General features: G+C 41.4%; 3 protein-coding genes across 10 annotated transcripts; all 3 read right to left on the reverse strand.

Moving 5' to 3' along the window:
- Nucleotides 1-629: 629 nt before the first annotated feature.
- Nucleotides 630-8567, reverse strand: LOC311267461 (poly(A) polymerase type 3-like). Of its 2 annotated transcripts, none has more exons than XM_084370541.1 (20): nt 8390-8567; nt 7265-7438; nt 6811-6981; nt 6612-6678; nt 6415-6496; nt 6063-6172; nt 5920-5973; nt 5715-5826; nt 5493-5582; nt 5214-5352; nt 4914-4986; nt 4680-4800; nt 3937-4021; nt 2459-2512; nt 2144-2263; nt 1910-2016; nt 1553-1821; nt 1190-1414; nt 1012-1100; nt 630-735 (listed from the first exon to the last, which is right to left on the reverse strand). In XM_084370541.1, the coding sequence occupies exons 2-20, from the start codon at nt 7270-7272 to the stop codon at nt 726-728; spliced, it is 1986 nt and encodes a 661-aa protein (XP_084226667.1). In that variant the 5' UTR covers nt 7273-7438; nt 8390-8567; the 3' UTR covers nt 630-725. The 2 variants fall into 2 exon arrangements, with proteins under 2 accessions (XP_084226667.1, XP_084226668.1); XM_084370542.1 differs by lacking the exon at nt 630-735 and adding an exon at nt 757-861.
- Nucleotides 8568-23647: 15080 nt separating this feature from the next.
- LOC311268281 (uncharacterized protein) lies at nt 23648-34194 on the reverse strand. 3 transcript variants are annotated; one of them, XM_084371831.1, is made up of 6 exons: nt 33833-34194; nt 33394-33732; nt 30290-30516; nt 26113-26181; nt 25295-25646; nt 23648-25208 (listed from the first exon to the last, which is right to left on the reverse strand). In XM_084371831.1, exons 3-6 carry the CDS (start codon nt 30345-30347, stop codon nt 25193-25195), a joined length of 495 nt encoding a protein of 164 aa, XP_084227957.1. In that variant the 5' UTR covers nt 30348-30516; nt 33394-33732; nt 33833-34194; the 3' UTR covers nt 23648-25192. The 3 variants fall into 3 exon arrangements, 1 of the variants encoding a protein (XP_084227957.1); XR_014623955.1 differs by lacking the exons at nt 23648-25208; nt 25295-25646 and adding an exon at nt 27394-27503 and having other exon boundaries at nt 26148-26181; nt 30249-30516; nt 33833-34191; XR_014623956.1 differs by lacking the exons at nt 23648-25208; nt 25295-25646 and adding an exon at nt 27394-27503 and having other exon boundaries at nt 26148-26181; nt 33833-34190.
- Nucleotides 34195-50482: 16288 nt separating this feature from the next.
- On the reverse strand, nt 50483-64343 carry LOC311267337 (uncharacterized protein). 5 transcript variants are annotated; one of them, XR_014623820.1, is made up of 7 exons: nt 63972-64338; nt 63533-63871; nt 60734-60997; nt 58194-58303; nt 56915-56983; nt 56097-56448; nt 55475-56010 (listed from the first exon to the last, which is right to left on the reverse strand). XR_014623820.1 is itself a non-coding variant. In XM_084370380.1 (6 exons), exons 3-6 carry the CDS (start codon nt 60789-60791, stop codon nt 54452-54454), a joined length of 486 nt encoding a protein of 161 aa, XP_084226506.1. In that variant the 5' UTR covers nt 60792-60997; nt 63533-63871; nt 63972-64337; the 3' UTR covers nt 50483-54451. The 5 variants fall into 5 exon arrangements, 3 of the variants coding, with proteins under 3 accessions (XP_084226506.1, XP_084226505.1, XP_084226507.1); XM_084370380.1 differs by lacking the exons at nt 55475-56010; nt 58194-58303 and adding an exon at nt 50483-54458 and having other exon boundaries at nt 63972-64337; XM_084370379.1 differs by lacking the exon at nt 58194-58303 and having other exon boundaries at nt 55455-56010; nt 63972-64337.
- Between the last annotated feature and the right edge of the window lie 7746 nt (nt 64344-72089).

Below are 72089 nucleotides of genomic sequence, written 5' to 3' on the forward strand. Positions count from 1 at the left end.
CTCACCCTCCCTCCTTCCCCCCTCCCCACTCCCTCCTCCCCACTTAAAACAACTATAACAACTAAAACAATTAAAACAATTAAACACTCAAAACAACTATAACAACTAGAGAAGTAGGGAGGGGGGGGGGGAGGGAGGAGGGGAAGGGGGACACTTAAAACAACTATAACTATGTTTTAAGTGTCCCCCTTCCCCTCCTTCGCTCCTCTCCCTCCTCCCTCCCCTCACCCTCCCTCCTTCCCCCCTCCCCACTCCCTCCTCCCCACTTAAAACAACTATAACAACTAAAACAATTAAAACAATTAAACACTCAAAACAACTATAACAACTAGAGAAGTAGGGAGGGGGAGGGGAGGGAGGAGGGGAAGGGGGACACTATGTCCTCTCCCTCCTCCCTCCCCTCACCCTCCCTCCTTCCCCCCTTCCCCCTCCCCCCTCCCTCCTCCCCACTTAAAACAACTATAAAAACTATAAAGACTAAAAACACTTAAAACAACTATAACAATCAAAACAACTGAAACAATTAAAACAATTAAAACAATTAAAAACATTTAAATCAATTAAAACAATTACAAACAATTAAAACTATTAAAAACACTTAAAACAACTAAAACAATTAAAACAATTAAAAACAATTAAAAACAATTAAAACAAGTGCTTGCTGTTTTAAGCAAGTTTGTCCTCTTGGTTTGGAGAGAGGAGGTGACAGTATCACAGTGACTCCATCAATACCGCCTGCCGTAAGAGATACAAGAAGATAAAGGATAGTAAGTGACTACGGTAGTCTTTCAACAGCTTGTCTGTGCACCAGTTCACTTGATCAGGTCGAGGGAGAGGCCAGCAGAAAGGCTTCATTGCCCTCTCGTGGGGAAAAGATAAGACATCACCACTCTACATTACAACAGGCATCCCATGAATCTCAACACGAATGAGGACGTGTGTCATATGAGGCATATGACAAGGTAGGAAAGTGAAGGAGTGTGTGCAGCTTGAGAGAACTCAGAAGTTTACCTGACAAGTTGAAACTTGATGGCACGTTTCACGACCGTGGCAGGGTTCTTGGGGACGGCAGGCAAGTCAGACAGCTCTACAGGTGGACTCTGAGAGGGAGGGAGCAGACAGCGAGATAAGTCACAGAACAGGAATATCTTAAGTTTGACAGAGCGCCTTCAGAGATAGTTTATCTTACCAGGTCAAGTTTGACTTTCTTTGTCCGTGGCTCAGATTCAGAAGTGCCAGGTCTCTTCGTGCTCTGTGACCCCACAGAGGGAGACGGCTTCTTAAAGAGTGAGACAGCCTTAGAGGACCCAGCTGAGCAGGTGCCTTCGATCCCTGGAGCCGGTGTCTCTCGCCCCTTTGGTGTAGTTTCAAAATGGGGAGAAAGAGGTCTCTTGGTGGCCTGTGGAAGTGATTCCTACACAGAATAAGGACAATGTTATTTTATTGAAACAATTTTAGCAAGGGTGCTGGCAGTTTATTAACTGTACAGACATCAAAAACTATTTAAACTACAAATAATCCCATCAACAAAGCATGGAATGGTTTGGCATACCTTGTCAGCTTTGAATATTTTTGCAGGCATCTCAGAGTCAGACCAGCCTTTTCTCTTTGTGGCTGGTCGGCCTGCGCTGACAGGTGCTGTGTGAGCAGGAGGTACAGTGGCAGACATGTTGCTGCTCACTGGGGGCTTCGGCTTTTTGGTGAAAACTTCTTTGTGGCCTCCATCAGGCATTGCCCAGCACAGATTTTCCCTCCGCCTGTATGTGGTTGATATGATCATCCCCTCCTCATAGATCTGACTGTTCGTTGCCAGACTTTGGACTGAAACAGCACAAAATAAAAGTATGATTTATAATGCTGCACAACGCTGCTCCATTGGCACTGAATTTACAAGAGAAAAACAACATACATGTGTCTTTGAAGGCCAAAAGTTCAGAGGTCAGATCTATGTTCATGTTTTTAGAGCTCTGTGTGTTGAAGAGGAGTCCAATCATCCATGTTGTGCTCAGGCCCCATCTGAAACACACAGAAATACAGACCAATGAGTTGACTCAGTAAAATGCCGTTTAGAAATGAGAAGTATTCACTCAAAGAGAACAACCTGCCATAGTTAAAATAAAACCATCAAATCACGTGTCCTTACTTGTCATTGGCCTTCACAGGGCAAGTGATGGACCGTGGGTTCACTTGGGCCAGAGAGATGTGCTCCTTTCTCTCCAGATTCCCCACCAGGAGTCTGATTTTCGATTCCACCAGGCCGACCCTGATGAAGTGAACAAAACACAATTTTCAGAAGGAGGAAGGTGCCGCAGCTGGTGGAAATCAAATATTCAAACTGTTTTCTGTCTCAATAAGAAGTGTTCTTGTCCGAAGATAAAAAATAGTCAACTAAAATGTGTACATTCGTTCTGGTTTTACTTAAACTTGGCTTCTCGTTGTCTTTGCTGTGTTTACTCACCACTCAAGATGCTGCTGATCTGGAGCTGAAGATGCTTGCAGCAGAATGTAATGCCTTGACACATAAGAGACAGAAAAATGTAACAGCACTGTGTCTTTGTATACAGGCTGGAATCTCACTGCATTCATCTTATTGTCCTGTTTTAACAACCGTCACATTGTAGGAATATTTAAAGCTACAGCACAGTGACTAACATCATTCACTTTAAATATGATTTAACTATATTAAAAGGCAGAATCTATGTTGATTGTTTTAAAAAGTGGCCTCCTGTAATGAATCTGTTTGTTTAAATCTCAACAAGTTCTTTTAAATCAACATCAGTTCACAACTCGCTATCTCAGCACTTCTTCCTCAAGCTGATAACAACATCACCATCATCATCATCATCATCATCATATCAAGGATGCTGTCTGCTCTGACCTTCAGTTAATTTGGATGTGTAATCCAAAAAACAAAGATAATGAAGAGTTTCCATCTGAATTTGGCAAAATAAAACCAGAGACGAGAACAGAGATGACAGGACAGATTTATTCAAACAGGACAACATCATAAATGGTAACAGAAATAACGGAAACTCCAGAATGGTCCAGGAACAACACATTTAAGTCAGACAGCAAACCTTCACACCTTCAACTCTCCAACAACAACTTTTTAAATCACTTCAACAAGCGTCAGTCCATATTTTGAATTAATAACAACAAACAGCAAAACCTGGTCTGTGTATCCATCAAACAATCAGAATGTAACTATAACATTCAAGTCCAACGCTGCTTGTTGAGGGTTTAAAGGTTATTAAAAAATAAAAAAAGTAAATCCACACAGACACAAACAGTTGATTCACTTCTTCTTGAATCACTTAAACAAACTTCTGTGGACATTTTCAGTTCAAAATAGCAGCTAACCAAACCCAGTCTGCACCTTCATTAAAACACTGACATGCAACAGTTATAATCAGGTACAGATTTAAGTCCGTCACACAATAAAAGCAACTGAAAGGTAAACATTTTTAGCACATTCAGGCAAGATCTCATGTTGGGTACAAAACATGGTCACATGACAAAACCACATCAGTTACATTATGTAATGTACAAACAGTCTGCCTTAAGTAGCTCCAAATACACTTTGGTACAAATTCACACACTATAAATCAAAAAACAAATGAATTCAAGGAAAAATAAGTCAGAGTAACAATACAATACAGTGCATCAACGGTACAAAATATCCACCAAATCATTTGTTTTTGATACAATAGAAGCATTTCAACAGGGTTTACCCTTTTTTTTTTTACAACAAATGCAAAGCTCTAGATTCTTTGGAGGTTTAATTAATTACAAACAGCTTCAGGCATTAAGGCAGAAGATGAACATTTTACAGTTTTATCAGCAAAACAGAGGTATATGTTAAAAATATCAACATGATGAACAAGCGAGTGTATTTTGGCACTCCACATGTTCATCTCTGAGCAGCTTGATACATACTTGTACTTAGCATAAAAGTCTGGCGTCTCAAAAAGTTTGGACCAGTCTGCTTTCTCCTGCTGAATTACTTCAGCGATGACATGGCCTGTGAATGAAGGAAAGTAAAACAAAATCCTGACTTTGTGTTGTTGAAGTTACGAGTTTAAAATGGTTTTGAGAAATCGATAGCAGAACAAACACAAAAGTTCTGAGATGTGTTTAAATCAACTGTGTTAGCGTGAAGTAGAGCATGACACGGGAGTGGATTTTCACTCCCGTCCCATCCCACTCCCAGAGAAAAAATCCCATCCCATCCCAATCCCGGGCCGGAGTAAAAAAATCCCATCCCGTCCCACTCCTGTAGAATGACTCCCGCTCCCACTCAAAATTACTCCAGCTCCCATCCCACTCTGTTTTTTAGTGGCCGGCCCGTCCGGAAGTCAAAGCACTGTTGGATGTGTAGTTCTAACGCAAGTCAAAATAGTTTTGGCTCACTGAAAGATGACTACAAAAATGGACGTGTCTGTCCTTTTGGTTGTTTAACACGGCTGAAAATCATCATCTATTAATGGCGTTCCCGCTCCTGCCCGCTCCCGTTGATTTTTATTCCCATCCCGTCCCAATCACGGGATTAATAAAACTTTGACTCCCATCCCGCGGGAATCCCACGGGAATCACGTGACCCGCGGGAATTCCCGAAAAATGTCATGCTCTAGCGTGAAGTTAACTGGCCCACGAGTTAAATCAGCTGAGTGACTGCACACCTCGTTTGATCTCCTCTGTGATGATGTTAAAGGTGAAGGGAGACACGTTGAAGCTGGTGTTCTGCTGTGGGTACGCCGGGGTGATGATGGGCATCAGGTGGAAGCGGTCACTTGGATTCACCTGGAATTCAGAAGACCACAACATTTTCAGCTCACCTGATCACATTTCCAAATTGATTTTCCAACATGATTCTATATTTGTAGCCTAAAATTCTGAAAAAAAGCCAGCCTTACCCTGGGATCCCAAAACGGGAGCTTGTAGTAGCAGTCTTCTACTACCCTCAGGCGGATTGGGACTGACCACTCCCTGAGACAAAACACAACATTTTCACATCAACTGATCCTCAGGGGAAACTTTCACAAAGCATTCACATGTAGCTACATTTCCAGTACTGATATCAATATACATGATGTGAGTTTACACTCTTTCCTCAATATGTAGTCTGTACATAGAGAGCAATGGAAACAAGGCATTAACTAAACCCACTCATGTTCTTTTCATTTCACCAGGAAACCAGAAATGGGACAACTCACCACATGGAGTAGACCTTAAAAAACTTGATCACCAGAGTGGACGCTGTTGCATTTGAGTACAGCTGGCAGATTCTGGCGACCATTATGGCCCATGATACTCCACCCAAGAAGCCCAGCTTGTTGGAGTAAATGTTGCGTCCTGTAGGTTAATAAGAGGGTGAGGAAAAGCATAAAGATCTCCAATTCACAGTGTTACCGCAGGTAAACAATGACCTGCTCTGAAGTGCTTTAGTCGATTGATTGCCAATGAGTTTAACTATCTGTGTGTGTTTGACTCACGTTTGGCCCACAGCTTGATGGCTCTCAGAGCAAGTCTGAAGGTGCCAACATTTGGCACACACTGGAGGATCTCCTCTGTGACTCTGTAGCCTAAAAAAACAGAATAAAAAAGATTAAGATGGAAAATTACAACAAAAAGGGTCTACCACATATACACAATACCATTCCTGTTGAGCCGTCATGTGTCAATACTGCAGTTGTGTCCTTTAATCTGATGCTCACCATTGAGACTCCTGACGCAGCGTTTATCCAGACCCTGCAACCAAGTGTCGTTGAGGAGATCCAGGCGGTCATGAATCCTCTTCCGTGGCAACAGGCCAAAGACTAAGTCAATCTAGAAAATAACAGGAACACATACACACGATGAAGACACTTCCAAACAAAGCTTTAACAGAAAAGTTGTAACTTTCTTCTCTCATCACAGTACCTCAATCCCGTCGAAGGTCAGTTTGAGGATAGGGACGAAGGCGTCTTCAATAACCTACAGACAACAACATGGTCAGTCTCTTGTACTGGAGAGAAAGGTCCTTTAACATGATGAATAATGCATGAAGCACTTCTATGACTAACCTGGATTTCTTTGACCTCCTTCTGAGCTTTGAGCTTCTCAAAGAAGGACGTGAAGAAGATTTCTCTGTCCAAAAATCCGGGTCCAACACAAAGGGCATCAATATCAGCACCTGTCACAACAGCACAGATTCACATGAGACATTTCAATGTGTAATGACGCTCTGAGCTCTATCTCCAACATGTACTGTAAGACGAGGTAACCCACCATGAAAGGAACTAAATCTATCACAGCAACCTCACATATACTAACCTACTGTGATACATTACATGATAGAGCACATTAGTTAAAGTCATGAACCACAGTGACATACAGTCCTGAGGCGCTCTCACAGCTGAGGAGAGAAAGATGTACCTTTTGAGTGAACTCCCAGATTATACGAGCCAAATGGGAAGATCTTTCCTCCAACTCTGGCTGTCACATTTTCAGGTAAATCCTGAATTAAAAAAAGAAATGCAGAAAATAGAGTTAACTTGGCATCAACATGTTTTCAGGGTCACATTTGGAGTTACATTATAAACAACAATAAAGATGAAAACAAGATGTCTCACCATGTTTTCACAGGTTTCTGTGAGCCACTCCTTATAGAGTGACTCCAGTTGTTTAATGACATTTTCTCTGCAAATAAAGCAGAAAAACATTTTCAAACATCGTCTCATCCACTTACGGTCTACTACTTGCATTAACTTCACCACTGAGCTATATTAATGACAGCATGAAAATAATAATCTGAGAAAAGATGTTTCATACCTGTGTAGCAGCTCCACGTCGTCCTCAAACACACCACATGCCATCAGATATTTGGTCATCTCTCTGGTCAGGATCAGTTCAGCCTCTTCAGGCAGTTTCTCACTGATGTGACCAGAGATGCCATAAGACTTGGATACCTGTGTCTGTGGTGGAGCCTGGCTCTTAACTGGACTGAAAGGGGATATTTGATTGTCAGTGAATTAGTCATGAAAGAGACATTACACAAGAAGTATATGTACACAAAGACATAACAATAGGATTTGGTGTAAACATAAGGTGACTTAGCCTACCAGTGTGCTAAGAGGTGCAGTTTACAAGTATATAACTCGCATCATGAGGTACACATCATTACCAGCCAAAATATTTAAAAAAAAGAAAATTCAACTAAGACTGTGAATCACAGATGCTCTGTACTGATCATTAACTTTTTAAATAAGGGGGGGGGGGGACTTACCGAGACATGGTGAGCAATAAAGCGATGTGGCACTTTGAAACACTCGCTCGAGTTCAATGTCTTCTCTCTTGTGAAACAAGTTGAGGAGCTGATCGGAGCGTGGACGCAGCCTGGCTGGTGTCTAGATGAACTCTGAGGCCAGAACGAGCGTCACAGAGCGGCTGTGAGGTCACACTGCAACAACACACACATTCACATGTTAGAGAGAGGCCCTGCAAGAGTGGCCAACACAACAAGTGGCATTGAATAGACAAGATCTAATTTCTGTAACTGTCCTTTAAAAATGACATTCCTGTTTATGAGCATAGAGGCTGTTTATCTTTTCAACCAATGGAGCCAAAATCTTATTTTCTGAAACAAGATAAAATTGATCTTTTAGAGGCTCCAGAGCAACAATGAGCGGCTGGGCCACTGTTAACTCCCATATCTTGAACTCTGTTCAATAAGTTGATGAATGATCAATGGCAACTGTCTTGTTCATCATTTCAGTCATTTTTCATGCTAAAACATTTCACAGACGCAGCTTTAAAAAAAAAAACATCGATCAAATAAATGACTGGAGAAAATGATCAGAAGATTATTCTCCAATGAAAGAAATCATTAGTTGCAGTCCTTTATAAAATATCTCAAAATGAGCTCCACTTCAACAAACAACATTAACATCCAGCTTATCAACAGGCCTACATGAGTAATGATAATAATATAGTGATATATAATTCAGTAAAAGCATTTTTTCTGGATTGAAGCCTTTTACGCACATTTTCCTGATTATACTAAGATACTTTTACTTGTAATAGAGTATTTTTGCAGGATATATCCCACCTGTACTGAAGCAGGCCTGAAGGGTCTGGCTAGCTTACATGTCCACCACTGCCTCCCACTACATTATGTAGGCTATAACATGTCTGCTTTGGCCCGAACAGATGTTTCATTTCCATACACTTTAATAATCTGTATTCTTTTCTCTACAGTTCATACGTTTCTGTACTGCAGTATATTGTCTGTACCATGAGACATGTTACAGTGTCCATATCAGCCGGATGGCTTTGACCTTTCAGGCTTCAGAGAGTCGACGGCAAAACACACAGAAAACAGCATTAGACTTTCAAAGTGTTCAAGTCTCACATTTTCAATGTTGGAAGTCGGTTGTGTGTCGGTTGTCAGTCTCAGTGGGTCGTTCGTTGTTATCCGGAGTGAAAAAATCTTCAGTAAATCCAAAAACTTTACAGAGATTGACGAGTGAAACGGGTAAAATGTCGGTTGTGTTGACGGTTTCAGGCTTTGTTTGTTTTTAAATGATGATCTGATAGAAATGATGCACCTGGAGAAAAACATAGCAACCATGGAATCCTGCACGGCCATGTTGTGCGCGTGTGTTTTACAGTCACATCTCACCTCTGGATTTAAACCTTCATCCAATCAACCTGCAAAAGATGACGTCAACATGTAACCATGAAGAAATGTCCAGCTGTGACTGTGTCCTCTCTCATATTGTCTGATAGAAGTTTGGTTTCAGTCCTTGAAACAGCTCCTTATGAGAGGACTACACGTGAAGGCTTTTATTTTGCCACAGCAACAACATTTCAGGCTCCTTTATTACAACGTTGTTTTTATTACAAAAACTGTATCTCAGGTTCGTCAACTCTCGGCTTTTATGGACATTATTTCATTAACATCACAGAGAGCGCAAAAAGTCATCTGTGTGTATTTTATTAATGGAGCCACACACACACACACACACACACACACACACACACACACACACAGTCCTCTGGAAACACATTTCATGTTGAATTTGGCCTCTTTCACTTTGCTTTACATTTACGCATCAAGATTTCCCGCAAAATATTATTTTTCTTATTTTATTTATCTTCATCAAAACTGTTTATATGTAGTTTTGTTCATTAAACACTTGTCTTCACACATCAGCAGCATCGGTACGCGCGTCCATACGTACCATTTTACGCACGTGGCACAGCCGCAGTAAACATTTACTGTCAATATTTTTGCGATCAATCAGGAACAAACTGACGTTGACTTTGAGGAATTTATTTCAATTCAATCAATAGGTGCATCTTCAATCAGTGCAGAGTGATACATGTTTCAACCATTCATTTATGATTTCTTCACATTTGATTAGTTTCTTTAACATCACACTTTTCTATTGCCAGTTGGCATTAACCATCAATTACTTACTTATGGTTATATATTATACCACAATACGTTCATTTTGTCCACATGTTTTTTAAAAGTTATTTCCCCCCCCCAGGTATTAAAGACAGATATGAGTCCATATGTAGCTATGGAGAAATCCTGATCATAAATTATTAGACAGTCTTGTTTCTTAAAACTAAAATTCTGACCTAAAATCACACAAATATCAAGAGTGTTTTTGTTGTTTAGTATTTGTCAGAGGTGAGATGAAGTCCTGTGTCCTGTGACAACACTTTACAGTTACAGTCGCTTCTCATAAAACAGAAATCAAACTCAGACACTGAGGCAGTTCTCCTCAAACTGAGGATCTGGGGCTAAAGGTGCTGTGGGGGGTTGTATGAGGATGCACACTGCTTCGTGCTTTCACACAGACAGGCTGATTGTTCTGATACAAATCAAATGTCAACGTGTCATCAGCTGGACTATTGAGACAAGATTATGGAACAGAAACATGTAGCCTGATACTTGACTGATTCACTTAGAGGAGTTATGGTTCCTCTTCCCAAAGAGCTCCAATAAAACAACCTGTCAGTTTCAGTAAAAACTGATGTTTTAATTGTGTTCTTCTGGGTCTGTTAGAGCAGATTCTGGCTGTCCTGTCCCTCAGTGCAAAAGCCAAATGAGACACTAGGTGGCAGCAACTCCATTCTTATACCAGTCCCCATTCTGATGACCTGAACTGACATGAAAGGAGAGTGGGAGAGGTGTAGAGGTTTGCTCTGGATAGGTGGAGCAGGGAGAAGCAGGCTGTACGCACTATGACAAAATGTCAGTCTGGTTTGATTTGAACAACAGGTCTTTTCCATGTTAGATAGTCTGTTACTGTGTACTGTATAGAGTATGTGTGCTCTGTAGCTCCTGAATAGTAAAGTGAAATAAATACAAGACAAACTTTGTGTCCAAAGTGTCAAACAAAATTATAATCTTTTCATCTATAATTCAAAAGTCTGACCGTGTGTGACATCTTCAGTAAAATAAATACTGTGTAAATTATGATGAAGTGTAAAATCAATTTTATTTATATAGCCCAAAATCACAATCACATTGCCTTGGGATTGAAGAAACCTCTGGAAGAGCCACAGAGAGGGATCCCTCTCCCAGGACGGACAGACATGCAATAGATGTCACATGAACAGAAAACAACAAAATCACAATTTACAAATTGCATTGACAGAATATCAGACACAAATTATAATATATGTAAAGTGTGAGTATCCAGGAGACGACTGAGCAGGCAGAGGCGTCGCCAAGTGGTGCCCGAGCCACACGACCTCCTCTTCACTGTTCCACAGCTTTCCAGTGTCCTCTGGGAGCTGGATCTCTGTGAAACACAACGTATTGTTTTCTCTAGATGTGTCTCTGTGTAAAGATAAGCATAAATAAGGGGCTTATTTTAATGATGGTAGTCTACTCAATTTTTAATTTTATTTAATTTTATTTATTTATTTATTTATTTTTTATGAATGTGTGTGTGGTCATGTTATTGTTCAGACCTACAAGCAGAGGATCACAGTTTAATAAAATAGATGGTGAATCAGAGAAGAGATCAAATCTGAAACTTGGGACTGATAAACTTGAGTTCTTCACTCTGGTATGAAACTGAGGTCATGATGTATCACATCAGTCTGATCAGCAACAAAACCATTAAACAAGGACAAGGATGTTAAAATGAATATAACTGGACAGGCAACACACGTTCATTTTTCTAACAAAACCAAACAAACAAGAACTGGCTCCACAGTACAATTTGGCACAATAGTCGCAGCACAAACGGTTAGAAAACAGGTCGTGACGTGTCTCTTCTTTAATATCAACGCCTCACCTGCACTGTGCCTCTTCTGAAAAGCTACATGAACGAGAGCAGAGCTTCACTCTCCTGTGACTCATGCACGTAATAATACCTTTGTATGGATCAGCAGCAGCTACTTTTCGCACGAGCCACAGAGGCTTCCACGGCTTGATTCTGAGCAAAGATCCCACCAGAACCACAACACAACCTCAAAGCAACACATGATATAACACAACATTAGGTCGACCAGTCGTTTGTCTGTGTGTGTGTGTGTGTGTGTGTGTGTGTGTGTGTGTGTGTGTGTGTGTGTGTGTGTGGTTTCCAAATGTATAAAAATCCAGGAGCGGTGAGACCGTGCCTACTGGTACGTATCTTTTACACCGCCACTTTCCACGGAGATTTCTGAATGTATAAAAATCCACAGAGCGTGAGAATGTGCGTACTGGTACACATCTGTAACACCATGCGTTCAATGCACGCAGTCTTTTCAGTCTGAATATTGTGATGGTTGGCAAAAATGATATGATATCTACAGCCTTCTATAAACCCTTCACTATGATCCAACAGTGATGCATGAGTTGTTACTCTTGTTTTTACTGTCTTCTGTAAATATATTTGTCAGTGTGTATTATGATAATTATAATGATAATGATCCTTGTAAACAAACAAAGAAATACATTACCTTTACACAGGGGCGTCACTAGGTTTTGAGGACATGGGGAGGCTTAGCCCCCAAGAGATGCACAGGATGTGAGCGAACGTAGCACGCGAGCACAAAATTTCACAAAAAGCTAACAAAGACTGAGAAATTATTTATGATTATTATTTCAGTCTGTTTTTTTAATACGGTACAAGAACAAACACAGGTTTGCACAGTAACAGTATGTTTATAGCATTAACAACAATAGTAAGTCAAGTACACCATTTTTAAACAACATGGCTACAATTGCGAGTTACTTGGTCTGTTTGCTCTCCTCTCTCTGTGATTACTTGATCTTCCTCTGCCTCTTGATCCATCTCTGGATCCCCTTGCTCTCTCTGACTTGACCTTGCCTATTGATCTTTTTCTCCCTCAGCACCTTCTTCTGCCTGACCCTTCAAGATACATTGAAACACAATGAGTTGAATTAATAACTGATCAACATAGAGGCTAATGCCATGACTTTCGCTCACATCACAATAATTGTTTGCTCCCAAATATTTTGAAGGCGCACAGATTATATTTTGGGCACATATGTGACAAAAATGGCTGTAATTTCAAGCCCTGAAAAATATTACTTAATTACTTGAATTAAAGTAATATTAAGATACTTTTGAAAATATTTGGGTCAGGCTAATTTGGCTTTTATATACTGTATATATCTTGGTTTTCTCCACTTTCTAATCATTACTCTCAATAAATGCTCAAGTTAAATAAGTCTTATATGGTTGAGTGATCAGTGCAGACACTTCAACATTCACTCCATACGACTTGAAGAAAAAATAAATTAAGGCGAGGCAGTGATTTCATTGATTCTCTCTATATTATCAGCCTTATTCAGTTGTTTCACTGACCAACCACGTAACACACACAATAAGACGACACTTGTACTAACTCACAGACCGATTAAATAAAATCAAAGGGAATGATTTACAGGAAGGTGAGGAGCGCAAAGGTCAATGAAGTGCACCAACCAAAGCCTGTGCCACGAAGTGTTCATGCACCTGACTATTGGACAGAGACAAAACACACGGCTGTGATTGGTGAAGTGGAAACTGATCACGCGCTCTTTGTCGAAATATTCTGACCACGTCATTGTGTATAATAATAATAATAATAATAATAATAATAATAATAATAATAATAATAACTTTATTTATATAGCACCTTTAAAAACAGGGTTTGCAAAGTGCTTTGACAAACAAAGCAGAAGCAGGATACTCAGGAACAATTAAAAAAGTCATGCTAGACAGAAGCAGACAATGTTAAGAGGATGATAAGCAAACGAATAGGATAGAAATAGTTAATAGTTCATTGAAATTAATAAGAGCAATAAAAAGATTTCATACAAGAACAATGGAAACATAAGAAATGTTAGATCAGTAAGTAATTACATAAATAGAGTAAAATACAGAAAAAAATGGGAAGATAAAAATAAATGAATAAATAAACAAATGATAAATCAAAACTTAAAAATGAAAAAGTAAAAAGGAGACGACATCACAAAAAGGCAAGTCTATAAAAGTTGGTTTTAAGAAGTGATTTGAAAGAAGTTACTGATTCTGCAGGCCTTATCTCCTCAGGTGGGTCGTTCCAAAGTCGTATAGAGTGTGTGTAGGGGAGTAGAAACAAGTGAAATGCAAACCTTCAACATGTTCCACTACAGACTATAAGCTGTAACTAATGGTAAATAAATCAATAATTCATTCATCCATAAGCCTTTAGTTAAAACAACTTTTAGGTGACCAGGTTGAGGAAACCCCCATATATCAACTTCTTCAGCATGACACTTGCTTTGTCTGTTATTGTTCTACCATGAATTTAAATGTGAAAATCTTCAACTTTTGACCAGATGACTCATTAGAAAGTGAGAACATGATACTTGTTGGTGAAGCCAAGAACAATACCAAGAAAAAGTGAATTTGATTCACGCTTAGGCTACCTGATTACATTCTAATCAACTGTATCACTTGGGATATTAATTAAATTAGAGTAGGGACTTTTTTATTTTCTCTTTTCATGACTTAAAGTATTAGACACTAATACACAAAGACATGCTGATTCAGAGTTACTTCATATATCAGTTAATATACAAGCAAATTAGCTGGATTCTTCTCACATACGTTTATTTAAGGACCATATTTGCTCATTCGCATGCGTATGTAATGATTGTTTGTTCATTTGTTTTTGTTGAGAATCTATTTGAGCTGGGGCATGCTGGATGAGCACCTAAACATTGGATTTCACCAGGACTTGATGGGATAACTGTGGATTTCTACACCTTTTTGTTTGGAAAGATAGAAGAGAGATGCTTTACAATGTCTTCTTGGAATGTACTGTGCTTCACCAGGACATGTGTCTTTAATATGAAGCAGGATGGACTTTGACTGGACAGCTGGAGGCCATAACCTTATTATGTAATGATGACAAACGGTTATCTTATGTGTATGCAAACCATTCAGATGAGGGTCTAACAAAGTTAGTGGATGAATGTTAATGAGCTTTGATAAAGGTTAGAAATATACATAATCATACTCAGGTGATAGACAGTGTATTGATAAAGACAGTTTGTATTATTTCCTGACACTACTGAACAGAACCTTTTTTTGGAAGCATTAGATCTTTTTGTGTGTTCTGCACTGACATAAACAGTTCTGTCTATGGACCCTGGAGTGACCTCAAGGTCCTTAGCTTATAACTGTCTTTGTTTACTATCTAATAAAGAACATGGTCGTCATGTATCACATCAGCTCGATCAGCAACAAAACCATTTCACAAGGAAAAGCATGTAAAAATGAATAAAACCAAACAAACAAGAACTGGCTCCACAGTACAATTTGGCACAAAAGTCGTTGTGACTTGTCTCTTCTTTAACATCAGCGCCTTACCTGCGCTGTGCCCCTTCTGAACCGCTACATGAATGATACAGAGCTGATTCACTCCCCTGTGACTCATACACGTAAAAATACCTTTGTATGGATCAGCAGCAGCTACTTTTACGCACGAGCCACAGAGGCTTCCACGGCTTGATTCTGAGCAAAGATCCCACCAGAACTGATGTTTCTTTAACTATGTGGCTCTTTCCTTTCTGCTGTCATAACAGCAGACCGTGCAATTAGCACATTGCCTAGGAAGTCCTGAGTCCAGAAGTATTGGATTCATGAAGTACTTATGAGAAAATGTTTTTGGCACAGAGGAAATCATTATTTTCTGCTTTCCTTGTGAATTTAGCTACAAAACATTTCATGTTTTTGCAGCTAAGTCTGCACATGAGATGATGGAGACTGACCCCGACCCAGATATTAGCCTGGGCCCACAGTCACTGCACACTGCTAGCCAAAGCAAGCGGGAGCACACTGCAAGCGGCTGAGATGTCGGCCTGCCAGGCTGGAGAAACGCAGTCACACACTGAGGAGGGGACAGCTGATGATTTATCCTGTTGCCACTTTTTAAAACTACTTGTTGCTGGAAATCGCACCACGTTTGTCTAATTACAGCCTGTAAAAATGACATTACAGTGTGATTTAGATATGTAGGTGTCTGGTTTATAATGAGGATATAAATATCTCTATTATTTCTAGTTTTTTTGTCTTATTTGATATAACATTCAGCTTGTTGCTACTTAGTTTGTTAGTCAGGATATAACACAGTTTCTTATTTTCTAATGAACACATTTATAGGTTTTGCCTACAAACTATTGATTTTTACTGTTATTAGTGTCCTTAGCTTATAACTGTCTTTGTTTACTATTCAATGAAGACCATATTTATAGTTTTTCCCTAATTTGATACAAATTATGGTTTATTACGTCTTTATTAGATTACGTATTTGTGGCCCTTTTTATATAGGAGCCTTTCCCCTCTGATCTTCTACCATCGTTTTATCTAATACATTTTAGGGGCCTACTGTTTCACAAATAACAGCACTGAGTTGAGAAAAGTAAAGATTTATGTATCAGAACATTTTTCTTCTTCCCTCTCCCATTAATCATCTCAAGACCCCTGAGATTTATTAGGTGACCCTTCGACCAGTGGATCCCCGCGTGGGGAACCACTGGCCTATACACCGACTGGATATAGGGTTATGAAAAATAGCTCCGCCAATATCAGCTATAAGAATAAAATTCTGCTTACACTTTGGGGTTAATAATCTAATAATCTGACATACACAGGTTTGGGGAGTACTGGGATACATGTAACGGGATTATGAAATTAGGATACAAAAAGCTAACCTGTATAGTACCTGTATTATAAAGTTACAGTAAAAATATGTAGTTAGATTACAGATACATTCAGTAAAAAAAGCGGAGTTCCAACAGGATTGCAAATGAAACACAACAATGAACAATTCAAACTTTATTAAAACTTAATTATACAGGTTACATGTTATGGCTGCTGGCTCGATACCTTCGTCGCTCCGCTCAGCCAGTTGGGAAATTCTTGCAGCACAGGTGGTCCAGCTCCTGTCAAAAAAGGTTTTCGGTGGTGTCGGCCTTGTGGATTTGCTTGCCAAACCGCATATAGACCACGGTCATTTGGATCTTGGTTAACAGGTACGCCAAAATGCGAATTTCACCTCCGTCGGCCGTGTCCCTGCGTTATACGCCGAGGGGCGTAATGCTTCATAGCCAATGCTTCGGGCCAATTACCACATCATTACCTCGGACACGGGCCGGGCTCGGGCTTGAACGCAGCAGCCGCTCTGCCCCTCCCTCTCCGATTCACGTCACTCACATTATATTATACTGATCACATAGTGGTTCGACTATGTCGAATTCAAACCATGATCATGAGGCCCTGTGGACACTTACCATCGGATTCTCTACGTGCGCGTAACGCTATGGCGGTATTTAGCCTCCTCGTTCGCCGTAACGCTGCTTTGTAATAATGCTTTTCGTGAATAACGCGGCAGTATTTTCATGCTATTGGTTTCCAAAGTCGATGTTTCCAGATAAGCTTCAGAGATGAGCGCGGGAGCCAGAGCTCGCAGAGCGTCACTGGAGGTGACTCCACGCGGATGTCACCGGAGACATCATTACACAGGTAAGGCGGGAGGGTTCTCTCTCTGGAGAGGAGGTATGAAGAACACAGCCAGCTCGTTTCCATTAAGCAGAAGCGTAAACGTGAGACGCAGAGGCTCTTCAAAGCGCAGCCTTATTTCAAACCATTTAAAGTAATGAAACACCGCAACAAACATTCTGCGCGCGAAGTCCATGGCTGCTGAAGAAAAGTGACGGTGAACACAATTGCAGTTTTTATATGGAGTAGGCTAGTCCGGCCCAGTTTCACGATGTCGTGCAGCGCATTGATTTGATTTAATAAAAATGACAGGACGATGGAGGGGTGTACAGTTTCATGAGCCAATAACGTGAAGGAACGTGTCTCAGTGAACCTGACTATTGGGCAAAGGGAAATCTGAAGAGAAATCTGATTTGATGGGTGGAGACTGATCAGGTGCTGTTCTGTCCAATTACTACTACTAAACCAGCTACTTTTACGCACGAGCCTCAGAAGGCTTCCACGGCTTGATTCTGAGCAAAGATCCCAGCAGAACTGAATTTAGTGAAAACACAACACAACCTCAAAGCAGCACAAGACAGAACACAACATTGGGTCGACCAGTCGTTTGTACAATTAGTGCGTTTGTTTGTCGGGCGCTGTGAGCCTCTGTGCCATCCAGAGCGCACGCAGGCTCACACACCGTCATGTGCTGGAGAAGCTTTAGGAGGAGAGTTTCCTCTGTCACTGCAGCTTTTGACTCTGTGCTCAGTGTCTGTAGTCTGGATGAATATGGACCATCATTAATAATGAATGGCGATTATTTCACTGTACACACTGAATGTAATGAGCAATGTAGTTAGTAGTGTTCATCATTAATGTGGTACAGCTAATACACAGAGGCACGGTGTCAGTTTGGTGCGGTTTAAATGTTTTTACGCACATTTCTTATGAGCAGACGAAAGAACATTTTAAACAACGGGCCAGAACAACATGACAGTTTAAAGTTTGGTCATGGACTTTAATGAGCAGAGGAGACAGATACACACACACACACACACACGTTATAACAGACACATCTTGGATTTGATGAATCAGGTTGAAACAAGAGCATTTCAGTTTCACAAGGATGTAAAATTCAGCAGGGTAAAGTTGGATACACAACTTTAAATCTCGAAATGTACAACATCTGGCTCCTCGGCTTCATTTAGTGAAAGCCCACATAAAGGTATTAAACATCGCTGTGGAAAAACGCACGATGAGTGTCGCACGGCTGCTTCCCCGTGAAAGCGCACGGAGGAGCGGAAAAAGATTATTCACAGACTTACTTTTTCACTGTATCCGAATCGAAACAAGGTGAATGGATATCTTTAACAAGAAAAACGAAAAAGAGGAATCAATTACTTTTTCATTGATTCGTCTTGATGCCCGGGCTCCCGAGCCGGGTTGACGCGCCGAGTCAAACCGAGTAGAGCCAGGCCGACAGATCTAATGGAAACAACTTTAAATCTTGAAATGTACTGGCTCCTCGGCTTCATTAAGTGAAAGCCCACATAAAGGCATGAAACACCGCTGATGAGAGTCGTACGGCTGCTTCCTCGTGAAAGCGCGCGGAGGGGCAGGAAAGGATTCTTCAAAGTCTCACATTTCACTGTATCAGAGGAATCAATAACGCAAAAAAACACACAATCATAAAAGTGTTTATGTGATCCCCACATGTCAACGTCGAGCTAAGATACGATGACTTATTCACTAAATGAGGCTGAGGAGCCAGTTGTTGTACATTTCAAGATTTAAAGTTGTGTATCTAACTTTACCCTGCCGAGAATGCAGCAGCGTCTCATGTCGTTGTGGAGTGTCTCTGGTGTCCACAGGATCTGCTTCCTCTAACTGTTGCCAACTCCTCAGTAAGGAAAGTTGTTATTGGCTGTCCTAAAAGTTTCTAGAAATTGCTAAATGACTGTAATGCATTCCAGATGCATGAGACACCACCCGCCCGAGTTGCAAAGTGGGAAATCTCGCAGCTGTCTCGCGACATTTCGCCGAGGCTCTCCCCCTTTTGGTCGGAATACTGTACGACTCGGTATTTGCAGCCTGGACGCGGAGGGGTGGACATCTCCACTGACTGCAGCTGGGAGGAACTACTGCGCGAGGACTGGGCTGCCTGTGAGTGCTCTGAGACGGGGGCGGAGCTCACGGCAGCGCGCTGCTCGTTGAGAAGACGATACGTGCTTTACACAAAACTTTTATCATACAAATAGTGTTATTTCTCTGAGTATGTGTGCTCTTTAGCTCCTGAATAGTAAAATGAAATACATCTGATTGCATCTGATTGCATCATTATCCTCCAAAACTCCAACCATACAAAAACTGTATGGTTGGATATACATTGTATGGTTGGATAAAAGACCGTAGAATGGGCCGAACAAGCCTACGCCAGCCTATAAAGACTGCATATCTGTTCACCGGCGTTTCTCCTTCTTCAGCAGCCATGGACCTCGCTCGGAGATTTTTTTTCTGCTGTGCTCCTGTCAACCTGGCGGGTTTGTCTTTATTTTGCCGGGTTTGAAATAAGGCTGCGCTTTGAGGAGCGTCAGGGTCTCATGTTTGCACTAATGCGTAACCGAGTCGTGCTGGCTGTGATCTCCATCCCTCCTCTCCAGAGAGGGAACCCTCCTCACGCACCTGTGTAATGGTGTGGAAACCAAAGACAAGTCAACACCGCCTCATTATCCACTGAAAGCATTATTACACAGCAACGTTACGGCGAACGAGGAAGTTGAAGTACTCCACAGCGAAACTCGCGAGGAGGTAGGTCTATTCGAATGGCAAGTATCCACGGTCCCGTTCACGCTCATGACTTTGATTCACAGCATCGACACTCCGCAAATACAGGCACACGACCTCCTCCACTGAATGGCTGAGCGGCTGCTCACATAGGCCTTCACAACGAAGAGGAAGCAGTGTTGCCAACTCAGCGACTTTGTCGCTATATTCAGCGAGTATTCAGACCACTCCAGCGACTCTTCTTCAAAAAAAGCAACCAGCAACAAATCTAACAACTTTTTCTGGTGTTATTGGAGACTCTGACGTGAAAACACGTATCGTTACTCTTCTCAACGAGCAGCGGGTGCCGCCCTCGTCTTAAAGCACTCACAGGCAGCCCAGTCCCTCCCAGCTGCAGTCAGAGGAGGAGATGTTCACCCCTCCGCGTCCAGACTGCAAATGACTTACGCATGCGCGAAGCCTCCGCTGACTGGATCCCGCCCTGGCTTACAGTCATTTAGCAATTTCTAGAAACTTTGAGGGCAGCCAATAACAACTTTCCTTACCGAGGAGTTGGCAACAATGAGAGGGAGCAGATCCTGTGGACACCAGAGGCACTCCACAACGACATGAAACTTCATGTTAATGCCGCTGAATTCTCCTCTGAGAATGCAGCGGCATTAACTGCGTCCAAGCAGCGCACAGACCAATGGACGGGATCGATGCACTTGACAATGGCTGAACCACCACCACGTCTACATGAACGCAGGCTACACCCTTCTTTTTTTTTTTTTTTTTTTTGGCCTTTATGGACAGTACGACTTGAGAAATGACAGGAAACAGGAAGAGAGAGAGAGGCGGAGGGCCCCAGGCCGGGACTCGATGCTGCAGCGAGGACAAAGCCTCTGAACATGGGACACCAACTCTACCAACTGAGCTAATCGGCGCGAGCCAGAATTTCCGGACTCAGAACGTGCCGTCTCCCTCTGAGCGGAGCGACGTCCCCATCCTGAAGAATGGCGCACGGAGGTAGACGAAGTATGTGGCAGATATACAACCGAGATGAGCTCCGTGCCACGGTTAACAACTCCCTCACAAAGTTACATGACCGCCATAAAATGACAACTGCTGTGTGATAATGTTTTAATAAAGTTCTGGAAACTTTGTTGTCATTGTTTTGTTTCACACAGAGACACACACACACACTCGTCGACTTCTGCCGTGTGCTCTCATTAGGACGCGGCAGTGTTGTCATTCCTTCAGTGTGTTCAGGTCGATGATTCAGATAATCTTTGGAGATGAAGTCTCGTGGAAGTCAAAGCTCGCAGCTCTCCATCCCTCCTCTCCAGAGAGGGAACCCTCCTCACGCACCTGTGTAATGGTGTGGAAACCAAAGACAAGTCAACACCGCCTCATTATCCACTGAAAGCATTATTACACAGCAACGTTACGGCGAACGAGGAAGTTGAAGTACTCCACAGCGAAACTCGCGAGGAGGTAGGTCTATTCGAATGGCAAGTATCCACGGTCCCGTTCACGCTCATGACTTTGATTCACAGCATCGACACTCCGCCAATACAGGCACACGACCTCCTCCACTGAATGGCTGAGCGGCTGCTCACATAGGCCTACACAACGAAGAGGAAGCAGTGTTGCCAACTCGGCGCCTTGTCGCTATATTCAGCGAGTATTCAGACCACTCCAGCGACTCTTCTTCAAAAAAGCGACCATCAACAAATCTAACAACTTTTTCTGGTGTTATTGGAGACTCTGACGTGAAAACACGTATCGTTACTCTTCTCAACGAGCAGCGGGTGCCGCCCTCGTCTTAAAGCACTCACAGGCAGCCCAGTCCCTCACAGCTGCAGTCAGAGGAGGAGATGTTCACCCCTCCGCGTCCAGACTGCAAATGACTCACGCATGCGCGAAGCCGCCGCTGACTGGATCCCGCCCTGGCTTACAGTCATTTTAGCAATTTCTAGAAACTTTGAGGGCAGCCAATAACAACTTTCCTTAGCGAGGAGTTGGCAACAATGAGAGGGAGCAGATCCTGTGGACACCAGAGGCACTCCACAACGACATGAAACTTCATGTTAATGCTGCTGAATTCTCCTCTGAGAATGCAGCGGCATTAACTGCATTAACTGCGTCCAAGCAGCGCACAGACCAATGGACGGGATCGATGCACTTGACAATGGCTGAACCACCACCACGTCTACATGAACGCAGGCTACACCCTTCTTTTTTAATTTTTTTTTTTTTTTTTGGCCTTTATGGACAGTACGACTTGAGAAATGACAGGAAACAGGAAGAGAGAGAGAGGCGGAGGGCCCCAGGCCGGGACTCGATGCTGCAGCGAGGACAAAGCCTCTGAACATGGGACACCAACTCTACCAACTGAGCTAATCGGCGCGAGCCAGAATTTCCGGACTCAGAACGTGCCGTCTCCCTCTGAGCGGAGTGACGTCCCCATCCTGAAGAATGGCGCACGGAGGTAGACGAAGTATGTGGCAGATATACAACCGAGATGAGCTCCGTGCCACGGTTAACAACTCCCTCACAAAGTTACATGACCGCCATAAAATGACAACTGCTGTGTGATAATGTTTTAATAAAGTTCTGGAAACTTTGTTGTCATTGTTTTGTGACACACAGAGACACACACACACACTCGTCGACTTCTGCCGTGTGCTCTCATTAGGACGCGGCAGTGTTGTCATTCCTTCAGTGTGTTCAGGTCGATGATTCAGATAATCTTTGGAGATGAAGTCTCGTGGAAGTCAAAGCTCGCAGAGCTTCACTAGAGCCGGTGTCTGCACGCGGATGCCACCGTAGACATCCCCACACAGCGACATCAGGAGAGTTCCTCATCAGGAGTGATGAAGATCACAACCAGCTACTGTCTGTAATGGAGAAGGGTCAAAAGGCCAAGAGGCTCTTCATAACGCAGCCATTTCCAACCGGTGTGTGTGTCTAGGCTCTGTATAAACTCTTCATGTATATTAAATCAATCCCCCCGTGTCCATATGTTCATCCACTTAACACATAAATAATCAATGTGTAGGTTTGTTTTTCTTTTTAAGTGCAAAGTTGGGAACAAAAAAAAACATTCAATATCTCCTGGAGGATATAGGCTATGTACAATTAGTACAAAAAAGAGTAATCAATAATCAATCTACAAATCACTACACTGAATATGATATCCAAAGTAAATTTATATTAATCATGTCAGAAACAAATGAGTTCAGATGATCCATATAAAAGAGATCAGAGGACGGACTTTAGGACTTTAGTGATATCCAATTTATTATATCTGACTAAAATATTCGGGACACAGGGCGAAACAGAAACGTGTTCCAATGTTTCTTCAGTGTCTTTACAGAAGGTACAGGGGTCCACTTCAAATGTAAACCTTTGTTTAAGAAACTCTGGATAAATCTTATGAATTATTCTAAAATGAGTTTCTTTAACTTTTGGGGAAACAGGCCACTTACTAAATTTGGAATGTGCTTAATCCACAACAGAAAAGGTTATCAGCTCAGGGACTGTATATGTAACCCTCTGTTATAATCTTGAAACACCTCAGAGTTCAGAACAGTTGTTATTACATATCAATTCAATTACAATCTGCAGTAACTAGACTTAATATTTGAATACATTGAAGTGCTTTGATACTTTACATATCTTACTATATTCTCTTAGCGAGCAATTTAACTGATACTTTTCTGTAAAAACCCAGATAATCCAATATGTTACAAACAGAATGTATCTCTCCAACCAGTTGTCAGAAAAATCTATGCTGTTACATAGTCTTTCCAAACCTTCAGAGAGAAAGAAACACCAGAGAGAGTTACGTTTGATCAAATATCTTTTACTTGCAGTAAGGGGAGAATCATACAATGATTGGATGTGTCAGAGTTTTCTTCAGTTAAACAAAGATAAGACTGAAATAATTGTTTTTGGAGCCAAGGAAGAACGACTCACAGTCTCTGCTCAGCTTCAATCTATAATGTTGAAAACTGCAAACCAAGCCAGAAACCTCGGTGTAATAATGGACTCAGACCTGAACTTCAGCAACCACATTAAGTCAATTACAAAGTCGGCCTACTATCATCTTAAAAATATATCCAGGATAAAAGGACTTATGTCTCAGCAGGATTTAGAAAAACTTATCCATGCATTTATCTTCAGCAGACTCGACTACTGTAACGGTGTCTTTACAGGACTCTAAAAAATCCATCAGACAGCTGCAGCTGATTCAGAACGCTGCTGCTCGAGTCCTAACAAGAACCAAAAAAGTAGATCACATCACTCCAGTTCTCAGATCTTTACACTGGCTTCCTGTCAGTCGAAGAATAGATTTCAAAATCCTGTTGTTGGTTTATAAAGCACTGAATGGTTTCGGGCCAAAATACATTTCTGATCTGCTACCACGTTATGAACCATCCAGACCTCTGAGGTCATCAGGCTCAGGTCTGCTTTCAGTCCCTAGAGTCAAAACTAGACATGGAGAAGCAGCGTTCAGTTACTATGCGCCACACATCTGGAACAAACTCCCAGAAAACTGCAGGTCTGCTCCGACTCTCACCTCTTTTAAATCAAGGCTGAAGACCTTTCTGTTTGCCACAGCCTTTCACTGAAGCAATTTTAAGTCTTTGAACTGCACTGTGACTTTTATTTTTTCTCTATTTTAGCCTACTTTCCTATTTCTTAACTTGTTTTAATGTTTTGTTTTAATGTCTATTTCTTAACTTGTTTTAATGTTTTGTTTAAATGTCTATTTCTCAACTTGTTTTAATGTTTTGTTTTAATGTATCTTAAATGTTTTACTGTAATTGTATGCGCCTGTAAAGCACTTTGAGTTGCCCTGTGTCTGAATTGTGCTATACAAATAAACTTGCCTTGCCTTGCCTTGCCTTACACAGTAAGGTTGTAAGGCTGTTTCTGCAGATCTCTGCAGAATTATGTTAATCACAGTCTTTTATATTATGTGTGTCTTATGTGTCTCATCTCCTTATACAGACTTTTCACAATCTCGCTTCTGTAAGTACATGCAAATTACACATTCAGCAAATAAGACAGTCTCACAAGTTGTCTGTCACATTGGGTCAAGCAGGGTCAAATATAGACAAGAGTTTAACAAGTATTTCTCCATCATTTCCCTCCTGTTTAAACTCTTCACAATTACAAAGCATTTATTGAATATAATGTCATTCACTTCAACAAATAAGTTTCCTGTATTTTCACAAAGCCACAAACAATTCAAAAGGCCGAGATCACAGAAGAATATGTTTTCATCAAACAGTCATTAGTCATTCTTATACAGGAGCAAGGCATCATGGTAATCACTGATAATACATCATCATTGAGAAGCATAATCATATACTGTCCAGGGGCGAGGCCAGGCAAACTTGTGGAACAATGACGACAGCTCTGTGTAAAGACTTGGTGCACCGCCGATATTAACGGTCCACACTCCTGAATGGGAGAACACCTTGCTTCAGGAGGGTGAGAATTGACAGACGCTATGCACATGCCTCTGGGCTTACACTTTGTCACCTCACCTGCATTCATTACTGTTGGTATTTGGGAAGATGGGGATGTAGTACTTATTGCCGGGATTGAATCTCAGCAGATCCACGTACTCTCCTTCCACAGCTTCAGCAATGAGAGTCTTTGTCACCGAACGACTGATGAATCGCTCCAGCAGGCCTCTCAGCAAAGGAACACAGCAGCAGAACACCACGCTGAGGACCACCACTCCTATAATGAGGGAGACTAGAACAGAACAACTTGCATATTTACCAAACTGTTTCTCCCACCAGTCAGTCCAGTCATCAACGCTTGCGTTCTCGGCCAACTCTTCAGAGAGAGAAGTCAGACTCTCCAGTGCTCTGGTCACACTTCCGTCGGGGGCTGTGTTGAGAGGGATGTAGGTGCAACAACTTGAACCAAAAGTTTTACACACGCCTCCTTTCTCAGCTAACAACATGTCTAGCGCAAGTCTATTTTGCCATGCAGTAAGGGAAGTTGAGTGTAGCTGCTCTTTCAATCCTTTTACGGCATCCCTAGTGTAATTAGCAAAACGCTGCTGATTATAATACATATAATTAATCCAGGCAGTGTTTTTGCTCGTCTCAATGATTGGCCCAAAGAAGGGTATAACAGCTGTCCAGCCTGCAGATATTTCTCCTCTGGCCTTAAACTCATTAGGCACACCACGTGGCACCCCGATTGCATCAATCCATACAGGTTCATATGCAGAGGGAGTGTCAGACAATTCTCTTTTCTGTCTACGACCATGTGTGCTTGTTAAGTGTAGGGAGGAGTTCAATTCCAAAAGCCGTAAAAAGTAGGATAACATTGACTAGCGTACACTCACCATCCCAGTCAGCTGGCAACCGAGCTCTAAGCCTCCTATCCCCGCACAGCCACCATATGTCAGTCACACCTGTGGATTGGTTTAGGAACAGATCACTTGTCAGGTTACCATTGTTTTCTGTTACATTGGTTTTGTCTAGACACCAGTCTGCAGGGAACTTTTTCACTTTTCTCCCCGCATCACTTGTCCTGGTGAAGGAGGAATAATTTGCAGCATAGCTAGTCACATGCTCAGGCACACTCGTGTCAACAAGGCTGCCATGTTCCTACACATTGTAGTAGTAGGGGTGTATTTTTTGTCAAACATCTTCAACACACATACCAACCCCTCTTCACTGGAATTAGTAGTTATCCTAGCACATGCAATTCAGTTAGACATATTTAGACTCTGGGCTGTGTACCTCATCCATGATAGCCACAAATTCTGGCCAATGTCTCCAGTTTCTATAGCAAAGACATCATCAATAGTCAAGTTAGTCAAAAACTTTACTCCTCTGTTCTCAGCATGGGGCATAGGTGTCGTACTCTCAGTTTGAGCCTGTGTGACATCCTGGACACTCTCTTTAGCTCGCTTCCCCTCTACTACAATGGAAAATATACGGAGAGGATCTTTTCCCCCAAGACTGGCCCCAATATAGTAGACACCAGTGTCAGAACTCTGAGGATTTGTCACTGTCACTGTCACTTCATTGCATTTCCTGTTATCATTTTTGCCTGTATAAAGGCATGCAGTTCCGCTCTGGATAATTTTAAATCTGCTTCTCTGTCTGTGTGCTGCATTAACCCATCCCCTATCACTGCTTGCCATTACCCTGGCCCAATTACATGGTGGAGGTACAAATGTATTTAGGTGCAGTGCTGTAGTAGTCAGGTGTGTGGATTCTCAATTTAGTTCCATCTTCCCCTAGTGCATCTAACCAGTCAAACCGGAGTGATGAAGTTCTCCCTTCAGTTAACACTACCTGAATGCCTGACGCGTTTCTTTTCATTCTAATGGGCGCACTGCTAATCACTAACAGCAACGACTGCAGACAGAGCAGGAGTCCTATCAGTCCCATGTTTAAATGGTGCGAGTGTGTTCTCTGTTTCTTCACTGGTTTGAGACAGACAGATCTCTATATGATCTGCCTCCCTTTGTAGCCAGACTTTTCACTCACACACTTAACCTGTGACTGATACTTCCACCTTACTCTGATAGCATGTGTTGCTTTTTACAATGCGTGTTATGTATCCACGTCTGTCTCTCTTTTATCTTTACAGCAGTGGGGGTAGTTAGCAATACCTGATATGGACCTTCCCACTTAGGACTTGTCCAGTTTTTCTTCTTGATTACTTTCACAAAGACCCAGTCTCCTGGTTTCAATGGCGGTACCTCTTCTGATGTTTCTGGTTCTGGAATGACATTTACTTCTGTTACTTCTTTAGTTTTTAACATTTTTCTCATGTGTGTCAACAAATTATCCTCAGCTTTATCTGTAGGTGTTTTGTAGAGCGTGACTTCTCTGCATAAGGCTTTTGCAACTGTCAGTGCATCAGGACTAACACATGGAAATGCTTCTACCCATTTGGAAAATGCATCGATGATCACTAAACAGTATTTTTTGCCTTCACATTTGTTTAGTTCAATGAAATCCATGTGTATAACTTGAAATGGGTGTTCAGGCGCAGGAAACTTTCTCCTGGTCTGTCTGATATTGCCCTGCGGGTTATATTTAGCACATATTTGGCATGCCAAACAACATTTATTAGTAGTAGAGTAGTTTGTATATCCTGGTGCATTATATACTCTGTTTATTATCTGTACCATCCCTCCTGTTGAGACATGGCTTGACCCATGGCTCAATATTGCTGCCCATCTAAACAGAGAGCGTGGTAGGAATGGTTTCCGTTCAGGTCAAAACATGAGATCTTCATCCGTATGTATGCCTATTTTTTTCCGAACCTGATTTCTCTGAATCAGGTGCGGTGATTTGCATATCGCGGAGAAGAGTAACATCAAATTCCTGTTCTGCAATAAAAGTATGTGCTTCATCTACAAAGACATTAAAACAAAACATTAAAACAAGTTAAGAAATAGGAAAGTAGGCTAAAATAGAATAGATTTCCTATGCCTTCGTCCCAGTGCACTTTATATTTATCCTTAAGACCCGGTCATCACCGTGAATTCAGTTTGTTTACGCTACAAATTCTGAAAAAAAAGCAGCCAACCAGCGGTGATAACCTTAAGAGACCCCTTGTCTCCACTTGGTTCCACTCGGCCCTGAGTTGGTCCCCAATCCAGCGGTACAACAGCTTTATAGGGAAAAAAAAACACCTTTTCTTCCTATTAGCTCCGGCATTCCCAGAACCCGGTATTACTCTGCCCTGAATTGGTCCGAGTCGCCCAACTATCACAATGATCAACAGAAATCCAGCAAAAATTACTATTCACAATAATAGAAAACAAAAGTCACAGAGAAAATAAAAGTTACAGTGCAGTTCAAAGCCTTAAAATTGCTTCAGTGAAAGGCAAAATAGAATAGGTTTCTGGATCTGCAAACAACACAGGTTTTGACAAGTGTTGTAAGAGCTACCATTAGCTGCTTTAACAAAAATGTTCTGTCTTGAAGGCTTCAAAAATGGAGCACAACTTGGCCTGATAACTGTTTTTGTTGCTCCTGTGTCACACAAGAAGTTGATCATTCTTCCTGCTACATTTCATACAACCTCTGGCTTGCTCTGTAAACATGCAAATGCTGTATCTAATCTTAACACTTCCTCTTCTTCACTTCTCTCTTCTATTCTCATAGCCTGCTCTTGGCTTTGACCAGGGTCAGAGGTTTCCGACCGCGGATAGTCATGCTTGATTTCGCGGTCCTAATCTACCTTTCCTTTCAGGGCAATTTCGTGCCCAGTGTCCTGACTTCCCACATACATGACAAATATCCCTGTCTCTTGGCCTATGTCCTCGGCCTCTGAATCCTCCTCTGTAACCCCCTTTCCCTCTATAGTTATATCCTTCTCTGCTCTCGTTTGTGTAATACACTGTGTCGTCTTCTATCAATAATGTATGTGTATTTTGTTCTTATTCTGTGCCTGTCTTTCAGCGTGTATGGCATAATCCTCATACTCTGCCATTGTAGCAGTATTGAAATTTACCATGTGTTTTTGCACAAAGTGCTTGATCTCCTCCTTACTATTTTGGTGGGTGACATTCTTCAATTGCTGCCAATAAGCTGCATTATCAACTGGCGCTCCTTTCATTCTCTGAGCAAATGTCTAAAAGGTTTCATCGTCTCTCTGTCTGGTTCTCCCTATGACAGTCCAATCAGCCGTCACAGCATATTTTGTTCTTATTCTCTCCTGCAATTTTGTCCTCCTAGTGACAAAAACATTATTGTCAGGCCCTAAAACCTGTCCTTGCCCTGTAGCATGACTCCAATTTCCCTTTACTTTTACCCAAACAGTTTTCAACACTCTCCTAAGTGCCCTTTCGTACTCCAATGCATTCAGACTATAACTAGTCCTTAGTCCCCCTATTTGTCGATTCTGCCAGCCACTGTTGGGCTGCACTTAGTCCTAACTTTTTCTGTTTCCTTGGGTTATTTTTTGCTTTTGATCGTATTTGTTGCAATGTTCAGGCAATAATTTTCCTTTAAATTAAAAACTTTTTAGACCACTTTTTAATGTGGTGGGTCGACCCTGGGTATTTGCAATTCATATATTTTACATCACCTGCTTCTTCTGCCTCGGCTCTGCAACACGAAGAGCATGAGCCCATTTTTCATCTAATTGTTTGTAGTACTACGTTCCTCTTTTGTTTGTACACAGTTACTTCAACTGGCAAGTGCTTTATGTTTGCACCGTTAGGTTTCAGGCACTCCGCTGCTTCACTGTGCACACATTCACACTTTTACTTCCCTGCTAGAAAGTATTGTACGTACTTTTGTCTTCCCTGCGCGGAAGTATTGTCTTCCCTGCTCGGAAGTATTGTCTTCCCTACTCGGAAGTATTGTCTTCCCTGCTCGGAAGTATTGTAGGTTCTCGCAACCTCTATTTTGCTCGTTAAAATTTTTATTAAGACCTTTCTCGTGGATTCCCTGAATCCTTTAATAAATGTGAAACCCGGTTTCAGCTATTTATCATTTATGGTCTTACCGTGACCCAGCCACGCTTTTATCAGCCCTGCTGATGCTCACTCTTTTTGGTGCCTCTCGGTCTCTGAAAACAGTTCGCGTTCCCAGCCTCTGTTTGCATCAATTTCAGATGGAGGACTTTTGCTCGCCGCCGAGTCTTTTCAGCGACCTGTGCACAGTATTCGGTTCAGGAAGTCGTCATCCAGAACAGCACTGGTCTCTTGGGATCCGGCTCGAAGGACCAAGAAATGTCAGAAAAATCTATGCTGTTACATAGATTCTTTCCAAACCTTCAGAGAGAAAGAAACACCAGAGAGAGTTACGTTTGATCAAATATCTTTTACTTGCAGCAAGGGGAGAACCATACACAGTTACAGGTTGTAAGGCTGTTTCTGCAGATCTCCGCAGAATTATGTTAATCACAGTCTTTTATAACTCTGGATACAAAAGTCACACCCAGTGCCAGATGACAAGTTGTCATAGTACATGCCCTTATGTGTCTCATCTCCTTATACAGACTTTTCACAATCTTGCTTCTGTAAGTACATGCAAATTACACATTCAGCAAACAAGACAGTCTCACAAGTTGTCTGTCACATTGGGTCAAGCAGGGTCAAATATAGACAAGAGTTTAACAAGTATTTCTCCATCACCAGTCATTCCCAAATATTGATTTCCCATTAATTGTAATCACTCTATTGTTCCACAGAGTTGTTCAAATGAGTAAATATCATGTCCATCTCCTTGTATTTCAGTGGTGTTATTAATAATAATACATTTTATTTATGGCGCCTTTCAGGGCACTCAAGGTCGCCTTACACAACATATAAACAGCGATTTAAAAGAGCAAAGGACACATATAAATAAAAACAAAATAAAAATCAGAAAACTGCAGGGTGGAAGACAACTTAAAGTGAGTATGAGAGTTTGAAGAGGTAGGTTTTTAGACGGGATTTGAAGATGGATAGAGAGTTAATGTTCCTGATGTTGGGGGGGAGGGAGTTCCAGAGGCGGGGAACAGAGCGGCTGAAGGCTCTGGACCCCATGGTGGACAGACGGGCAGAGGGCACAGTGAGGCTGATGGAGGAGGCTGATCTGAGTGCCCGGGAGGGAATGTAATAATAAGCATTTATTCTTGGGGTTGTCAAAATAAAAAGCTCTGAGGAGATGGGACATCCCTGAAGAACACCCTGTAGCACCTTGACCCTTGAGGTCACTCCAGGGTCCAGAGACAGAACTGTTTATGTCAGTGTAGAACATCTCAGAAATAGATTTTTCCCACAAAACCCAAAAGGTCGAATGCTTCCAACGAAAAGTTCTGTTCAGTGGTGTCAGGAAATAATACAGAACTGTCTTTATCAATACACTGTCTATAATCTAACATATCAAGTATCACCTGAGTATGGTTATGTATATTTCTAACCTTTATCAAAGCTCATTAACATTCATCCACTAACTTTGTTGGACCCTCATCTAAATGGTTTGCATACACATGAGATAACCGTTTGTGATCATTACATAATAAGGTTATAGCCTCCAGCTGTCCAGTCAAAGTCCATCCTGCTTCATATTAAAGACAAATGTCCCGGTGAAGTACAGTACATTCTAAGAAGACATTGTAAAGCATCTCTCTTCTATCTTTCCAAACAAAAAGGTGTAAAAATCCACAGTTATCCCATCAAGTCCTGGTGAAATCCAATGTGTGGGTGCTCATCCAGCATGCCCCAACTCAAATAGATTATCAGCAAAAACAAATGAACAAACAATCATCACATCAGCGTGCGAATGAGCAAATATAGTCCTTAAATAAACTTTGGTGTGAGAAGAATCCAGCTAATTTGCTCGTATATTAACTGATATATGAAGTAACTCTGAATCAGCATGTCTTTGTGTATTAGTGTCTAATACTTTAAGTCATGAAAAGAGAATATAAAAGAGTCCCTCCTCTAATTTAATTAATATCCGAAGTGATGCAGTTGATTAGAATGTAATCAGGTAGCCTAAGTGTGAATCAGATTCACTCTTTCTTGGTATTGTTCTTGGCTTCACCAACAAGTATCATGTTCTCACTTTCTAATGAGTCAGCTGGTCAAAAGTTGTAGATTTTCACATTTAAACTCATGGTAAAACAATAACAGACGAAGCAAGTGTCATGCTGAAGAAGTTGATATATGGGGGTTTCCTCAACTGGTCACCTAAAAGTTGTTTTAACTAAAGGCTTATGGATGAATGAATTATTGATTTATTTACCATTCCTTACAGCTTATAGTCTGTAGTGGAACATGTTCGAACATGTTTGCATTTCACTTGTTTCTACTCCCCTACACACACACACACACACACACACACACACACACACACACACACACACTCGCTCTCTGGATTTGAGGCATACTCTGACATCTTATGGACAGAAACTGTAATTACAGTCTGTACAGTCAATGAGATGTGTGATCATATTTCTGAAATTGTCCCTCATTCATGCTCAGCAAACAGACTGCATGATGAATGTTCATTACTCAAACAGGGACAAATTCTGATTAGAGATCACATTAATATTGTGAATATTAAAATTCCCAGTTTTAATTCCAATTTTGAATAGTAAAATAATAAATAATGTAGGCCTGCTAGTACTGTTGTTGTGTAATACACCTGTTTTTGTTTTTGTCCATTAATAAAAATGTCATTCTTTTGTTAACAACAAAACGTTCACATTTAAGTAACATTTAAATGTAAAACATAAAAAAAATGTTGTCTGCCATCAACAACATTATTTTAGGTGATTCACTTTAAAGGGGCAATGCACAAAGATGTAACCAGAATTTCAGTTTAAAACATTCCAAAAATGAGCAAAAATTAAAGAAACAATAATGTTGACATTCTGTCAATGACATATCTGTATTGTGTTGAAGAGGTGTTTACTAAAGTTAGCATGTTAAGCAGCTAGCCCTGCCTGTCCTGTACTGTAATACCATTTCGGCATGAGGCGACAGTCCAGTAGCCCCCCAAAGATGTATAAGAGCGGTAAGTTTGGTTTGTTTAAGTGTAATAACTGAACAAAATAAATTCACAGTGTCAAGAAAGGAAATACTCTGACATCTGACTTCAAGTTTCTTTCTTTTGCTGAACTTAGATGAGCTTTCATTCAAACCTCATTCAAAACGCACCAACACAGTCGTGGTTTGTCTTTCCACAATCAACTGTGGCTTTATGGAAATAAATCCTAATTCACAGAGTTAGATGTGAAAATATTCTGGGTGTCTTGTAGGAGGAGGTTCAGGCTGCAGAGGATGGCAGAGGACAGACGCGGTGACAGTACTGTCACAATCTTTGCAGGTTGACATTCGAGGTGCGTGTGTCTGCTAGAATCTGCAGGTGGAGCTGGTGGCTGCAGATTCCTGGCAGAGGCTCGTGTCTGTCAGCACTAATCTACTGATGGAGGCAGTAGTGTTGGTTTTCAGTTGCAGATGGAGGTGGAGGTTGAGGCCTCATCCATCTTCCAGAATCTGTAGGTGGAGGAAACAACAGGTTACTGGCAGAGACTGTAGGCAGAAGATAAAAGACACTTTAGGTGGAGATTTTGGTGGAGGCGTTGCATTTATCTACTAGAATCTGCAGGTGGAGCTGGTGCAGGTTCCTGGCAGAGGCTTTAGGTGGAGGATTGTGTTTGTCAGCACACGATGGAGGCAGGAGTGCTGATTTTCAGCCAAGGATGAAGGTGGCGGTAGAGGCCTTAGTGGTCATCCAGAATCTGTAGGTGGAGACTTTCAAAGTGTTCAAGTCTCACATTTTCAATGTTGGAAGTCGGTTGTGTGTCGGTTGTCAGTCTCAGTGGGTTGTTCGTTGTTATCCGGAGTGAAAAAATCTTCAGTAAATCCAAAAACTTTACAGAGATTGACGAGTGAAACGGGTAAAATGTCGGTTGTGTTGACGGTTTCAGGCTTTGTTTGTTTTTAAATGATGATCTGATAGAAATGATGCACCTGGAGAAAAACATAGCAACCATGGAATCCTGCACGGCCATGTTGTGCGCGTGTGTTTTACAGTCACATCTCACCTCTGGATTTAAACCTTCATCCAATCAACCTGCAAAAGATGACGTCAACATGTAACCATGAAGAAATGTCCAGCTGTGACTGTGTCCTCTCTCATATTGTCTGATAGAAGTTTGGTTTCAGTCCTTGAAACAGCTCCTTATGAGAGGACTACACGTGAAGGCTTTTATTTTGCCACAGCAACAACATTTCAGGCTCCTTTATTACAACGTTGTTTTTATTACAAAAACTGTATCTCAGGTTCGTCAACTCTCGGCTTTTATGGACATTATTTCATTAACATCACAGAGAGCGCAAAAAGTCATCTGTGTGTATTTTATTAATGGAGCCACACACACACACACACACACACACACACACACACACACACACACACACACACACACAGTCCTCTGGAAACACATTTCATGTTGAATTTGGCCTCTTTCACTTTGCTTTACATTTACGCATCAAGATTTCCCGCAAAATATTATTTTTCTTATTTTATTTATCTTCATCAAAACTGTTTATATGTAGTTTTGTTCATTAAACACTTGTCTTCACACATCAGCAGCATCGGTACGCGCGTCCATACGTACCATTTTACGCACGTGGCACAGCCGCAGTAAACATTTACTGTCAATATTTTTGCGATCAATCAGGAACAAACTGACGTTGACTTTGAGGAATTTATTTCAATTCAATCAATAGGTGCATCTTCAATCAGTGCAGAGTGATACATGTTTCAACCATTCATTTATGATTTCTTCACATTTAATTAGTTTCTTTAACATCACACTTTTCTATTGCCAGTTGGCATTAACCATCAATTACTTACTTATGGTTATATATTATACCACAATACGTTCATTTTGTCCACATGTTTTTTAAAAGTTATTTCCCCCCCCCCCAGGTATTAAAGACAGATATGAGTCCATATGTAGCTATGGAGAAATCCTGATCATAAATTATTAGACAGTCTTGTTTCTTAAAACTAAAATTCTGACCTAAAATCACACAAATATCAAGAGTGTTTTTGTTATTTAGTATTTGTCAGAGGTGAGATGAAGTCCTGTGTCCTGTGACAACACTTTACAGTTACAGTCGCTTCTCATAAAACAGAAATCAAACTCAGACACTGAGGCAGTTCTCCTCAAACTGAGGATCTGGGGCTAAAGGTGCTGTGGGGGGTTGTATGAGGATGCACACTGCTTCGTGCTTTCACACAGACAGGCTGATTGTTCTGATACAAATCAAATGTCAACGTGTCATCAGCTGGACTATTGAGACAAGATTATGGAACAGAAACATGTAGCCTGATACTTGACTGATTCACTTAGAGGAGTTATGGTTCCTCTTCCCAAAGAGCTCCAATAAAACAACCTGTCAGTTTCAGTAAAAACTGATGTTTTAATTGTGTTCTTCTGGGTCTGTTAGAGCAGATTCTGGCTGTCCTGTCCCTCAGTGCAAAAGCCAAATGAGACACTAGGTGGCAGCAACTCCATTCTTATACCAGTCCCCATTCTGATGACCTGAACTGACATGACAGGAGAGTGGGAGAGGTGTAGAGGTTTGCTCTGGATAGGTGGAGCAGGGAGAAGCAGGCTGTACGCACTATAACAAAATGTCAGTCTGGTTTGATTTGAACAACAGGTCTTTTCCATGTTAGATAGTCTGTTACTGTGTACTGTATAGAGTATGTGTGCTCTGTAGCTCCTGAATAGTAAAGTGAAATAAATACAAGACAAACTTTGTGTCCAAAGTGTCAAACAAAATTATAATCTTTTCATCTATAATTCAAAAGTCTGACCGTGTGTGACATCTTCAGTAAAATAAATACTGTGTAAATTATGATGAAGTGTAAAATCAATTTTATTTATATAGCCCAAAATCACAATCACATTGCCTTGGGATTGAAGAAACCTCTGGAAGAGCCACAGAGAGGGATCCCTCTCCCAGGACGGACAGACATGCAATAGATGTCACATGAACAGAAAACAACAAAATCACAATTTACAAATTGCATTGACAGAATATCTGACACAAATTATAATATATGTAAAGTGTGAGTATCCAGGAGACGACTGAGCAGGCAGAGGCGTCGCCAAGTGGTGCCCGAGCCACACGACCTCCTCTTCACTGTTCCACAGCTTTCCAGTGTCCTCTGGGAGCTGGATCTCTGTGAAACACAACGTAATGTTTTCTCGAGATGTGTCTCTGTGTAAAGATAAGCATAAATAAGGGGCTTATTTTAATGATGGTAGTCTACTCAATTTTTTATTTTATTTTATTTTATTTATTTATTTATTTATTTATTTATTTATTTTTTATGAATGTGTGTGTGGTCATGTTATTGTTCAGACCTACAAGCAGAGGATCACAGTTTAATAAAATAGATGGTGAATCAGAGAAGAGATCAAATCTGAAACTTGGGACTGATAAACTTGAGTTCTTCACTCTGGTATGAAACTGAGGTCATGATGTATCACATCAGTCTGATCAGCAACAAAACCATTACACAAGGACAAGGATGTAAAAATGAATATAACTGGACAGGCAACACACGTTCATTTTTCTAACAAAACCAAACAAACAAGAACTGGCTCCACAGTACAATTTGGCACAATAGTCGCAGCACAAACGGTTAGAAAACAGGTCGTCACGTGTCTCTTCTTTAATATCAACGCCTCACCTGCACTGTGCCTCTTCTGAAAAGCTACATGAACGAGAGCAGAGCTTCACTCTCCTGTGACTCATGCACGTAATCACGGACGTAATTTGGGGGGGGGACACAGGGGACATGTCCCCTGCACTTTTTCAAAAGGCCGTTGTGGTTCCCTGCAGTTTTTACCGTCCAAAAACAATGTTACGCTATAGTAAACAGAGACTCGACAAGCACTAGGACCAAGCGGAAAACGGCCGCTCAAACTGAAGCCTGTTTTCCCTGAGTTTAGACCGCCCACAAGCTCCTCGATTGGCTCAGCCGTTTCTTGTGTGATTGGCCGGCCCCGCTGTCACTCCATCTTGCTTGCACACCGGTCTGCTAGTTGCCCAGGAGTCCTTATTAATCTGCCACGGTAAATTGGGCGTTTGTTCAGCCTGGGTCACGTCAGCTAGAAGGATTGTAATATCAGAGGTTTCATTTACATTAACGTTTGAATCGGTGTCCATGTGCGTGCGTGCGTTTGTGCGTGTGTGCGTGCGTGCGTATGTGTGTTTGGTAATTAGGCGCAGCCAGGATGTCTAAAAAAAGAAAAGTGGACATAAGAGATTTCTTTAGAAGTCAAAGTGTAAGTTACTCAAAGAAATGCCTTACACCCATCCTGCAACTGGCTCCCAATAAAGCAGCATATCCACTTCAAGATCCTCCTCAATTACAAAGCTCTCAATAATCTTGTAAAGTGTCTTTGAGTTGTATTGAAAGTGCTGATAAATCAAATGTATTGTTATTATTGTTGTTATTATTATTATTATTATTATTATTATAACTGTAGAGCCCCAACAATGCAAAGATTTAAAAAAAGCTTCTATTTAATGCCGAAGAGATACACTTATTTTCATGTATTATTTTTATGTTGAAAGGCAGCAACTGTTTAAAAAACACCAACGATGAATGATTTAGGGAAAAATACAATAAAACCTCGGATTACAAATGTGATTTTGTATCCAAACTCATGATAATTGTGAAACTAAGCTTTTTCCTCTATAACCGTATCATCAAAATTGATGATTGTTGCACCCCAAATTGTCCCACTGTTCATGTCATGTATCAATATATTTTTGTCAGGTGACGGATAGTAGAGATGCAGAAGGAGATACAGGAGGAGAGGCTGGAGGAGATGGAGGAGAAGAGGCTGGAGGAGGTAGAGCAGGAGAGGCTGGAGGAGATGGAGGAGGAGAAGCTGGAGGAGGTAGAGGAGGAGAGGCTGGAGGAGATGGAGGAGAAGAGGCTGGAGGAGGTGGAGGAGGAGAGGCTGGAGGAGGTAGAGGAGGAGAAGCTGGAGGAGGTAGAGGAGGAGAGGCTGGAGGAGATGGAGGAGGAGAGGCTGGAGGAGATGTAGGAGGAGAGGCTGGAGGAGATGGAGGAGAAGAGGCTGGAGGAGGTAGAGGAGGAGAGGCTGGAGGAGATGGAGGAGAAGAGGCTGGAGGAGGTAGAGGAGGAGAGGCTGGAGGAGATGTAGGAGGAGAGGCTGGAGGAGGGAGAGCAGGAGAGGCTGGAGGAGATGTAGGAGGAGGTAGAGGAGGAGAGGCTGGAGGAGATGGAGGAGAAGAGGCTGGAGGAGGTAGAGGAGGAGAAGCTGGAGGAGATGGAGGAGAAGAGACTGGAGGAGGTAGAGGAGGAGAAGCTGGAGGAGATGGAGGAGAAGAGGCTGGAGGAGGGAGAGCAGGAGAGGCTGGAGGAGGTAGAGGAGGAGAAGCTGGAGGAGGTAGAGGAGGAGAGGCTGGAGGAGGTAGAGCAGGAGAGGCTGGAGGAGATGTAGGAGGAGGTAGAGGAGGAGAAGCTGGAGGAGGTAGAGGAGGAGAGGCTGGAGGCTCACAGGTGAGGTTGAAAGAATAAACATGTGTTAGTCATGAGATTAAGCATTGTGACAAATGTGAGGGTGATGATGATCTGTATCAGAGCTTTCAAAGTTCAAACACCATGCATCTTATATTTTGTCAGATGAAAGAAGCAAACTGGCCAGGTACAGTTTTATATTGAGGCCGGTGTACTAAAAAGTCTGTGTAAATGTGTAAATGTATTATTTAATTGGTAAGAAATAGTAGCGACTAAGCAGAGAGTTCATGAGCAATATTTGTTGTCATTATTGTAATTAATTAAATTATAAGTTGCTCATAGATATTCCACCTTTTGTAATGTTTATCTTAGCTGGGTCAGCAGCAGCCAGGGGTCAGTAGATGCTCAGGCAGTAAAGGAGCACAAGATGGAAGAGCAGAAATGAGGTCTGTTTACCATATATTCCAAAAATAAGTGTAAAATTGGTGGTACTGAGTTGGAGTGAAGTTGACTAACAAGGTGAAACACAGAATTGGGTGAAAATGTTTTGCTACATGCTTTACAACCATTCAAACCAAAAAAGTGAACAGTAAACTTAAAAGTAGCAATAGAAAACTAGAACCCACCTCTGAAATCAAAATTTCGTCATTGCACGTAATAATACCTTTGTATGGATCAGCAGCAGCTACTTTTCGCACGAGCCACAGAGGCTTCCACGGCTTGATTCTGAGCAAAGATCCCACCAGAACCACAACACAACCTCAAAGCAACACATGATATAACACAACATTAGGTCGACCAGTCGTTTGTCTGTGTGTGTGTGTGTGTGTGTGTGTGTGTGTGTGTGTGTGTGGTTTCCAAATGTATAAAAATCCAGGAGCGGTGAGACCGTGCCTACTGGTACGTATCTTTTACACCGCCACTTTCCATGGAGATTTCTGAATGTATAAAAATCCACAGAGCGTGAGAATGTGCGTACTGGTACACATCTGTAACACCATGCGTTCAATGCACGCAGTCTTTTCAGTCTGAATATTGTGATGGTTGGCAAAAATTATATGATATCTACAGCCTTCTATAAACCCTTCACTATGATCCAACAGTGATGCATGAGTTGTTACTCTTGTTTTTACTGTCTTCTGTAAATATATTTGTCAGTGTGTATTATGATAATTATAATGATAATGATCCTTGTAAACAAACAAAGAAATACATTACCTTTACACAGGGGCGTCACTAGGTTTTGAGGACATGGGGAGGCTTAGCCCCCAAGAGATGCACAGGATGTGAGCGAACGTAGCACGCGAGCACAAAATTTCACAAAAAGCTAACAAAGACTGAGAAATTATTTATTATTATTATTTCAGTCTGTTTTTTTAATACGGTACAAGAACAAACACAGGTTTGCACAGTAACAGTATGTTTATAGCATTAACAACAATAGTAAGTCAAGTACACCATTTTTAAACAACATGGCTACAATTGCGAGTTACTTGGTCTGTTTGCTCTCCTCTCTCTGTGATTACTTGATCTTCCTCTGCCTCTTGATCCATCTCTGGATCCCCTTGCTCTCTCTGACTTGACCTTGCCTATTGATCTTTTTCTCCCTCAGCACCTTCTTCTGCCTGACCCTTCAAGATACATTGAAACACAATGAGTTGAATTAATAACTGATCAACATAGAGGCTAATGCCATGACTTTCGCTCACATCACCATAATTGTTTGCTCCCAAATATTTTGAAGGCGCACAGATTATATTTTGGGCACATATGTGACTAAAATGGCTGTAATTTCAAGCCCTGAAAAATATTACTTAATTACTTGAATTAAAGTAATATTAAGATACTTTTGAAAATATTTGGGTCAGGCTAATTTGGCTTTTATATACTGTATATATCTTGGTTTTCTCCACTTTCTAATCATTACTCTCAATAAATGCTCAAGTTAAATAAGTCTTATATGGTTGAGTGATCAGTGCAGACACTTCAACATTCACTCCATACGACTTGAAGAAAAAATAAATTAAGGCGAGGCAGTGATTTCATTGATTCTCTCTATATTATCAGCCTTATTCAGTTGTTTCACTGACCAACCACGTAACACACACAATAAGACGACACTTGTACTAACTCACAGACCGATTAAATAAAATCAAAGGGAATGATTTACAGGAAGGTGAGGAGCGTCACTGAAGAGGCAAAGGTCAATGAAGTGCACCAACCAAAGCCTGTGCCACGAAGTGTTCATGTACCTGACTATTGGACAGAGACAAAACACACGGCTGTGATTGGTGAAGTGGAAACTGATCACGCGCTCTTTGTCGAAATATTCTGACCACGTCATTGTGTATAATAATAATAATAATAATAATAATAATAATAATAATAATAACTTTATTTATATAGCACCTTTAAAAACAGGGTTTGCAAAGTGCTTTGACAAACAAAGCAGAAGCAGGATACTCAGGAACAATTAAAAAAGTCATGCTAGACAGAAGCAGACAATGTTAAGAGGATGATAAGCAAACGAATAGGATAGAAATAGTTAATAGTTCATTGAAATTAATAAGAGCAATAAAAAGATTTCATACAAGAACAATGGAAACATAAGAAATGTTAGATCAGTAAGTAATTACATAAATAGAGTAAAATACAGAAAAAAATGGGAAGATAAAAATAAATGAATAAATAAACAAATGATAAATCAAAACTTAAAAATGAAAAAGTAAAAAGGAGACGACATCACAAAAAGGCAAGTCTATAAAAGTTGGTTTTAAGAAGTGATTTAAAAGAAGTTACTGATTCTGCAAGCCTTATCTCCTCAGGTGGGTCGTTCCAAAGTAGGGTGTGTGTAGGGGAGTAGAAACAAGTGAAATGCAAACCTTCAACATGTTCCACTACAGACTATAAGCTGTAACTAATGGTAAATAAATCAATAATTCATTCATCCATAAGCCTTTAGTTAAAACAACTTTTAGGTGACCAGGTTGAGGAAACCCCCATATATCAACTTCTTCAGCATGACACTTGCTTTGTCTGTTATTGTTCTACCATGAATTTAAATGTGAAAATCTTCAACTTTTGACCAGATGACTCATTAGAAAGTGAGAACATGATACTTGTTGGTGAAGCCAAGAACAATACCAAGAAAAAGTGAATTTGATTCACGCTTAGGCTACCTGATTACATTCTAATCAACTGTATCACTTGGGATATTAATTAAATTAGAGTAGGGACTTTTTTATTTTCTCTTTTCATGACTTAAAGTATTAGACACTAATACACAAAGACATGCTGATTCAGAGTTACTTCATATATCAGTTAATATACAAGCAAATTAGCTGGATTCTTCTCACATACGTTTATTTAAGGACCATATTTGCTCATTCGCATGCGTATGTAATGATTGTTTGTTCATTTGTTTTTGTTGAGAATCTATTTGAGTTGGGGCATGCTGGATGAGCACCTAAACATTGGATTTCACCAGGACTTGATGGGATAACTGTGGATTTCTACACCTTTTTGTTTGGAAAGATAGAAGAGAGATGCTTTACAATGTCTTCTTGGAATGTACTGTACTTCACCAGGACATGTGTCTTTAATATGAAGCAGGATGGACTTTGACTGGACAGCTGGAGGCCATAACCTTATTATGTAATGATGACAAACGGTTATCTTATGTGTATGCAAACCATTCAGATGAGGGTCTAACAAAGTTAGTGGATGAATGTTAATGAGCTTTGATAAAGGTTAGAAATATACATAATCATACTCAGGTGATAGACAGTGTATTGATAAAGACAGTTTTGTATTATTTCCTGACACTACTGAACAGAACCTTTTTTTGGAAGCATTAGATCTTTTTGTGTGTTCTGCACTGACATAAACGGTTCTGTCTATGGACCCTGGAGTGACCTCAAGGTCCTTAGCTTATAACTGTCTTTGTTTACTATCTAATAAAGAACATGGTCGTCATGTATCACATCAGCTCGATCAGCAACAAAACCATTTCACAAGGAAAAGCATGTAAAAATGAATAAAACCAAACAAACAAGAACTGGCTCCACAGTACAATTTGGCACAAAAGTCGTTGTGACTTGTCTCTTCTTTAACATCAGCGCCTTACCTGCGCTGTGCCCCTTCTGAAACGCTACATGAATGATACAGAGCTGATTCACTCCCCTGTGACTCATACACGTAAAAATACCTTTGTATGGATCAGCAGCAGCTACTTTTACGCACGAGCCACAGAGGCTTCCACGGCTTGATTCTGAGCAAAGATCCCACCAGAACTGATGTTTCTTTAACTATGTAGCTCTTTCCTTTCTGCTGTCATAACAGCAGACCGTGCAATTAGCACATTGCCTAGGAAGTCCTGAGTCCAGAAGTATTGGATTCATGAAGTACTTATGAGAAAATGTTTTTGGCACAGAGGAAATCATTATTTTCTGCTTTCCTTGTGAATTTAGCTACAAAACATTTCATGTTTTTGCAGCTAAGTCTGCACATGAGATGATGGAGACTGACCCCGACCCAGATATTAGCCTGGGCCCACAGTCACTGCACACTGCTAGCCAAAGCAAGCGGGAGCACACTGCAAGCGGCTGAGATGTCGGCCTGCCAGGCTGGAGAAACGCAGTCACACACTGAGGAGGGGACAGCTGATGATTTATCCTGTTGCCACTTTTTAAAACTACTTGTTGCTGGAAATCGCACCACGTTTGTCTAATTACAGCCTGTAAAAATGACATTACAGTGTGATTTAGATATGTAGGTGTCTGGTTTATAATGAGGATATAAATATCTCTATTATTTCTAGTTTTTTTGTCTTATTTGATATAACATTCAGCTTGTTGCTACTTAGTTTGTTAGTCAGGATATAACACAGTTTCTTATTTTCTAATGAACACATTTATAGGTTTTGCCTACAAACTATTGATTTTTACTGTTATTAGTGTCCTTAGCTTATAACTGTCTTTGTTTACTATTCAATGAAGACCATATTTATAGTTTTTCCCTAATTTGATACAAATTATGGTTTATTACGTCTTTATTAGATTACGTATTTGTGGCCCTTTTTATATAGGAGCCTTTCCCCTCTGATCTTCTACCATCGTTTTATCTAATACATTTTAGGGGCCTACTGTTTCACAAATAACAGCATTGAGTTGAGAAAAGTAAAGATTTATGTATCAGAACATTTTTCTTCTTCCGTCTCCCATTAATCATCTCAAGACCCCTGAGATTTATTAGGTGACCCTTCGACCAGTGGATCCCCGCGTGGGGAACCACTGGCCTATACACCGACTGGATATAGGGTTATGAAAAATAGCTCCGCCAATATCAGCTATAAGAATAAAATTCTACTTACACTTTGGGGTTAATAATCTAATAATCTGACATACACAGGTTTGGGGAGTACTGGGATACATGTAACGGGATTATGAAATTAGGATACAAAAAGCTAACCTGTATAGTACCTGTATTATAAAGTTACAGTAAAAATATGTAGTTAGATTACAGATACATTCAGTAAAAAAAAGCGGAGTTCCAACAGGATTGCAAATGAAACACAACAATGAACAATTCAAACTTTATTATGACTTAATTATACAGGTTACATGTTATGGCTGCTGGCTCGATACCTTCGTCGCTCCGCTCAGCCAGTTGGGAAATTCTTGCAGCACAGGTGGTCCAGCTCCTGTCAAAAAAGGTTTTCGGTGGTGTCGGCCTTGTGGATTTGCTTGCCAAACCGCATATAGACCACGGTCATTTGGATCTTGGTTAACAGGTACGCCAAAATGCGAATTTCACCTCCGTCGGCCGTGTCCCTGCGTTATACGCCGAGGGGCGTAATGCTTCATAGCCAATGCTTCGGGCCAATTACCACATCATTACCTCGGACACGGGCCGGGCTCGGGCTTGAACGCAGCAGCCGCTCTGCCCCTCCCTCTCCGATTCACGTCACTCACATTATATTATACTGATCACATAGTGGTTCGACTATGTCGAATTCAAACCATGATCATGAGGCCCTGTGGACACTTACCATCGGATTCTCTACGTGCGCGTAACGCTATGGCGGTATTTAGCCTCCTCGTTCGCCGTAACGCTGCTTTGTAATAATGCTTTTCGTGGATAACGCGGCAGTATTTTCATGCTATTGGTTTCCAAAGTCGATGTTTCCAGATAAGCTTCAGAGATGAGCGCGGGAGCCAGAGCTCGCAGAGCGTCACTGGAGGTGACTCCACGCGGATGTCACCGGAGACATCATTACACAGGTAAGGCGGGAGGGTTCTCTCTCTGGAGAGGAGGTATGAAGAACACAGCCAGCTCGTTTCCATTAAGCAGAAGCGTAAACGTGAGACGCAGAGGCTCTTCAAAGCGCAGCCTTATTTCAAACCATTTATCGTCATGAAACACCGCAACAAACATTCTGCGCGCGAAGTCCATGGCTGCTGAAGAAAAGTGACGGTGAACACAATTGCAGTTTTTATATGGAGTAGGCTAGTCCGGCCCAGTTTCACGATGTCGTGCAGCGAATTGATTTGATTTAATAAAAATGACAGGACGATGGAGGGGTGTACAGTTTCATGAGCCAATAACGTGAAGGCACGTGTCTCAGTGAACCTGACTATTGGGCAAAGGGAAATCTGAAGAGAAATCTGATTTGATGGGTGGAGACCGATCAGGTGCTGTTCTGTCCAATTACTACTACTAAACCAGCTACTTTTACGCACGAGCCTCAGAAGGCTTCCACGGCTTGATTCTGAGCAAAGATCCCAGCAGAACTGAATTTAGTGAAAACACAACACAACCTCAAAGCAGCACAAGACAGAACACAACATTGGGTCGACCAGTCGTTTGTACAATTAGTGCGTTTGTTTGTCGGGCGCTGTGAGCCTCTGTGCCATCCAGAGCGCACGCAGGCTCACACACCGTCATGTGCTGGAGAAGCTTTAGGAGGAGAGTTTCCTCTGTCACTGCAGCTTTTGACTCTGTGCTCAGTGTCTGTAGTCTGGATGAATATGGACCATCATTAATAATCAATGGCGATTGTTTCACTGTACACACTCTGAATGTAATGAGTAATGTAGTTAGTAGTGTTCATCGTTAATGTGGTACAGCTGATACACAGGGGCACGGTGTCAGTTTGGTGCGGTTTAAATGTTTTTACGCACATTTCTTATGAGCAGATGAAAGAACATTTTAAACAACGGGCCAGAACAACATGACAGTTTAAAGTTTGGACATGGACTTTAATGAGCAGAGGAGACAGATACAGACACACACACACACACACACACACACACACACACACACACACACACACACACACACACGTTATAACAGACACATCTTGGATTTGATGAATCAGGCTTAAACAAGAGCATTTCAGTTTCACAAGGATGTAGAATTCAGCAGGGTAAAGTTAGATACACAACTTTAAATCTTGAAATGTACAACAACCGGCTCCTCGGCTTCATTTAGTGAAAGCCCACATAAAGGTATGATACACAGCTGATGAGAGTCGTACGGCTGCTTCCTCGTGACAGCGCACGGAGGAGCGGAACAGGATTCTTCATAGTCTTACTTTTCCACTGTATCCGAATAAAAACACGGTGAGTGGATATCTTTAACAAGAAAAACGAAAAAGAGGAATCAATTACTTTTTCAATGATTCGTCTTGATTCCCGGGCTCCCGAGCCGGGTTGACGCGCCGAGTCAAACCGAGTAGAGCCAGGCCGGCAGATCTAATGCAAACATCGGCCCCGATGTTTCTCTGAAATGATCCTCGGCCAGCGAGCTCCGCTCTGAGTCCCGCAAACTGTCCAAAGGGCGGAGAAGCTCGGGGAGGTGCGCTGTCAGAGATTTGCTTCGTCAAAGTGAAACTTCGGCTCCCGAGCCGGGCTGCCGCGCCTCCCAGCCTGGAAGTCCTTACCGAAAATCTGCTCTATAAAGTGCGACACATTGCCATGTTGAAGCAGAAAGAATGGCTGGATTCAGCGGAAGAATCATCGGGGCACTGCAGCAGATTTCTCTCCGGGATGTCATCTCTCGGTTTGCTGTACAGTTCTGTGACGAGGAGCCTCATGGGATGGTTGTTACCATTAACTTTGACGGGCACAGACTTATTGTGATTTCCATCTTTGTACTGCTGAGGGCGATATTCAACACCAACGGAGAAGAGTTGCAGTGTGTGATCACAGCCACACCAGTCACATAGGCTGACTGTCAGAGATTTGCTTCGTCAAAGTGAAACTCCGCCGATGTACACATCTAAACAATCGCAGGGTGGAAGTGGATGAACCCTAATGTACCGGATGAAGTTGTGACTTCAAAAATATCGATGAAACAATCAAATGCTTCGTTTCTCACTCTGTCACTGAAATCATTAAATCATGTTTGGTAATATTGCTCTGCTGTCATTCTTTGATTTTCCAGCAAAAACTTTGGGCTCAGTGGCTCAAAACCACCACACATTTGTAAATAAGTATTGAGATTGTAACTTCATGAAACAAGGACTTTGTAGAGAGTCGTACCTCAACTCAGGAGAAGCAGAGGGTCGTGTAAACACAGACAGGTACAGCCGCACACATTATTACAGACAGATCTTGGATTGTTATAAATCATTCTTTCACAAGATCATTTCAATTTTACAACGATGTTAAAATTATATATTCTGAAGTCTGGTACACAACTGTCATATTGGAGACAAACAGTCTAATTTGACATCTTGGGAAAAGTGGAAGAGCGCTGTGGAGCCGTACCTGATTAAAAACAGAGCACTGGGAGGTGAATTGTCTCTTCGTTTTTTCGCAACGCCTTACCTGTGCCGTGTTGCTCCGTGAATGCCACATAACTGACATCAGAGCTGCTTCACTCTCCTGTGACTCATACACGTAAAAGTACCTTTGTATGGATCAGCAGCAGCTACTTTTACGCACGAGCCACAGAAGGCTTCCACGGCTTGATTCTGAGCAAAGATCCCAGCAGAACTGAATTTAGTGAAAACACAACACAACCTCAAAGCAACATAAGACAGAACACAACATCGGGTCGACCAGTCGTTTGTACAGTTAGTGTATTTGTTTGTCGGGCGCTGTGAGCCTCTGTGCCATCCAGAGCGCACGCAGGCTCACACACCGTCATGTGCTGGAGAAGCTTTAGGAGGAGAGTTTCCTCTGTCACTGCAGCTTTTGACTCTGTGCTCAGTGTCTGTAGTCTGGATGAATATGGACCATCATTAATAATCAATGGCGATTATTTCACTGTGCACACTGAATGTAATGAGCAATGTACTTAGTTGTGTTCATCATTAATGTGGTACAGCTAATACACAGGGGCACGGTGTCAGTTTGGTGCGGTTTAAATGTTTTTACGCACATTTCTTATGAGCAGACGAAAGAACATTTTAAACAACGGGCCAGGACAACATGACAGTTTAAAGTTTGGACATGGACTTTAATGAGCAGAGGAGACAGATACACACACACACACGTTACAACAGACACATCTTGGATTTGATGAATCAGGCTTAAACAAGAGCATTTCAGTTTCACAAGGATGTAAAATTCAGCAGGGTAAAGTTGGATACACAACTTTAAATCTCGAAATGTACAACAACTGGCTCCTCGGCTTCATTTAGTGAAAGCCCACATAAAGGTATTAAACATCGCTGTGGAAAAACGCACGATGAGTGTCGCACGGCTGCTTCTCCGTGAAAGCGCACGGAGGAGCGGAAAAAGATTCTTCACAGACTTACTTTTTCACTGTATCCGAATCGAAACAAGGTGAATGGATATCTTTAACAAGAAAAACGAAAAAGAGGAATCAATTACTTTTTCATTGATTCGTCTTGATGCCCGGGCTCCCGAGCCGGGTTGACGCGCCGAGTCAAACCGAGTAGAGCCAGGCCGACAGATCCAGTGGAAACAACTTTAAATCTTGAAATGTAGCCTACTGGCTCCTCGGCTTCATTAAGTGAAAGCCCACATAAAGGCATGAAACACCGCTGATGAGAGTCGTACGGCTGCTTCCTCGTGAAAGCGCGCGGAGGAGCAGGAAAGGATTCTTCAAAGTCTCACATTTCACTGTATCACAGGAATCAATAACGCAAAAAAACACACAATCATAAAAGTGTTTATGTGAGCCGGTTGTACAATTAGCATCCCGGGATCCCGAGCCGGGCTGCCGCGCCTCCCAGCCCGAAATTCCTTACCGAAAATCTGCTCTATAAAATGCGACACATTGCCATGTTGAAGCAGAAAGAATGGCTGGATTCAGCGGAAGAATCATCAGGGCACTGCAGCAGATTTCTCTCCGGGATGTCATCTCTCGGTTTGCTGTACAGTTCTGTGACGAGGAGCCTCATGGGATGGTTGTTACCATTAACTTTGACGGGCACAGACTTATTGTGATATGCATCTCTACACTGCTGAGGGCGATATTCAACACCAACGGAGAAGAGTTGCAGTGTGTGATCACAGCCACACCAGTCACATAGGCTGACTGTCAGAGATTTGCTTCGTCAAAGTGAAACTCCGCCGATGTACACATCTAAACAATCGCAGGGTGGAAGTGGATGAACCCTAATGTACCGGATGAAGTTGTGACTTCAAAAATATCGATGAAACAATCAAATGCTTCGTTTCTCACTCTGTCACTGAAATCATTAAATCATGTTTGGTAATATTGCTCTGCTGTCATTCTTTGATTTTCCAGCAAAAACTTTGGGCTCAGTGGCTCAAAACCACCACACATTTGTAAATAAGTATTGAGATTGTAACTTCATGAAACAAGGACTTTGTAGAGAGTCGTACCTCAACTCAGGAGAAGCAGAGGGTCGTGTAAACACAGACAGGTACAGCCGCACACATTATTACAGACAGATCTTGGATTGTTATAAATCATTCTTTCACAAGATCATTTCAATTTTACAACGATGTTAAAATTAAATATTCTGAAGTCTGATACACAACTGTCATATTGGAGACAAACAGTCTAATTTGACATCTTGGGAAAAGTGGAAGAGCGCTGTGGAGCCGTACCTGATTAAAAACAGAGCACTGGGAGGTGAATTGTCTCTTCGTTTTTTCGCAACGCCTTACCTGTGCCGTGCTGCTCCGTGAATGCCACATAACTGACATCAGAGCTGCTTCACTCTCCTGTGACTCATACACGTAAAAGTACCTTTGTATGGATCAGCAGCAGCTACTTTTACGCACGAGCAACAGAAGGCTTCCACGGCTTGATTCTGAGCAAAGATCCCACCAGAACTGAATTTAGTGAAAACACAACATAACCTCAAAGCAACACAAGACAGAACACAACATCGGGTCGACCAGTCGTTTGTACAGTTAGTGTGTTTGTTTGTCGGGCGCTGTGAGCCTCTGTGCCATCCAGAGCGCACGCAGGCTCACACACCGTCATGTGCTGGAGAAGCTTTAGGAGGAGAGTTTCCTCTGTCACTGCAGCTTTTGACTCTGTGCTCAGTGTCTGTAGTCTGGATGAATATGGACCATCATTAATAATCAATGGCGATTATTTCACTGTACACACTGAATGTAATGAGCAATGTAGTTAGTAGTGTTCATCATTAATGTGGTACAGCTAATACACAGAGGCACGGTGTCAGTTTGGTGCGGTTTAAATGTTTTTACGCACATTTCTTATGAGCAGACGAAAGAACATTTTAAACAACGGGCCAGAACAACATGACAGTTTAAAGTTTGGTCATGGACTTTAATGAGCAGAGGAGACAGATACACACACACACACACACACACACACGTTATAACAGACACATCTTGGATTTGATGAATCAGGTTGAAACAAGAGCATTTCAGTTTCACAAGGATGTAAAATTCAGCAGGGTAAAGTTAGATACACAACTTTAAATCTCGAAATGTACAACAACTGGCTCCTCGGCTTCATTTAGTGAAAGCCCACATAAAGGTATTAAACATCGCTGTGGAAAAACGCACGATGAGTGTCGCACGGCTGCTTCTCCGTGAAAGCGCACGGAGGAGCGGAAAAAGATTCTTCACAGACTTACTTTTTCACTGTATCCGAATCGAAACAAGGTGAATGGATATCTTTAACAAGAAAAACGAAAAAGAGGAATCAATTACTTTTTCATTGATTCGTCTTGATGCCCGGGCTCCCGAGCCGGGTTGACGCGCCGAGTCAAACCGAGTAGAGCCATGTCGGCAGATCTAGTGGAAACAACTTTAAATCTTGAAATGTACTGGCTCCTCGGCTTCATTAAGTGAACGCCCACATAAAGGCATGAAACACCGCTGATGAGAGTCGTACGGCTGCTTCCTCGTGAAAGCGCGCGGAGGAGCAGGAAAGGATTCTTCAAAGTCTCACATTTCACTGTATCAGAGGAATCAATAACGCAAAAAACATACAAGCATAAAAGTGTTTATACGTTGAGAAGACGATACGTGCTTTACACAAAACTTTTATCATACAAATAGTGTTATTTCTCTGAGTATGTGTGCTCTTTAGCTCCTGAATAGTAAAATGAAATACATCTGATTGCATCATCATCCTCCAAAACTCCAACCATACAAAAAATGTATGGTTGGATATACATTGTATGGTTGGATAAAAGAAGAATGGGCCGAACAAGCCTACGCCAGCCTATAAAGACTGCATATCTGTTCACCGGCGTTTCTCCTTCTTCAGCAGCCATGGACCTCGCTCGGAGATTTTTTTCTGCTGTGCTCCTGTCAACCTGGCGGGTTTGTCTTTATTTTGCCGGGTTTGAAATAAGGCTGCGCTTTGAGGAGCGTCAGGGTCTCATGTTTGCACTAATGCGTAACCGAGTCGTGCTGGCTGTGATCTCCATCCCTCCTCTCCAGAGAGGGAACCCTCCTCACGCACCTGTGTAATGGTGTGGAAACCAAAGACATGTCAACACCGCCTCATTATCCACTGAAAGCATTATTACACAGCAACGTTACGGCGAACGAGGAAGTTGAAGTACTCCACAGCGAAACTCGCGAGGAGGTAGGTCTATTCGAATGGCAAGTATCCACGGTCCCGTTCACGCTCATGACTTTGATTCACAGCATCGACACTCCGCCAATACAGGCACACGACCTCCTCCACTGAATGGCTGAGCGGCTGCTCACATAGGCCTTCACAACGAAGAGGAAGCAGTGTTGCCAACTCAGCGACTTTGTCGCTATATTCAGCGAGTATTCAGACCACTCCAGCGACTCTTCTTCAAAAAAAAGCGACCAGCAACAAATCTAACAACTTTTTCTGGTGTTATTGGAGACTCTGACGTGAAAACACGTATCGTTACTCTTCTCAACGAGCAGCGGGTGCCGCCCTCGTCTTAAAGCACTCACAGGCAGCCCAGTCCCTCCCAGCTGCAGTCAGAGGAGGAGATGTTCACCCCTCCGCGTCCAGACTGCAAATGACTCACGCATGCGCGAAGCCGCCGCTGACTGGATCCCGCCCTGGCTTACAGTCATTTAGCAATTTCTAGAAACTTTGAGGGCAGCCAATAACAACTTTCCTTACCGAGGAGTTGGCAACAATGAGAGGGAGCAGATCCTGTGGACACCAGAGGCACTCCACAACGACATGAAACTTCATGTTAATGCTGCTGAATTCTCCTCTGAGAATGCAGCGGCATTAACTGCGTCCAAGCAGCGCACAGACCAATGGACGGGATCGATGCACTTGACAATGGCTGAACCACCACCACGTCTACATGAACGCAGGCTACACCCTTCTTTTTTAATTTTTTTTTTTTTTTTGGCCTTTATGGACAGTACGGCTTGAGAAATGACAGGAAACAGGAAGAGAGAGAGAGGCGGAGGGCCCCAGGCCGGGACTCGATGCTGCAGCGAGGACAAAGCCTCTGAACATGGGACACCAACTCTACCAACTGAGCTAATCGGCGCGAGCCAAAATTTCCGGACTCAGAACGTGCTGTCTCCCTCTGAGCGGAGCGACGTCCCCATCCTGAAGAATGGCGCACGGAGGTAGACGAAGTATGTGGCAGATATACAACCGAGATGAGCTCCGTGCCACGGTTAACAACTCCCTCACAAAGTTACATGACCGCCATAAAATGACAACTGCTGTGTGATAATGTTTTAATAAAGTTCTGGAAACTTTGTTGTCATTGTTTTGTTTCACACAGAGACACACACACACACTCGTCGACTTCTGCCGTGTGCTCTCATTAGGACGCGGCAGTGTTGTCATTCCTTCAGTGTGTTCAGGTCGATGATTCAGATAATCTTTGGAGATGAAGTCTCGTGGAAGTCAAAGCTCGCAGCTCTCCATCCCTCCTCTCCAGAGAGGGAACCCTCCTCACGCACCTGTGTAATGGTGTGGAAACCAAAGACAAGTCAACACCGCCTCATTATCCACTGAAAGCATTATTACACAGCAACGTTACGGCGAACGAGGAAGTTGAAGTACTCCACAGCGAAACTCGCGAGGAGGTAGGTCTATTCGAACGGCAAGTATCCACGGTCCCGTTCACGCTCATGACTTTGATTCACAGCATCGACACTCCGCCAATACAGGCACACGACCTCCTCCACTGAATGGCTGAGCGGCTGCTCACATAGGCCTACACAACGAAGAGGAAGCAGTGTTGCCAACTCGGCGCCTTGTCGCTATATTCAGCGAGTATTCAGACCACTCCAGCGACTCTTCTTCAAAAAAGCGACCAGCAACAAATCTAACAACTTTTTCTGGTGTTATTGGAGACTCTGACGTGAAAACACGTATCGTTACTCTTCTCAACGAGCAGCGGGTGCCGCCCTCGTCTTAAAGCACTCACAGGCAGCCCAGTCCCTCACAGCTGCAGTCAGAGGAGGAGATGTTCACCCCTCCGCGTCCAGACTGCAAATGACTCACGCATGCGCGAAGCCGCCGCTGACTGGATCCCGCCCTGGCTTACAGTCATTTAGCAATTTCTAGAAACTTTGAGGACAGCCAATAACAACTTTCCTTACCGAGGAGTTGGCAACAATGAGAGGGAGCAGATCCTGTGGACACCAGAGGCACTCCACAACGACATGAAACTTCATGTTAATGCTGCTGAATTCTCCTCTGAGAATGCAGCGGCATTAACTGCGTCCAAGCAGCGCACAGACCAATGGACGGGATCGATGCACTTGACAATGGCTGAACCACCACCACGTCTACATGAACGCAGGCTACACCCCCGAGCCAGAATTTCCGGACTCAGAACGTGCCGTCTCCCTCTGAGCGGAGCGACGTCCCCATCCTGAAGAATGGCGCACGGAGGTAGACGAAGTATGTGGCAGATATACAACCGAGATGAGCTCCGTGCCACGGTTAACAACTCCCTCACAAAGTTACATGACCGCCATAAAATGACAACTGCTGTGTGATAATGTTTTAATAAAGTTCTGGAAACTTTGTTGTCATTGTTTTGTTTCACACAGAGACACACACACACACTCGTCGACTTCTGCTGTGTGCTCTCATTAGGACGCGGCAGTGTTGTCATTCCTTCAGTGTGTTCAGGTCGATGATTCAGATAATCTTTGGAGATGAAGTCTCGTGGAAGTCAAAGCTCGCAGAGCTTCACTAGAGCCGGTGTCTGCACGCGGATGCCACCGTAGACATCCCCACACAGCGACATCAGGAGAGTTCCTCATCAGGAGTGATGAAGATCACAACCAGCTACTGTCTGTAATGGAGAAGGGTCAAAAGGCCAAGAGGCTCTTCATAACGCAGCCATTTCCAACCGGTGTGTGTGTCTAGGCTCTGTATAAACTCTTCATGTATATTAAATCAATCCCCCCGTGTCCATATGTTCATCCACTTAACACATAAATAATCAATGTGTAGGTTTGTTTTTCTTTTTAAGTGCAAAGTTGGGAACAAAAAAAAACATTCAATATCTCCTGGAGGATATAGGCTATGTACAATTAGTACAAAAAAGAGTAATCAATAATCAATCTACAAATCACTACACTGAATATGATATCCAAAGTAAATTTATATTAATCATGTCAGAAACAAATGAGTTCAGATGATCCATATAAAAGAGATCAGAGGACGGACTTTAGGACTTTAGTGATATCCAATTTATTATATCTGACTAAAATATTCGGGACACAGGGCGAAACAGAAACGTGTTCCAATGTTTCTTCAGTGTCTTTACAGAAGGTACAGGGGTCCACTTCAAATGTAAACCTTTGTTTAAGAAACTCTGGATAAATCTTATGAATTATTCTAAAATGAGTTTCTTTAACTTTTGGGGAAACAGGCCACTTACTAAATTTGGAATGTGCTTAATCCACAACAGAAAAGGTTATCAGCTCAGGGACTGTATATGTAACCCTCTGTTATAATCTTGAAACACCTCAGAGTTCAGAACAGTTGTTATTACATATCAATTAAATTACAATCTGCAGTAACTAGACTTAATATTTGAATATATTGAAGTGCTTTGATACTTTACATATCTTACTATATTCTCTTAGCGAGCAATTTAACTGATACTTTTCTGTAAAAACCCAGATAATCCAATATGTTACAAACAGAATGTATCTCTCCAACCAGTTGTCAGAAAAATCTATGCTGTTACATAGTCTTTCCAAACCTTCAGAGAGAAAGAAACATCAGAGAGAGTTACGTTTGATCAAATATCTTTTACTTGCAGTAAGGGGAGAATCATACACAGTAAGGTTGTAAGGCTGTTTCTGCAGATCTCTGCAGAATTATGTTAATCACAGTCTTTTATATTATGTGTGTCTTATGTGTCTCATCTCCTTATACAGACTTTTCACAATCTCGCTTCTGTAAGTACATGCAAATTACACATTCAGCAAATACGACAGTCTCACAAGTTGTCTGTCACATTGGGTCAAGCAGGGTCAAATATAGACAAGAGTTTAACAAGTATTTCTCCATCATTTCCCTCCTGTTTAAACTCTTCACAATTACAAAGCATTTATTGAATATAATGTCATTCACTTCAACAAATAAGTTTCCTGTATTTTCACAAAGCCACAAACAATTCAAAAGGCCGAGATCACAGAAGAATATGTTTTCATCAAACAGTCATTAGTCATTCTTATACAGGAGCAAGGCATCATGGTAATCACTGATAACACATCATCATTGAGAAGCATAATCATATACTGTCCAGGGGCGAGGCCAGGCAAACTTGTGGAACAATGACGACAGCTCTGTGTAAAGACTTGGTGCACCGCCGATATTAACGGTCCACACTCCTGAATGGGAGAACACCTTGCTTCAGGAGGGTGAGAATTGACAGACGCTATGCACATGCCTCTGGGCTTACACTTTGTCACCTCACCTGCATTCATTACTGTTGGTATTTGGGAAGATGGGGATGTAGTACTTATTGCCGGGATTGAATCTCAGCAGATCCACGTACTCTCCTTCCACAGCTTCAGCAATGAGAGTCTTTGTCACCGAACGACTGATGAATCGCTCCAGCAGGCCTCTCAGCAAAGGAACACAGCAGCAGAACACCACGCTGAGGACCACCACTCCTATAATGAGGGAGACTAGAACAGAACAACTTGCATATTTACCAAACTGTTTCTCCCACCAGTCAGTCCAGTCATCAACGCTTGCGTTCTCGGCCAACTCTTCAGAGAGAGAAGTCAGACTCTCCAGTGCTCTGGTCACACTTCCGTCGGGGGCTGTGTTGAGAGGGATGTAGGTGCAACAACTTGAACCAAAAGTTTTACACACGCCTCCTTTCTCAGCTAACAACATGTCTAGCGCAAGTCTATTTTGCCATGCAGTAAGGGAAGTTGAGTGTAGCTGCTCTTTCAATCCTTTTACGGCATCCCTAGTGTAATTAGCAAAACGCTGCTGATTATAATACATATAATTAATCCAGGCAGTGTTTTTGCTCGTCTCAATGATTGGCCCAAAGAAGGGTATAACAGCTGTCCAGCCTGCAGATATTTCTCCTCTGGCCTTAAACTCATTAGGCACACCACGTGGCACCCCGATTGCATCAATCCATACAGGTTCATATGCAGAGGGAGTGTCAGACAATTCTCTTTTCTGTCTACGACCATGTGTGCTTGTTAAGTGTAGGGAGGAGTTCAATTCCAAAAGCCGTAAAAAGTAGGATAACATTGACTAGCGTACACTCACCATCCCAGTCAGCTGGCAACCGAGCTCTAAGCTTCCTATCCCCGCACAGCCACCATATGTCAGTCACACCTGTGGATTGGTTTAGGAACAGATCACTTGTCAGGTTACCATTGTTTTCTGTTACATTGGTTTTGTCTAGACACCAGTCTGCAGGGAACTTTTTCACTTTTCTCCCCGCATCACTTGTCCTGGTGAAGGAGGAATAATTTGCAGCATAGCTAGTCACATGCTCAGGCACACTCGTGTCAACAAGGCTGCCATGTTCCTACACATTGTAGTAGTAGGGGTGTATTTTTTGTCAAACATCTTCAACACACATACCAACCCCTCTTCACTGGAATTAGTAGTTATCCTAGCACATGCAATTCAGTTAGACATATTTAGACTCTGGGCTGTGTACCTCATCCATGATAGCCACAAATTCTGGCCAATGTCTCCAGTTTCTATAGCAAAGACATCATCAATAGTCAAGTTAGTCAAAAACTTTACTCCTCTGTTCTCAGCATGGGGCATAGGGGTCGTACTCTCAGTTTGAGCCTGTGTGACATCCTGGACACTCTCTTTAGCTCGCTTCCCCTCTACTACAATGGAAAATATACGGAGAGGATCTTTTCCCCCAAGACCGGCCCCAATATAGTAGACACCAGTGTCAGAACTCTGAGGATTTGTCACTGTCACTGTCACTTCATTGCATTTCCTGTTATCATTTTTGCCCGTATAAAGGCATGCAGTTCCGCTCCGGCTAATTTTAAATCTGCTTCTCTGTCTGTGTGCTGCATTAACCCATCCCCTATCACTGCTTGCCATTACCCTGGCCCAATTACATGGTGGAGGTACAAATGTATTTAGGCGCAGTGCTGTAGTAGTCAGGTGTGTGGATTCTCAATTTAGTTCCATCTTCCCCTAGTGCATCTAACCAGTCAAACCGGAGTGATGAAGTTCTCCCTTCAGTTAACACTACCTGAATGCCTGACGCGTTTCTTTTCTTTCTAATGGGCGCACTGCTAATCACTAACAGCAACGACTGCAGACAGAGCAGGAGTCCTATCAGTCCCATGTTTAAATGGTGCGAGTGTGTTCTCTGTTTCTTCACTGGTTTGAGACAGACAGATCTCTATATGATCGGCCTCCCTTTGTAGCCAGACTTTTCACTCACACACTTAACCTGTGACTGATACTTCCACCTTACTCTGATAGCATGTGTTGCTTTTTACAATGCGTGTTATGTATCCACGTCTGTCTCTCTTATCTTTACAGCAGTGGGGGTAGTTAGCAATACCTGATATGGACCTTCCCACTTAGGACTTGTCCAGTTTTTCTTCTTGATTACTTTCACAAAGACCCAGTCTCCTGGTTTCAATGGCGGTACCTCTTCTGATGTTTCTGGTTCTGGAATGACATTTGCTTCTGTTACTTCTTTAGTTTTTAACATTTTTCTCATGTGTGTCAACAAATTATCCTCAGCTTTATCTATAGGTGTTTTGTAGAGCGTTAAGTCAGGAATTTCACATCTTCTCCCAAAAACTGTTTCAAAGGGAGTTAGACCCTGTACTGTGGGTATTATTCTCATTTGGTACAATACTAGTGGCAAACAGTAAATCCAGTTTTTTCCTGTTTCCATCATCATCTTCCTCAACTTAGACTTTATTATACCGTTATGTCTTTCCACCAACCCCGCACTCTGTGGGTGATAGGCACAGTGATTTTTTATCTTTATTTGCAAGTTTTCTCCTATGCTTTGTACTGTTTTGTTCACAAAATGAGCTCCATTGTCACTATATATTGTTTCAGGAATGCCAAATCGCGGTATGACTTCTCTGCATAAGGCTTTTGCAACTGTCAGTGCATCAGGACTAACACATGGAAATGCTTCTACCCATTTGGAAAATGCATTGATGATCACTAAACAGTATTTTTTGCCTTCACATTTGTTTAGTTCAATGAAATCCATGTGTATAACTTGAAATGGGTGTTCAGGCGCAGGAAACTTTCTCCTGCGCACACAATGATCACAATGATCAACAGAAATCCAGCAAAAATTACTATTCACAATAATAGAAAACAAAAGTCACAGTGCAGTTCAAAGCCTTAAAATTGCTTCAGTGAAAGGCAAAATAGAATAGGTTTCTGGATCTGCAAACAACACGGGTTTTGACAAGTGTTGTAAGAGCTACCATTAGCTGCTTTAACAAAAAATTTCTGTCTTGAAGGCTTCAAAAATGGAGCACAACTTGGCCTGATAACTGTTTTTGTTGCTCCTGTGTCAAGAAGTTGATCATACTTCCTGCTACATTTCATGCAACCTCTGGCTTGCTCTGTAAACATGCAAATGCTGTATCTAATCTTAACACTTCCTCTTCCTTACTTCTCTCTTCTATTCTCATAGCCTGCTCTTGGCTTTGACTAGGGTCAGAGGTTTGGGACCACGGATAGTCATGCTTGATTTTGCGGTCCTAATCTACCTTTCCTTTCAGGGCAATCTCGTGCCCAGTGTCCTGACTTCCCACATACATAACAAATATCCCTGTCTCTTGGCCTATGTCCTCGGCCTCTGAATCCTCCTCTGTAACCCCCTTTCCCTCTATAGTTATATCCTTCTCTGCTCTCGTTTGTGTAATACACTGTGTCGTCTTCTACCACTAATGTATGTGTATTTTGTTCTTATTCTGTGCCTGTCTTTCAGCGTGTATTGCATAATCCTCATACTCTGCCATTGTAGCAGTATTGAAATTTACCATGTGTTTTTGCAAAAAGTGCTTGATCTCCTCCTTACTATTTTGGTGGGTGACATTCTTCAATTGCTGCCAATAAGCTGCATTATCAACTGGCGCTCCTTTCATTCTCTGAGCAAATGTCTAAAAGGTTTCATCGTCTCTCTGCCTGGTTCTCCTTATGACGGTCCAATCAGCGGTCACAGTATATTTTGTTCTTATTCTCTCCTGCAATTTTGTCCTCCTAGTGACAAAAACATTATTGTCAGGCCCTAAAACCTGTCCTCGCCCTGTAGCATGACTCCAATTTCCCTTTACTTTTACCCAAACAGTTTTCAACACTCTCCTAAGTGCCCTTTCGTACTCCAATGCATTCAAACTATAACTAGTCCTTAGTCCATCTATTTGTCGATTCTGCCAGCCACTGTTGGGCTGCACTTAGTCCTAACCTTTTCTGTTTCCTTGGGTTATTTTTTGCTTTTGATCGTATATGTTGCAATGTTCAGGCAATAATTTTCCTTTAAATTAAAAACTTTTTAGACCACTTTTTAATGTGGTTGGTCGACCCTGGGTATTTGCAATTCATATATTTTACATCACCTGCTTCTTCTGCCTCGGCTCTGCAACACGAACAGCATGAGCCCATTTTTCATCTAATTGTTTGTAGTACTACGTTCCTCTTTTGTTTGTACACAGTTACTTCAACTGGCAAGTGCTTTATGTTTGCACCATTAGGTTTCAGGCACTTCGCTGCTTCACTGTGCACACATTCACACTTTTACTTCCCTGCTAGAAAGTATTGTACGTACTTTTGTCTTCCCTGCGCAGAAGTATTGTCTTCCCTGCTCGGAAGTATTGTCTTCCCTGCGCGGAAGTATTGTCTTCCCTACTCGGAAGTATTGTCTTCCCTGCGCGGAAGTATTGTCTTCCCTGCTCGGAAGTATTGTAGGTTCTCGCAACCTCTGTTTTGCTCATTAAAATTTTTATTAAGACCTATCTCGTGGATTCCCTGAATCCTTTAATAAATGTGAAACCCGGTTTCAGCTATTTATCATTTATGGTCTTACCGTGACCCAGCCACGCTTTTATCAGCCCTGCTGATACTCACTCTTTTTGGTGCCTCTCGGTCTCTGAAAACAGTTTGCGATCCCGTCACCAAGTCCCATTCTGGAATCAGTCTCCTTTCCCAGCCTCTGTTTGCATCAATTTCAGATGGAGGACTTTTGCTCGCCGCCGAGTCTTTTCAGCGACCTGTGCACAGTACTCGGTTCAGGAAGTCGTCATCCAGAACAGCACTGGTCTCTTGGGATCCGGCTCGAAGGACCAAGAAATGTCAGAAAAATCTATGCTGTTACATAGAGTCTTTCCAAACCTTCAGAAAGAAAGAAACACCAGAGAGAGTTACGTTTGATCAAATATCTTTTACTTGCAGCAAGGGGAGAATCATACACAGTTACAGGTTGTAAGGCTGTTTCTGCAGATCTCCGCAGAATTATGTTAATCACAGTGTTTTATAACTCTGGATACAAAAGTCACACCCAGTGCCAGATGACAAGTTGTCATAGTACATGCCCTTATGTGTCTCATCTCCTTATACAGACTTTTCACAATCTTGCTTCTGTAAGTACATTCAAATTGCACATTCAGCAAACAAGACAGTCTCACAAGTTGTCTGTCACATTGGGTCAAGCAGGGTCAAATATAGACAAGAGTTTAACAAGTATTTCTCCATCACCAGTCATTCCCAAATATTGATTTCCCATTAATTGTAATCACTCCATTGTTCCACAGAGTTGTTCAAATGAGTAAATATCATGTTCTCCTTGTATTTCAGTGGTGTTATTAATAAGCATTTATTCGTAGTCGGGTTGTCAAAATAAAAAACTCTGAGGAGATGGGACATCCCTGAAGAACACCCTGTAGCACCTTGACCCTTGAGGTCACTCCAGGGTCCAGAGACGGAACTGTTTATGTCAGTGTAGAACATCTCAGAAATTAATTAATAAATAGATTTTTCCCACAAAACCCAAAAGGTCTAATGCTTCCAACGAAAAGTTCTGTTCAGTGGTGTCAGGAAATAATACAGAACTGTCTTTATCAATACACTGTCTATAATCTAACATATCAAGTATCACCTGAGTATGGTTATGTATATTTCCTATAACCTTTATCAAAGCTCATTAACATTCATCCACTAACTTTGTTGGACCCTCATCTAAATGGTTTGCATACACATGAGATAACCGTTTGTGATCATTACATAATAAGGTCATGGCCTCCAGCTGTCCAGTCAAAGTCCATCCTGCTTCATATTAAAGACAAATGTCCCGGTGAAGTACAGTACATTCTAAGAAGACATTGTAAAGCATCTCTCTTCTTTCCAAACAAAAAGGTGTAAAAATCCACAGTTATCCCATCAAGTCCTGGTGAAATCCAATGTTTGGGTGCTCATCCAGCATGCCCCAACTCAAATAGAATATCAGCAAAAACAAATGAACAAACAATCATCACATCAGCGTGCGAATGAGCAAATATAGTCCTTAGATAAACTTTGGTGTGAGAAGAATCCAGCTAATTTGCTCGTATATTAACTGATATATGAAGTAACTCTGAATCAGCATTTCTTTGTGTATTAGTGTCTAATACTTTAAGTCATGAAAAGAGAATATAAAAGAGTCCCTCCTCTAATTTAATTAATATCCAAAGTGATGCAGTTGATTTGAATGTAATCAGGTAGCCTAACTGTGAATCAGATTCACTCTTTCTTGGTATTGTTCTTGGCTTCACAAACAAGTATCATGTTCTCACTTTCTAATGAGTCAGCTGGTCAAAAGTTGTAGATTTTCACATTTAAATTCATGGTAAAACAATAACAGACGAAGCAAGTGTCATGCTGAAGAAGTTGATACATGGGGGTTTCCTCAAACTGGTCACCTAAAAGTTGTTTTAACTAAAGGCTTATGGATGAATGAATTATTGATTTATTTACCATTAGTTACAGCTTATAGTCTGTAGTGGAACATGTTCGAACATGTTTGCATTTCACTTGTTTCTACTCCCCTACACACGCACACACACACACACACACACACACACACACACACACACACTCACTCTCTGGATTTGAGGCATACTCTGACATCTTATGGACAGAAACTGTAATTACAGTCTGTACAGTCAATGAGATGTGTGATCATATTTCTGAAATTGTCCCTCATTCATGCTCAGCAAACAGACTGCATGATGAATGTTCATTACTCAAACAGGGACAAATTCTGATTAGAGATCACATTAATATTGTGAATATTAAAATTCCCAGTTTTAATTCCAATTTTGAATAGTGAAATAATAAATAATGTAGGCCTGCTAGTACTGTTGTTGTGTAATACACCTGTTTTTGTTTTTGTCCATTAATAAAAATGTCATTCTTTTGTTAACAACAAAACGTTCACATTTAAACATTTAAATGTGAAACATAAAAAAATGTCGTCTGCCATCAACAACATTATTTTAGGTGATTCACTTTAAAGGGGCAATGCACAAAGATGTAACCAGAATTTCAGTTTAAAACATTCCAAAAATGAACAAAAATTAAAGAAACAATAATGTTGACATTCTGTCAATGACATATCTGTATTGTGTTGAAGAGGTGTTTACTGAAGTTAGCATGTTAAGCAGCTAGCCCTGCCTGTCCTGTACTGTAATACCATTTCTTATTGGCATGAGGCGACAGTCCAGTAGCCCCCCAAAGATGTATAGGAGCGGTAAGTTTGGTTTGTTTAAGTGTAATAACTGAACAAAATTAATTCACAGTGTCAAGAAAGGAAATACTCTGACATCTGACTTCAAGTTTCTTTCTTTTGCTGAACTTAGATGAGCTTTCATTCAAACTTCATTCAAAACGCACCAACACAGTCGTGGTTTGTCTTTCCACAATCAACTGTGGCTTTATGGAAATAAATCCTAATTCACAGAGTTAGATGTGAAAATATTCTGGGTGTCTTGTAGGAGGAGGTTCAGGCTGCAGAGGATGGCAGAGGACAGACGCGGTGACAGTACTGTCACAATCTTTGCAGGTTGACATTCGAGGTGCGTGTGTCTGCTAGAATCTGCAGGTGGAGCTGGTGGCTGCAGATTCCTGGCAGAGGCTCGTGTCTGTCAGCACTAATCTACTGATGGAGGCAGTAGTGTTGGTTTTCAGTTGCAGATGGAGGTGGAGGTTGAGGCCTCATCCATCTTCCAGAATCTGTAGGTGGAGGAAACACCAGGTTACTGGCAGAGACTGTAGGCAGAAGATAAAAGGCACTTTAGGTGGAGATTTTGGTGGAGGCGTTGCATTTATCTACTAGAATCTGCAGGTGGAGCTGGTGCAGGTTCCTGGCAGAGGCTTTAGGTGGAGGCTTGTGTTTGTCAGCACACATCTACTGATGGAGGCAGGAGTGCTGATTTTCAGCCAAGGATGAAGGTGGCGGTAGAGGCCTTAGTGGTCATCCAGAATCTGTAGGTGGAGACTTTCAAAGTGTTCAAGTCTCACATTTTCAATGTTGGAAGTCGGTTGTGTGTCGGTTGTCAGTCTCAGTGGGTTGTTCGTTGTTATCCGGAGTGAAAAAATCTTCAGTAAATCCAAAAACTTTACAGAGATTGACGAGTGAAACGGGTAAAATGTCGGTTGTGTTGACGGTTTCAGGCTTTGTTTGTTTTTAAATGATGATCTGATAGAAATGATGCACCTGGAGAAAAACATAGCAACCATGGAATCCTGCACGGCCATGTTGTGCGCGTGTGTTTTACAGTCACATCTCACCTCTGGATTTAAACCTTCATCCAATCAACCTGCAAAAGATGACGTCAACATGTAACCATGAAGAAATGTCCAGCTGTGACTGTGTCCTCTCTCATATTGTCTGATAGAAGTTTGGTTTCAGTCCTTGAAACAGCTCCTTATGAGAGGACTACACGTGAAGGCTTTTATTTTGCCACAGCAACAACATTTCAGGCTCCTTTATTACAACGTTGTTTTTATTACAAAAACTGTATCTCAGGTTCGTCAACTCTCGGCTTTTATGGACATTATTTCATTAACATCACAGAGAGCGCAAAAAGTCATCTGTGTGTATTTTATTAATGGAGCCACACACACACACACACAGTCCTCTGGAAACACATTTCATGTTGAATTTGGCCTCTTTCACTTTGCTTTACATTTACGCATCAAGATTTCCCGCAAAATATTATTTTTCTTATTTTATTTATCTTCATCAAAACTGTTTATATGTAGTTTTGTTCATTAAACACTTGTCTTCACACATCAGCAGCATCGGTACGCGCGTCCATACGTACCATTTTACGCACGTGGCACAGCCGCAGTAAACATTTACTGTCAATATTTTTGCGATCAATCAGGAACAAACTGACGTTGACTTTGAGGAATTTATTTCAATTCAATCAATAGGTGCATCTTCAATCAGTGCAGAGTGATACATGTTTCAACCATTCATTTATGATTTCTTCACATTTGATTAGTTTCTTTAACATCACACTTTTCTATTGCCAGTTGGCATTAACCATCAATTACTTACTTATGGTTATATATTATACCACAATACGTTCATTTTGTCCACATGTTTTTTAAAAGTTATTTCCCCCCCCCAGGTATTAAAGACAGATATGAGTCCATATGTAGCTATGGAGAAATCCTGATCATAAATTATTAGACAGTCTTGTTTCTTAAAACTAAAATTCTGACCTAAAATCACACAAATATCAAGAGTGTTTTTGTTGTTTAGTATTTGTCAGAGGTGAGATGAAGTCCTGTGTCCTGTGACAACACTTTACAGTTACAGTCGCTTCTCATAAAACAGAAATCAAACTCAGACACTGAGGCAGTTCTCCTCAAACTGAGGATCTGGGGCTAAAGGTGCTGTGGGGGGTTGTATGAGGATGCACACTGCTTCGTGCTTTCACACAGACAGGCTGATTGTTCTGATACAAATCAAATGTCAACGTGTCATCAGCTGGACTATTGAGACAAGATTATGGAACAGAAACATGTAGCCTGATACTTGACTGATTCACTTAGAGGAGTTATGGTTCCTCTTCCCAAAGAGCTCCAATAAAACAACCTGTCAGTTTCAGTAAAAACTGATGTTTTAATTGTGTTCTTCTGGGTCTGTTAGAGCAGATTCTGGCTGTCCTGTCCCTCAGTGCAAAAGCCAAATGAGACACTAGGTGGCAGCAACTCCATTCTTATACCAGTCCCCATTCTGATGACCTGAACTGACATGACAGGAGAGTGGGAGAGGTGTAGAGGTTTGCTCTGGATAGGTGGAGCAGGGAGAAGCAGGCTGTACGCACTATGACAAAATGTCAGTCTGGTTTGATTTGAACAACAGGTCTTTTCCATGTTAGATAGTCTGTTACTGTGTACTGTATAGAGTATGTGTGCTCTGTAGCTCCTGAATAGTAAAGTGAAATAAATACAAGACAAACTTTGTGTCCAAAGTGTCAAACAAAATTATAATCTTTTCATCTATAATTCAAAAGTCTGACCGTGTGTGACATCTTCAGTAAAATAAATACTGTGTAAATTATGATGAAGTGTAAAATCAATTTTATTTATATAGCCCAAAATCACAATCACATTGCCTTGGGATTGAAGAAACCTCTGGAAGAGCCACAGAGAGGGATCCCTCTCCCAGGACGGACAGACATGCAATAGATGTCACATGAACAGAAAACAACAAAATCACAATTTACAAATTGCATTGACAGAATATCTGACACAAATTATAATATATGTAAAGTGTGAGTATCCAGGAGACGACTGAGCAGGCAGAGGCGTCGCCAAGTGGTGCCCGAGCCACACGACCTCCTCTTCACTGTTCCACAGCTTTCCAGTGTCCTCTGGGAGCTGGATCTCTGTGAAACACAACGTAATGTTTTCTCTAGATGTGTCTCTGTGTAAAGATAAGCATAAATAAGGGGCTTATTTTAATGATGGTAATCTACTCAATTTTTTATTTTATTTTATTTATTTATTTATTTATTTATTTTTTATGAATGTGTGTGGTCATGTTATTGTTCAGACCTACAAGCAGAGGATCACAGTTTAATAAAATAGATGGTGAATCAGAGAAGAGATCAAATCTGAAACTTGGGACTGATAAACTTGAGTTCTTCACTCTGGTATGAAACTGAGGTCATGATGTATCACATCAGTCTGATCAGCAACAAAACCATTGCACAAGGACAAGGATGTAAAAATGAATATAACTGGACAGGCAACACACGTTCATTTTTCTAACAAAACCAAACAAACAAGAACTGGCTCCACAGTACAATTTGGCACAATAGTCGCAGCACAAACGGTTAGAAAACAGGTCGTGACGTGTCTCTTCTTTAATATCAACGCCTCACCTGCACTGTGCCTCTTCTGAAAAGCTACATGAACGAGAGCAGAGCTTCACTCTCCTGTGACTCATGCACGTAATAATACCTTTGTATGGATCAGCAGCAGCTACTTTTCGCACGAGCCACAGAGGCTTCCACGGCTTGATTCTGAGCAAAGATCCCACCAGAACCACAACACAACCTCAAAGCAACACATGATATAACACAACATTAGGTCGACCAGTCGTTTGTCTGTGTGTGTGTGTGTGTGTGTGTGTGTGTGTGTGTGTGTGTGTGTGTGTGTGTGTGTGTGTGTGTGTGTGTGGTTTCCAAATGTATAAAAATCCAGGAGCGGTGAGACCGTGCCTACTGGTACGTATCTTTTACACCGCCACTTTCCACGGAGATTTCTGAATGTATAAAAATCCACAGAGCGTGAGAATGTGCGTACTGGTACACATCTGTAACACCATGCGTTCAATGCACGCAGTCTTTTCAGTCTGAATATTGTGATGGTTGGCAAAAATGATATGATATCTACAGCCTTCTATAAACCCTTCACTATGATCCAACAGTGATGCATGAGTTGTTACTCTTGTTTTTACTGTCTTCTGTAAATATATTTGTCAGTGTGTATTATGATAATTATAATGATAATGATCCTTGTAAACAAACAAAGAAATACATTACCTTTACACAGGGGCGTCACTAGGTTTTGAGGACATGGGGAGGCTTAGCCCCCAAGAGATGCACAGGATGTGAGCGAACGTAGCACGCGAGCACAAAATTTCACAAAAAGCTAACAAAGACTGAGAAATTATTTATTATTATTATTTCAGTCTGTTTTTTTAATACGGTACAAGAACAAACACAGGTTTGCACAGTAACAGTATGTTTATAGCATTAACAACAATAGTAAGTCAAGTACACCATTTTTAAACAACATGGCTACAATTGCGAGTTACTTGGTCTGTTTGCTCTCCTCTCTCTGTGATTACTTGATCTTCCTCTGCCTCTTGATCCATCTCTGGATCCCCTTGCTCTCTCTGACTTGACCTTGCCTATTGATCTTTTTCTCCCTCAGCACCTTCTTCTGCCTGACCCTTCAAGATACATTGAAACACAATGAGTTGAATTAATAACTGATCAACATAGAGGCTAATGCCATGACTTTCGCTCACATCACAATAATTGTTTGCTCCCAAATATTTTGAAGGCGCACAGATTATATTTTGGGCACATATGTGACAAAAATGGCTGTAATTTCAAGCGTATCCCTGAAAAATATTATTTAATTACTTGAATTAAAGTAATATTAAGATACTTTTGAAAATATTTGGGTCAGGCTAATTTGGCTTTTATATACTGTATATATCTTGGTTTTCTCCACTTTCTAATCATTACTCTCAATAAATGCTCAAGTTAAATAAGTCTTATATGGTTGAGTGATCAGTGCAGACACTTCAACATTCACTCCATACGACTTGAAGAAAAAATAAATTAAGGCGAGGCAGTGATTTCATTGATTCTCTCTATATTATCAGCCTTATTCAGTTGTTTCACTGACCAACCACGTAACACACACAATAAGACGACACTTGTACTAACTCACAGACCGATTAAATAAAATCAAAGGGAATGATTTACAGGGAGGTGAGGAGCGTCACTGAAGAGGCAAAGGTCAATGAAGTGCACCAACCAAAGCCTGTGCCACGAAGTGTTCATGCACCTGACTATTGGACAGAGACAAAACACACGGCTGTGATTGGTGAAGTGGAAACTGATCACGCGCTCTTTGTCGAAATATTCTGACCACGTCATTGTGTGTGTATAATAATAATAATAATAATAATAATAATAATAATAATAATAATAACTTTATTTATATAGCACCTTTAAAAACAGGGTTTGCAAAGTGCTTTGACAAACAAAGCAGAAGCAGGATACTCAGGAACAATTAAAAAAGTCATGCTAGACAGAAGCAGACAATGTTAAGAGGATGATAAGCAAACGAATAGGATAGAAATAGTTAATAGTTCATTGAAATTAATAAGAGCAATAAAAAGATTTCATACAAGAACAATGGAAATATAAGAAATGTTAGATCAGTAAGTAATTACATAAATAGAGTAAAATACAGAAAAAAATGGGAAGATAAAAATAAATGAATAAATAAACAAATGATAAATCAAAACTTAAAAATGAAAAAGTAAAAAGGAGACGACATCACAAAAAGGCAAGTCTATAAAAGTTGGTTTTAAGAAGTGATTTGAAAGAAGTTACTGATTCTGCAGGCCTTATCTCCTCAGGTGGGTCGTTCCAAAGTCGTATAGAGTGTGTGTAGGGGAGTAGAAACAAGTGAAATGCAAACCTTCAACATGTTCCACTACAGACTATAAGCTGTAACTAATGGTAAATAAATCAATAATTCATTCATCCATAAGCCTTTAGTTAAAACAACTTTTAGGTGACCAGGTTGAGGAAACCCCCATATATCAACTTCTTCAGCATGACACTTGCTTTGTCTGTTATTGTTCTACCATGAATTTAAATGTGAAAATCTTCAACTTTTGACCAGATGACTCATTAGAAAGTGAGAACATGATACTTGTTGGTGAAGCCAAGAACAATACCAAGAAAAAGTGAATTTGATTCACACTTAGGCTACCTGATTACATTCTAATCAACTGTATCACTTGGGATATTAATTAAATTAGAGTAGGGACTTTTTTATTTTCTCTTTTCATGACTTAAAGTATTAGACACTAATACATAAAGAAATGCTGATTCAGAGTTACTTCATATATCAGTTAATATACAAGCAAATTAGCTGGATTCTTCTCACATACGTTTATTTAAGGACCATATTTGCTCATTCGCATGCGTATGTAATGATTGTTTGTTCATTTGTTTTTGTTGAGAATCTATTTGAGCTGGGGCATGCTGGATGAGCACCTAAACATTGGATTTCACCAGGACTTGATGGGATAACTGTGGATTTCTACACCTTTTTGTTTGGAAAGATAGAAGAGAGATGCTTTACAATGTCTTCTTGGAATGTACTGTGCTTCACCAGGACATGTGTCTTTAATATGAAGCAGGATGGACTTTGACTGGACAGCTGGAGGCCATAACCTTATTATGTAATGATGACAAACGGTTATCTCATGTGTATGCAAACCATTCAGATGAGGGTCTAACAAAGTTAGTGGATGAATGTTAATGAGCTTTGATAAAGGTTAGAAATATAGATAATCATACTCAGGTGATAGACAGTGTATTGATAAAGACAGTTTTGTATTATTTCCTGACACTACTGAACAGAACCTTTTTTTGGAAGCATTAGATCTTTTTGTGTGTTCTGCACTGACATAAACAGTTCTGTCTATGGACCCTGGAGTGACCTCAAGGTCCTTAGCTTATAACTGTCTTTGTTTACTATCTAATAAAGAACATGGTCGTCATGTATCACATCAGCTCGATCAGCAACAAAACCATTTCACAAGGAAAAGCATGTAAAAATGAATAAAACCAAACAAACAAGAACTGGCTCCACAGTACAATTTGGCACAAAAGTCGTTGTGACTTGTCTCTTCTTTAACATCAGCGCCTTACCTGCGCTGTGCCCCTTCTGAAACGCTACATGAATGATACAGAGCTGATTCACTCCCCTGTGACTCATACACGTAAAAATACCTTTGTATGGATCAGCAGCAGCTACTTTTACGCACGAGCCACAGAGGCTTCCACGGCTTGATTCTGAGCAAAGATCCCACCAGAACTGATGTTTCTTTAACTATGTAGCTCTTTCCTTTCTGCTGTCATAACAGCAGACCGTCCAGAAGTATTGGATTCATGAAGTACTTATGAGAAAATGTTTTTGGCACAGAGGACATCATTATTTTCTGCTTTCCTTGTGAATTTAGCTACAAAACATTTCATGTTTTTGCAGCTAAGTCTGCACATGAGATGATGGAGACTGACCCCGACCCAGATATTAGCCTGGGCCCACAGTCACTGCACACTGCTAGCCAAAGCAAGCGGGAGCACACTGCAAGCGGCTGAGATGTCGGCCTGCCAGGCTGGAGAAACGCAGTCACACACTGAGGAGGGGACAGCTGATGATTTATCCTGTTGCCACTTTTTAAAACTACTTGTTGCTGGAAATCGCACCACGTTTGTCTAATTACAGCCTGTAAAAATGACATTACAGTGTGATTTAGATATGTAGGTGTCTGGTTTATAATGAGGATATAAATATCTCTATTATTTCTAGTTTTTGTCTTATTTGATATAACATTCAGCTTGTTGCTACTTAGTTTGTTAGTCAGGATATAACACAGTTTCTTATTTTCTAATGAACACATTTATAGGTTTTGCCTACAAACTATTGATTTTTACTGTTATTAGTGTCCTTAGCTTATAACTGTCTTTGTTTACTATTCAATGAAGACCATATTTATAGTTTTTCCCTAATTTGATACAAATTATGGTTTATTACGTCTTTATTAGATTACGTATTTGTGGCCCTTTTTATATAGGAGCCTTTCCCCTCTGATCTTCTACCATCGTTTTATCTAATACATTTTAGGGGCCTACTGTTTCACAAATAACAGCATTGAGTTGAGAAAAGTAAAGATTTATGTATCAGAACATTTTTCTTCTTCCCTCTCCCATTAATCATCTCAAGACCCCTGAGATTTATTAGGTGACCCTTCGACCAGTGGATCCCCGCGTGGGGAACCACTGGCCTATACACCGACTGGATATAGGGTTATGAAAAATAGCTCCGCCAATATCAGCTATAAGAATAAAATTCTGCTTACACATTGGTGTTAATAATCTAATAATCTGACATACACAGGTTTGGGGAGTACTGGGATACATGTAACGGGATTATGAAATTAGGATACAAAAAGATAACCTGTATAGTACCTGTATTATAAAGTTACAGTAAAAATATGTAGTTAGATTACAGATACATTCAGTAAAAAAAGCGGAGTTCCAACAGGATTGCAAATGAAACACAACAATGAACAATTCAAACTTTATTAAAACTTAATTATACAGGTTAC

Source organism: Pagrus pagrus, assembly GCF_965226575.1.
Source record: "Pagrus pagrus genome assembly, chromosome: 13".
NCBI lineage: Eukaryota > Metazoa > Chordata > Actinopteri > Spariformes > Sparidae > Pagrus > Pagrus pagrus.

What these genes read in the sequence shown, in the direction of transcription:
- LOC311267461 (XM_084370541.1), bottom strand. An exon ending in CAGAAACCTGTGAAAACATG is followed by an intron (nt 6,497 to 6,611) that starts GTGAGACATCTT and finishes TTTTTAATTCAG; the next exon opens with GATTTACCTGAAAATGTGAC. An exon ending in CATCAAGCTGTGGGCCAAAC is followed by an intron (nt 5,353 to 5,492) that starts GTGAGTCAAACA and finishes ATTAACCTACAG; the next exon opens with GACGCAACATTTACTCCAAC.
- LOC311268281 (XM_084371831.1), bottom strand. Translation starts at nt 30,347, where the DNA reads ATGCAAACAGAGGCTGGGAACGCGAACTGTTTTCAGAGACCGAGAGGC. An exon ending in ACCGAGAGGCACCAAAAAGA is followed by an intron (nt 26,182 to 30,289) that starts GTGAGCATCAGC and finishes ACCAATCCACAG; the next exon opens with GTGTGACTGACATATGGTGG. An exon ending in GTTGCCAGCTGACTGGGATG is followed by an intron (nt 25,647 to 26,112) that starts GTGAGTGTACGC and finishes CTCTCAACACAG; the next exon opens with CCCCCGACGGAAGTGTGACC.
- LOC311267337 (XM_084370379.1), bottom strand. Translation starts at nt 60,791, where the DNA reads ATGGGACTTGGTGACGGGATCGCAAACTGTTTTCAGAGACCGAGAGGC. An exon ending in ACCGAGAGGCACCAAAAAGA is followed by an intron (nt 56,984 to 60,733) that starts GTGAGTATCAGC and finishes ACCAATCCACAG; the next exon opens with GTGTGACTGACATATGGTGG. An exon ending in GTTGCCAGCTGACTGGGATG is followed by an intron (nt 56,449 to 56,914) that starts GTGAGTGTACGC and finishes CTCTCAACACAG; the next exon opens with CCCCCGACGGAAGTGTGACC.